This window comes from Nymphaea colorata, chromosome 12, assembly GCF_008831285.2.
Source record: "Nymphaea colorata isolate Beijing-Zhang1983 chromosome 12, ASM883128v2, whole genome shotgun sequence".
Classification (NCBI taxonomy): Eukaryota; Viridiplantae; Streptophyta; class Magnoliopsida; order Nymphaeales; family Nymphaeaceae; genus Nymphaea; species Nymphaea colorata.
In genome coordinates this window covers 8952721-9022665 of record NC_045149.1, presented here as the reverse complement: position 1 = coordinate 9022665, position 69945 = coordinate 8952721, and the positions used below count along the sequence as shown (strand labels likewise).

Genomic DNA, 69945 nt, shown 5'->3' with positions numbered 1-69945 from the left:
TGAGGCCCTGGACGCCAAGCAGTGGGTGAGGGTGGCAGCTGATGCTGGGTTCTCAAAGGTCATCCTTACCGCCAAACACCACGATGGCTTCTGCCTCTGGCCGTCCGCGTTCACCAATTACTCCGTCAAGTCCAGCCCCTGGAGGGACGGCAAAGGGGACGTCGTGGCCGAGCTCGCTGCCGCCGCCCGGGAGGCCGGTATTGGGCTGGGGCTGTATCTTTCCCCCTGGGATCGGCATGAGCCCGTGTACGGTCGGACGACTGAGTACAATCAGTTCTATCTTGGGCAGATGACGGAATTGCTCACCGGGTGAGCAGAAGTCTCTCTCTCTCTCTCTCTCTCTCTCTCTCTCACACACACACACACACACACACACACAAGGTGTTAAAACCAGGTCAAAAGCAGTTGTGGAACAAGCAGTTTCTCTTTAAAATATTGTGAATTAGCAGCACGGTATGGTCTTGTTTAGATTACTGTGTTTCGTATCTATGGTTTATGAATTGAAATCGTCTCTAGACATGTTATGCTATAAAACACTCGATTATGGTTGCCTAAGTCTCAAACATTTTAGAAATTTGAAGTTCAAATTTTTCGGGGTGTGTGGGGATGCATATCTGTTGCATTTTGATTGTTTTAAATGAGTTTTTTGGATCAAAAATTCACATTCCAAACTCAATTGTAGCTCTCTATCATGAACGTTCGAGTTGAGGAATGGATGAGTTTACACAGTGCTTTTATTACGCTTAGAGCCACAACAGAGACCTCAGAATCAACATTCTCGTGTTTTAGATTTCAGGTTCAACGTGCTTACTTCATGCTAATGCAATACTACTTTAAACGAGAACTTACTGTCACATACAGATACTTCATGGTGCACATAAAAAAACGTCTGACATTGTTTAACTCGGGATGCTACAATTTACACTAGATGCTTCCGATAAGCTAAAATAGAATTAAATTGCTAGTTGAGTGAGAAACTGCCTCACATTTTCAGGTGGTCACGTTTCTTATTCTTGTGAGGTACTTATTTGTCTATTAAGATAATTTGCTTTTAACGAAATGTTCCTTTTATTGAATTCTCATTCCTATTTGAAGATGCATATATGTGATGGAAATGAATAGGCCCACAGGATGCATGGATGCCCTGGCATACAGTATTTTGTACATATTGTTGAATCGCATCCTTGCTGACATTGACAATATTGTTTGGATAACTATTTGTTGGCTTTAAAGGTATGATTGTAGAATAATGATCCTTATTTAAGCTTGACAGTTATGGTGAAATCAAAGAGGTCTGGCTAGATGGTGCCAAAGGAAAAGGAGAGAAGAATATGGAGTACTTGTTTGAGGACTGGTTTAGTGTCATTCATCAACTTCAACCAAGTGCTGTCATATTCTCAGATGCTGGACCAGATGTTAGGTGGGTTGGTGATGAAGCTGGGGTGTCTGCAACAACCTGTTGGTCGCCTTTCAATACATCCCTTGCCAGTATTGGTCATACAGATTCAAGGTATGTCCTCCTGTTCACCTAAATTTGAAGCTTAATTGATGTCCTTTCCCGTACAGGCTAGAATTTTCTGTGGAGAGTTGTAAGATAAAACAAGATGCAAGAAATGTTCTCCCACTAATGTTCTGAGTGACCATCAAATGGAGGAAATTATGTTGAACCAGCATAATTATGGGAAAAGTTAGATGATGTTTTATCTTCAAGTTTTTCCAATTTAAGCTTGGGCACTGTTTTTGTGTGCTAAAGTCTCTTGTGTATATTATTTAGCACTTGTATGCACATGAATATAGCGTGGAGGTTGTTGATGCAGTAAAAGTTTCAAGGACAATCTTATAGTTGACATGTTTAAAAATCACTAACCCTTCGTTTACCATGGTCCTTTTTTGAATTGAATTGCTGTTCAAATTTGAAGCTTCTCGTTGCTCCATGCACGTCAGGTATTCAAGTGGTGGAGATCCGCATGGTCATGATTGGGTTCCACCTGAGTGTGATGTCTCCATCAGACCTGGTTGGTTTTGGCATCACTCAGAGCATCCGAAGTCAGCACAAAAGCTGCTTGATATTTTCTACAAATCTGCTGGTAGAAACTGTCTTTTGCTATTGAACGTTCCCCCAAATTCATCTGGCCTTATATCAGAGGAAGACATTAAAGTGTTGAATGAATTTGCTAAGCTTCGCAAAACCATATTCTCCCACAACTTGGCAAAGAATGCCATAATTACTGCTAGCAGCACCCGTGGTGGAAAAGGAAATCGCATTTACAATCCTTACCATGTTCTCGAGGAAACTGTTTATTCTTACTGGGCTCCTGAACCAGGGCAGTCTTATTCTGCTATTTATCTGAATTTTCAAGAAACTGTTTCATTCAATGTACTGCAAGTCCAGGAGCCAATCCAAATGGGCCAGAGACTGATTAACTTTCATCTTGATATTCTGCATGATGAGCAGTGGCGAAGAATAGCATCTGGTACTACAGTTGGCTACAGGAGGCTATTGTTTTTCCCCATTGTGAAGACAGAAAAACTGAGGTTTGTTATTGATAAATCTAAAGGTGATCCTTTGATTTCATATCTTGGACTCCATCTGGACCACGTATCTGTTTTTCCTCACGATGAAAGAAATTCTTCAGCGAAGCTGAATAGTAGTTGTATTCAATTAAACGTGCATAACCAAAGTACTTATTTGAGCAAAGCGATAATGTAAGATTTGTATGTGCAAACAGATACTATAATCCATGTTTGTTCATTTGGGGCTTTCTAGACACCGGAGGTGCATCACCAGCCAATACTTTATCTTATAAGGATGCAGTCGTGCAAGGTCATGAGAAGCTTTAAATTTGCAGTGATTGTGAATGTATACCAACATAAGAAAAATAGAAAGTTCTGTAGGTATCTGGTGATCTATTTCATTGAAATATTTTAACTTTCTTAGTTCACTTCAGTCAGCAGTCAAGTGACTCCAACTGGTTTCCTCAATCATGCACAGATTCACACACACACACTCTCACATGCACACAGCTGCAAAAACAGCATTCTTCGTGTATGATGATGAGCTGTACTTGATAAGTCTGTACAGTGTTGGAGTTAGGTACAGAAATAAAGAACTGGCTGTTTATGCTCTTCTTGCCATTTTAAATAGAATGAGTGCAAACAAATGTAAAAATGGTTGTATGATCCTTTGATTCTGACAGCCTAGGACCTAGAAATGTTTTGTGGACATGCTTTCATAAAATATTTGTAGCTTCTCTGTGAAACATTAGATTCTGAAAGCTATTTGGCACTCTGGCACTCTGGATTCTGGACTATTCCAATTTAAACAGCGCAAATTTAGTCTGGCAGATTTACATCTAGCATTAGTTTCATGCCGCCATCAATTGATCAACCTTGTCATAGGTTCTGCAGTACTCTATTCCTGCATTCACAGATAGCATTTAGAGGAATCTCTTGCAATTGATAAGGGTTGAAGTATTGTCCGTAAGTTCAGGGATTCCTGAAAGTTCCTAATAAACAAGTTCGTTTTTACCTCCCAATTTTGAGATTTCGTAAGACTAGGTCAAGCTTATACTTTTCTCTTTCTTCATTCCGAACGCTGCTAGATACCATTTGACACTCCACTGACTGCATCAACATCACGTACCTCCTATGGAATTTGTCTTTATAGTATCCGGCCACGAGATTGAGTTCAACAATTTTTTTCCACTAATGTGTATTTCGCTGTTCTGTAATTGGCCACTTTATGGAATCCTCTTGATTTCTTTTTTATCTTTTGGACTTGTTAGATCTTCTGGTACATAAGAATAGGGATGTAGAACCCTTTTTCGTTTCATTCACAAAATGACAATATTAACAAAGTCGACTTATAACTCAAGGGATATGTAGTTTGTTGCATTTGGCGTCGAGATTTATATGCGGCCTTCTTTTTTCTAGTTTTTGGCAGAGGTAAAATTTGTTTTCCTGCATTTTGAAATCTGATAGATACAGATCTCTTGTGGTTCTTTAAGGCCGTGGGTCAACCCCCGACTTGATTCTTGCTCATCTAGCCACGAGGTTCCCATAGATTTGTTTCATACAGACAAACCATGCTATAATATGCTAGAGCTTATGAGGAGGCTAATTGATGTATTTTCCTGGCCTCTGTCAAAGGTATTTGAAGATGATGATGTTCTATTTTGTAATTACAGAGTTTGACAATCAGAAGTCCATTGAAAAATAACCGGGACAAAAAAAAATCCGCACACAAACAGGCAGAGAGAGAGAGAGAATCCACCCACAACTGTAGGACATTAATTCCGACGGAATTGTACACAACCACCTCGAGTGGCTATAACAGGTGTAGTCCCCTCATATTTTTATCCGATCAACAAGCAAATACAGATGGCGGTAAAGAATCCGCTGCATCCACGGATTTGACGAACTCTCCATGTCCAGGTGTCCTCTCTTGCAGTTCTGCTGGCTCAGGTGTTCCCTCACTTCCACTCTTAACAATGCTTCAATGCAGCTTTTAAACCGGATAGCCACCTGAGACGGCCCCTGAAGCTGGAACTGTTGGAAGAGCCACTAATTTAGCAGGGAATTTAATAAATATCACCTCATTTAGAAGGCATCTAGATGTGGATTGTGGTGTCGGCAGTTGCGATGCTAACACGACAGTGAATGCCTTGGATTCCATAGGCAGTCTTCTTCAAGAGACAGAAGGCATAAAAATGAAACATCAGTTGCCAATCGCTGTTCATGTTCTTGAAGGTACAGTTCTCTCACATTCCACCGTTCCCAATGAACAACAGTACAATCTACGTACCACACGAATAAAGGTGCCAGCGCCTGCACAGCATTTTTCAGAAAATATACCTACATGTGCAGCAAGAGTATGTGTGCATGTATTACGTTTGCATAGAATAAGCTTATGTGTAGTTTTTTACATATAAGATATATAGATATATGTATAAAATAAAACTAGAGCATGACACTAAAACAGCCAGGTGCACCGTACTGCACCTGCACCAAATTGATTTAGCTGTGGCAGCCTATTAGACGAGTCTGTGCGACAAAAAGTCGGATGCTACAAGCCAGGTAAACAAGTACCAAAAATATGCATATTTATGAGAGTAAGTATTTTGGTTTACATTGTGGCACCAAGTGGAGGAATTTCTGTACAAGCTCTCCTAGAGAGGTTCTATTTTTTGCATCACAAGCTTGCATACGAATGTCGAACAGACTCCGGTCAGAAATTTGCACGAATTGCAGGTATTACTTTTGTAACTACTAAAAAAAAAAGGTGCCAAAACACAGGTAACCCGTGACCAATGAGATCCCAAGCTAGTTGATGAAAAGAACCACTTAGGTGATTTTACAATAATTTTATGGTACAAAGTTTTCCTCTGAACATACCAACATAAAAGTATTTTCAGGGAAAAAGAAAAACTGGAAACATTCATAGGCCTGGTTACAACTATAGGATGAAAAACCTAGTCTAGTCCTGGATTTACCATCCTCCTCCTCTTTGTGCATCTGGGTGGTGAATTATCACAATAATTTCAGGGATCCTGTTAAAATTTTAAAAAATATTAGTAAAAAAGATTACGAAAGGGAGTTCTCTTCACTACAAATTTTCTCACTGGTTTAGTCTTACATTATAATGAACCTATACTAAGCATAAATAAGCAACCCAAGATGTGGCAGGATATGAATAAATCTAAAACTCTAGGAAGCATTAAAAGTTTCAAGAGAACAACCACGAGAAACAGTAAAGTTGCAAAATATCATCAATAATAACAAAATATTGTTTGTATTAGCCACGTGTTTGACTGTATTCAAACACAGATGAGTACAAGACAACATTTACCACGGCTCCAAGAAATACATCCAGTAACGGGCCACACATATTATAAGGAGAACATTTGAAATGAGTGTGGTTATTAAAGATCATTATGGATGAAAATTGAGTAAAAACCCTAAGATAGAAAACAGCCACATGCACAGATGGTGGCTTGCAGATTCTTAACTTTTAGAACAGACATAAAAGCACAACAAACAGTATGTCTAAACGATGCCATAGAACAGAAAATAGCACACAGACGGTAATGAGAAAAGAAATACAAGGTTGATATGAGGAAAAATCCATTTCGATAGGACCTTTTGCTCTGTTTCCATGAGTATAATTAAAACATCTTTAAAATCAAACCAGAATTTCAAAGTGCAGACAGTTGATTAGGAGAAATAAAAGTGTGGATAAGAATTAAACAGAGAAAATAAACAGGATTTTTACATTCCAACATTCCAGTAAAGCGGTTGAATGTATTTATATTGACCCTCCTTGGAAGTGCATAGTCATAAATTTGCAGCCACGTGATAAGTTCCTCAACGCTCATAAGCAAGCAAATTCAGGGCCTTGTTCTGTAGTACAAGAAAAGTATAAATGATGGTCCGTAACATGCATTCTCTGTGGCAGGAAAAATGGTGGAAAATTTCCTTACTGTTATTAACATGGTACCAGAGAGTTCACAATAAAAAGCTTGAAATGTAAGCAGAATGTGATCAATAAAGAACAAGAAAGGCTAGAAGATTGATGAATTGGGAAAAAAATAGAAGAATCAAGATTGTGAATAGAACAGAGTTTGGTGAAAACTACTGAGAATTGAAGCCACAAATGTGACCAAGAAAGGCTAGGAACATTCATCAAAAGGAAAAAGTAGAAGAATCAAGATTGTAGATAGAACGAATTTTAGTTAAGGCCACTGACTGTGCTCGAGAAGTGACTAGAATGGTTTTAGTGACCAATGAGTCTATACCCAAGGTGTCACATAAATGTTTGATTTGGAAACCAATGGTTGGCCTGCTATTGATTGAAAATTGCACCTTCACATCATAATTGACCAAAAGAATATTTATAGTGTGGCGACAATGCGTATCCGGTTATCCTCATTGAACACCTATAGTAGCTAAAAGCACTAGGTTGATCTAAGTGGTGGGCCTCGAAAAGGCCTAGTCAGGGGCATGTAGATGGGCCATGGAAAGAGAAGGAACAAGCAGAAACTGGAACACGGTTTTCTACTTATATTCATTAAAACACTCAAACAATTTAGGATATTTCAAAAACTATTCCAAGGTATGTAAGTAGAATATTCAGAAATAATCAAAACAATGCATCCTAAGTTGCCTAGGTACTCTAGTCTAGACTGTCTCTGACTACAATATTCAGCACATTTGGCTAATCTTAATACACATCTAACTCAGAACAAGCTTCCTGCCTCAACATCAATAAACACTGTTGTGAACCAGTTTAACAGGCATCCATGTGCATTCCTTGATTTCTGTTCACAAGTCATCGTTGCTCCCTTTCTATCAGTTCATTAGCAGATATTTTTCTTTTCTAAACATGTATTTGTTGATACAACGGTGTATTCATATAGAACAATTCTTCCCCTCAAGAAAAATTCTTCAGGGCTAATGTACACTAGCAAGATAAGTTTTGTGTTTCGACGGCTTTAGATACACTTACGTGCATACGGGCAGTGATTTCACAGACAAAGTGAATGGGTCATAAAATCACCATCTTTATCTCTTCATTCGGCAGAGATTTTGACAAGGCAAGAATACATCCACATGGACTATACTAGATTACCATATGTAGGAACCAGCTAAGAGGAGGTAACACCACACGTTACAGAGAGCCTTATATATCAACAACCACTTGCAAATGGATGAAAATTCAAGGAAAATTGTGATAACAGCAAACTACTGATACTTAAGCGTCCATCATCCATCTTCCTTCTTTGACATCAACACTTGTGGGATTCACTGGTTGTTGATCCCGTAACCATATGAAATAGCAAAGGAGAAGATACATAAGAATCAAACTGGTCGTGTAGATTTTTCGGATTTCCTCAGCCACAAGGCCTCGCACTTTTAGACAAAACTAAAAAAATCAGCCAGAAGCTCCAAGTTTGAATCTCTAAAAAGCAATTGCATATGGCTGTTCATCGACAAAGAGGGGGCAAAAAATATAAAATTACCTTACGCCACATGAAATGCTAGTCATCATCACCACTTTCGTCGCTGAAATAGCTGGATTTCTTAGCGGCTTTGGTCACCTTCTTCTCGAAAGAAGTCGTCCTCTCATCAGCTCCCCTCGGATCAACGACGGACGCCCAATTGTCGTCCTCGAATCCAGGGTCCTCCGCGGTTTCTCCGTCGTCGGAGTCCCATCCTAACCTCCCCCCTCCCTTCTCCATCTGGGAACCACGACGACCCTTTTTGGACGGCGGTGGACGTTCCCTCGGGCCCAACTGATTCTTGGGGCACTCGTATGACAGGTGGCCGGCGTCCCCGCACTCGTAACACCGGCTCTTGTCCTTATACACCTTCCGACGGATGAACTCCGTGGCCCGGCCGTTATCGACGGCGATGGAGGCGGTTAGGGTTCTTCCATTCAGGACCTTCCCTTGCATCTGCTGGGCAGCGTTGAGGGCATCGGACCTCGAGACGAAGAGGACGAAGGCAACGCCTTTGCTCTGGCGGGAGACCCTGTCTTTGAGAACGGTGACCTTGGCGACCTTGCCGAAAGTGGAGAAGATGGTGTGGATGTCGGAATTGGTGAGGCTGTAGTCCAGGTTGCTCACGTAGACCGTGGACTTCGAGGGGGCGAGACCGCCGCTTCCTCCTCCTCCTCCTCCTCCTCTTCCACCCTGGTGGTGCTTGGATGAAGACGCTGATGACGATGGGACAATAGGATTCTGCCGACAGAAGTAGAGCAAGTCATCGTCTTCGTCTTCACTGTCATTCCTGTTCTTCGTCATCTCCCTCCGCCACTGTCCTCGTCTCCTCCTCCTCCACCCCCTCCGGTCCTCCACCGTCTCTTCGTGGAGCAATTTGGGGTGAAAATGGATCGGGTTTGGACCGGATCTCTTCACAGTTGAACCACTTTGTTTGGGAAAATTTCATTACCAGCCAACGCTTCTCTTAAGACACGAAAGCCGGTGCATTTGTTAAAAAAATAATTCACCCTTCTTGTTTGAAATTATAGAAAAAGAAATTATCTTTATTTTGTTCACCATAGCTGACATACGGTAAAATTATGTAAATTCTTGCTTAAGTTGTCACTAAAATTTAGATTCGAAAGATAAAACTCACGTTTGAGATTAGGACTACGAATCGGGCTCCTTAAATAAAAATTTCCCAAAGTTTAAAGGTCAATAAAAATTTGAACATAAAAGGCAAAACCTGCGACTTTCTAAAGTTCGTAGAATAAGTAAATTGAGCAAGTACAAGTACAAGAACCATGTAAGTTGATTATATAAACACTTCAATCAAGTATTATGTGTAAAATTATATTTTCAAATTTATGTATAGATCTTCATTCATGCACACTTGGACACATTATAAATAATAAGGGTTGGTATGCAGTTAGTATCTGTTTCGAACTCGCATGGCCTACTCGTACTGCATAAAGAGGCACCACTATACAAGTTGTAGCAGGCAAAAGTAATTATCCTAAAACACCAGAAGAAGCATGTATGGTTTCTGTTTTTTTGTTGAATGGTAGGAAGAATGGCTCCTTTTCAATCAACAAGTTTTGAATTTATCGCTTGCCAACCATTAATAAAAGTTCTATTTCAGTTATGCTGACTCGTTGATATCGAGCCTAACAGGAAAACTCTTTAATCTGCACAAACCAAACCTATTTATCTGGACGACCGTACACGCAGAACAAGGAAAAAGAGTTTAAGAACTATACAGGATTTTCTCTTTGGAACCTTTCACAACTTTGCTATTCCAAGGTTACAATTTATGCGAGCACGGAGTGCAGCTTCAACATGGTTTAGTAGGAAAGTATGAGAGTAAGTCAAAATAAAGTTAACATTTTATTAACAGGATATAAAAGAAAGGGCACATAAAATTGACTCCAGATACTTAAGCCATATGTTTTTTTTGTAATATTGAGGACAGAGCAACAAAGCTACCAATTACTCGTAACCTTTACCATATAAAATTGCACTTTCGACTAATAAGTTGCCTACATTAGTTTCAAAATTGGATGAGATGTAAAGAAATATTTGACTAGAATGAAAGCTAGATCAAAGGGTGCTCTCTCTCTCTCTCTCTCTCTCTCTCTCTCTATATATATATATATATATATATATATATATATATATATATATATATATATATATATATATATATATATATATATATATTCCAGGCTTCCTAGCAATCAGACATCTTTTGACATATATATATTCCAGGCTTCCTAGCAATCAGACATCTTTTGACCAGAGATGTTACTGTTGTCACCTTAATTTTTTTTAAAAAAGAGTGTATTTCATTTTCACTCAAATCTCAATTATTTCATCTGGATTTAATTTCTGGGTCTTAAGCTCAAATCTAGACCTAAAATAAATTCGCGACTAGTCAATCCAAAATAAATCTTTAGACCCTAAAATAAATTCGTGACTAGTCAATCCAAAATGAATCTTTAAACTCTTGTCTGACCTCAAACACAAAATTAAAATTCAAACTCAATTTTGAAGCAACTCTTGGATCTGAATTAGATCCAAAACCTAATTTTAGATCCAAATTGAGAATTTCAAACTCAAAGTCCAAAACTGACATCAAAGCAACAAAATTTGATAACCGATATACGCACAGGCACAGACCTTTGTTCTTGATTGCTCAGTACTTGATAGTCAACACAAATCCACAAGGTGCCATTTTTCTTTTTCTAAAAGAGCATTAGGGCCTTCAAATGAGCCCTTGATGGTTGGACGAAGTCGGTCTGTAGTAGTTCATTCAACTGCTTTCTAAGTTCTTCTAACTTTGGAGAGGTCATCCTGTACTAGGCTTGAGAAGAGGGCCGAAATCCATGCAGCAACTGGATAGCATGGTCGATGTCTCGGTGAGGCGCCAGCGCCTTCAGCAGCTCCATGGGCATCACATCGTTGTGGTCTTGCAGCAACTGGATCACTTCTTTGGGTATCTCCTGCTCCGAACTTGCCTCGTCCACCTTTCTGATGCAAGCAAGGTCTGTCATTTCCCCTAGACGCATTCTTTCATTTAGTTGGAGAGACGACAACGAAGAGGTTGATGACAACATTCTGGAAACAAGGCCACGTAGTGCAAGGTGATGACTCATCTCAAATCATGATTGGCCTGCACAAAGAACTCAGCCCCAAAGATGATATCAAATTCATCCAAAGGCATGGCCGAAAACTCACACATTTCCAGCCAGTCCCCCACCCGGCACTCACATCAGGCTGCTCGTCGCATTTAGAGTAGCGTTGATGGCCTTTACAGAATGCAGCTCCTCGAACACTCTGCATAGAACCATGGAGTCACCCATGCAGCCACAAAAATTGTGGATTGCACTGGTATCCTCTTGCTGTTGATGAAAGCTTGAACATAAAACAACCCTGGCCGCAGACCAACAGGATGGCCTTGTTGAGTGTAAAGCATCTGCAAGGGATTCAAGCGTACCTCAACAATGGACGAAGGATTGGCCTGCCCCTCCACGGAAGCAGTGTTCAAATCCTTCCACTGGGGGTAGTCCTTCACTCAATGAGGACCTTTGCAGATAAAACACCTCATGAACAAGCTAGCCTTCAAAGTAGAAGCAACTTTGTTTTATTGTTTTCCTCTTTCTTGTTCGGGACAGCATTGCCCTTGGCATTTCCCTTGGCCTATTGTCCCTTGTTCTTTGATGCTTCGTCCAATGGGGTAGAATGAAAGTCCACCAACCGCTTGGCTGCAACAAGAGTAGACAACAAATCTCTGACTTCCTGTCTCCACAACACAGCCTACGCCCAGCTTTGTACACCGGACATGAAGTTGAAGAGCTTGTCGTCTTCTAATATGTTCCTGACTTCCAACAAGTGCCTTGAAAAAGCCTTGATGTAGTCACTAATGGAGCCAGCCTGCTTCAATAGGTGGATGGCAGCCTGTGCTTGCCAAGCTACATTAACGGGCAAGAATTGACTTCTTAGTTCCCGCTTCATGCGCTCCCCAAGAGAGATAGGAGGTTGTTTTGCTGGTGATGGTCACTCAGGAGTATGGGTAGCTTTTGCAATATTGCTCTATGTCTCAAACGTAATTTTAGAATTTCGGGTGCCATGAAATCCTTTCGGTTCAGGCACTTTTTGGCGACAAGGTTCTTGTGAAAGGTTAATGCAGGAATTTCATTGTATGCATCGTGGTAGGCCACAAGATGCCTTTTCTGTTATAAGCTCCCATCAGGGCTGTTATGCTCAGCAGAAAATATCTTAGCGTGAAAGAGGAGAAGGACAATTCTGTTACAGAAGAATGTTCTAGACTATTCCAGAATGTGAAATTGTGATTCGATAAAATTGATTAATTCTTTTCTTGTTTTTTTGTGCAATGCTCCCTTATTGTAAATATAAATAAGTGATGAGTATGGAATTGATTGCATGCCCTACTCTCTTTGTCATTCTTCCTACCCTTTCTCTGTAGCATAGCTCTGATTCTGTACATTGTATCAGAACTGTAACACCCCAGATGTTTAGTTCCGTATCGAAGATTGTGAGGGATCTTCAAGGGCTTATAAATGGAGGCCTTAATGAGATGATTGTCCTGGTTCCTAGCCTTTTTAGGATTGGAACCGAAACTGCTAGGGGGCGGGTTGGGATCCGCCAGACCAGGGGCCCGAGCCCGGGAGTGGGTCGGGTTGTTATAATGGTATCAGAGCAGTTTCAACACTCGGACCTAGGGTCCCACACGCGCGGACGCGTGTGCCTTAAGGGGGTGGATTGTAACACCCCAGATGTTTAGTCCCGTATCGAAGATTGTGAGGGATCTTCAAGGGCTTATAAATGGAGGCTTTAATGAGATGATTGTCCTGGTTCCTAGCCTTTTTAGGATTGGAACCGAAACTGCTAGGGGGCGGGTTGGGATCCGCCAGACCAGGGGCCCGAGCCCGGGAGTGGGTCGGGTTGTTATAAGAACCATGTCCACGACTGGTCCTGAGTCATCTTCCCTTGGTGGCACACTGCATACATGATCAGAGATTGTTGGAGATGTTAACTTTGGAGATTCTTGCAATTCTTATTACTTGCATCATTCAGACAATCCTGGAGCTGTTTTGGTTTCACAACTCTTGAATGAAGATAACTACCCTACCTGGAGCCGTCCAATTACTATGGCGCTCTCAGCCCGAAACAAGCTAGGGTTTGTGGATGGAAGTCTTCCCCAACCAGACATCGCTGCACTAGAGTTTACGGCTTGGAGGCCCTGCAATCATATGGTATTGTCCTGGATTCTCAATTCCATTTCTCGTGAGATTATGGGTAGTGTGATTTATGATACATCTTCAATGGAAATGTGGATTGATCTTAGAGAACGGTTCACACAAGGGATTGCACCACGAAATTACCAGTTGAAATCTGCTACTTGTCATTTGTCGCAAGACACTGTCTGTTGTTGCATACTATACTAAAATCAAATCACTGTAGGATGAAGTACACTCTTATGAACCTCTACCAGAGTGCTCTTGTGGTGCTATGAAACTCATGGCATAGAGGTTGCAAGAGGATTGTGTCATTCAATTTCTAATGGGATTGAATGACACATTCACTAGTACTAGAGGACAAATTATATTACGTGATCTGTTGCCTTCAGTTTCCAAGGTATACTCTCTTGTGCTTCAAGAAGAAAAGCAAAGAGAGGCCCGAATGATGAGTAATCCAGTTGAGAATGTTAGTCTGTCTACTATTGGTGGTAATCTCAAGTTTGTTAAAGGCCGAAACAACAAAAAATCTCATTATTACTGCAGCTACTACAAAATTCCATGACATACCAAAGAGAGATGTTTCAAACTAAATGGATATCCTTCAAATTCTAAAGACTGTAAACAGAGGTATGCAAAATCTGCTTCCTACTTGGCTTATGATGACCACGATGGTGAAAAACCTCAATCTACAGCTTTAGCTTTCGCTGCAATAGCCAAAGATCTCAGTAAAGATTCTGATCCTTCTTTTACAATAGAAGAATACAATCAAATCAAACTTCTTCTTAATGATCGCTCATCAGCCCAGTGCAGTTTTGCAGGTATGTCTGTTCATTCTTCTTGTACTTGGATTTTGGACAGCGACGCAAGTGTTCATATGCGTTCATCATTAAATATTATGATCAATGTGTCACTTATTCAGTCCCTATTTCCTATTAGACTACCTAACAATAAACAAGTTTCAGCCACTCATATTGGTCAAGTCCAGTTGTCTCCTAACCTTACACTGCAAAATGTCTACTATCTTTCTAATTTTGAATTCAATCTTATTTTCATAAGTAAACTTCTTCTCAACTCACATTTACGAGTTCTGTTTTCTACTCGTGAGTGTTTTCTGCAAGACCTAACTTCAATGATGACGATTGGACTCAGTGAGTTGGTGAATGTGCTCTACATCTTCAGATCTCATGATGTTTCAAACAGTCCAGTAGCCTTGAACTCGACCATAGATCAAAAAGATATCTAGCATCTTCGACTTGGCCATCCTTCTCAATTTAAGAGTTCAGTTTTTTTATAATGTGATAAGTATATCATGTTTTCTAAGTTTTTTTGTGAATCTTCTAGGCTCGCAAACAGACTAGATTATCGTTTAATAGAAGTGAATTTGTTTCAAATAAGGTGTTTGATTTCCTTCATTGTGACATTTGGGGACCATATTTTCAGGTCTCCAGTTCAGGAGCACACTATTTTCTCACCATCGTGGATGACTACTCTAGGGCAGTACGGACCTATATTGTAACGCTCGTTTTAATTGCAGGTCGGGTTGGAGCGGGTCCAGACCCGGACCCACAACTTACCTGCATGAGAGCCCGATGCGAGGGCTCTTCTCCCTCACTTTCCTTGGCGTCTCCCTCTTCTTCCTCTTCCTCCTCTTCGTCTCTTCCTCTGCTACAACTGCAACACAGAGAAGAAGGAGCGGAAGAGATAGCAGCAGCGGCAAAGGTAAAGGGTGACGGTGGTGGTGGCACGTAGGTAAGCATGCCTGTTTCCCTCTCTTCTTTCTTCTCATCCTCCCTCTCTCGTTGTTTTCCTCTTCTGATGCCTCTCCTTCGGTCCCGATTCTTCTTTGTCAAATGCCCCTCTTTCTCTCGTGCTCCTCACTCGCATCTCTCTCTTTGTGGTCTCTCTCGCCCTCTTTGTCTGTCTCTCGCCCTCTCTGTCTGAACCCTCTCTGCCCATGCTCTCTCTCCCTCACCACTTTCCCTCTCCCTATCGCCAATCTCACTTCCTTGCTGTTTTTCCCTTTCCACCAACTGAACCAATCCCTCTCAACTGACTACCTCCTTCAAATGACAACCCCTCTCTTGAACCCCTTTTTTCATTGATTTTAACTCTTTGGTGACTGTTGGGTTGGATTGCAGTTTGGGGATGCATTTTTTTCCTCATAATAGTGACTAGACGACATTGGGAGTGGCGGCATTGCACGATTTTTGCCGTTTGGGGATCATTGAATGCTTGAGGTGGCTGCTAGAAGCATCGCAGCAATTTGGATTCTTTACATGGGGTGAGCAAGGCCTAATCAATCCTAGATGGTTGAATTTTTGTTGTTGGAGCATGTATAATATTAATTGAGCATGCTAAATTTAAGATTTGATAAATTAGGGTGTTTGTTAACGATATTACTGTTTTGGGAAAGGTCTATGACTAATTTGGAGGGATGATGATCCATGTCTACAATTATCTTATAAGCATGCTGGATTGGTTTTAAAAGCAATTATGAAGCATGGTAGAGATTGTATTGTTGTGGAGAACATTTAGAATCGTTTTAGCGAGCTTGGAAAATATGATTCTATTGAAGTGCATATGCGTTGTATGTTAAGAATCTTATGGTGGAGAAGACGCCTCAACTAAGGGTCAAATACAAGTTTTGAGTTCTAATCATGGTGGCAACCTCGAGGGTTGGGACGAGACCTTCTAGAGGGCTTTGTGGGTCGACAGTCTCTTGAGGCAATGACATGCCCCAATGATTGTATTTTTCGATTTGTATAAATTGAAAAGTGAAGCGAGTAGAGAACTTACCATTTGATTGTGTTTGCAAGTACACAGGACACGTCCAGTAGACCTTGAGCAACAAGACGTGAAGCTCGAGACGTTTTTAAACATTTTGTGGATGCACAACAGATATGGCGACATTCCAGGCAAATCTCTCTCTAGGGCCAACGTGTGAATGTGTGTTTTCGGGATCATGGGATCTTACGGTTGGAATATGATTGAATGATTGTTTTGTGAGTGAATGTATGTATACATGTGAATGATTCATTATATGATAAATTTTGTTTTGGAAAGCTATTAGAAGCTTGTTTTGAAAATGATTACGCATTTTCATGTGCATGATAGAATTGATAACTGCTTAGGACAGATGAGGTGGGGTATCGAGTCGAGTGTCTCCTCGACCCTAATTTTGCATTAGAGAGCATCATAGAATGATAATTGCATAGGACAGCTACGAGCAATCACGGATCAATACTACTCTCCGGGATTTAGCTAAGTTTTTAAAATATGTGATTGAGGTATTTGCTAAATGTGAATGTTGCGATTTGTTGCATATGTATTGTCGTGGGCAATGATGCAATTGAATGAGATTAGAAGGTAGTTATATTCATATTGTTATGACGGCTAGCTAAGACTGTTAATGTTATGTGTAGCCCTCATGTGAAGGTAATTGGAGGTGTGGGTGCACTCATGAAGTGAACCAACCTCACGAACTAACCAGTCATTTTGTGAATGTGTAATTATAATGATAAGAAAGAAAGAATAAAAGATGAGAGGTCAGTGGGTTGAGCCTATGTGTTTGGGAGTTGGCCCGCTTTCGCCAGTGGTCTTGCCTGTTCGGAACGCAGGCGGTGCAAGGCCCCAGGGTATTGTTGTATGATGTGCTTGGAGCGTTGGGCTCTCACCTTCCTAAACTTGGTGTCATAGGAAATGCTGAGTATCTCTCCTTGGAATTCACACATCCATGGACGAGTGTTCTACTGCTGTAGTGGGAATGGATCCTTATTGTTTCGAGCCACCACGGGGGTAGTCTCCCAGCTGTAGGCCACCAGCGGTGTGTACATGTTTGTGTTTGCACTCACAAGAACTGTCAATTCACTAAAGTTAAAGTAAATGAAAAGAATGTGATTGTAAATATGAATGAAGTGTATGTGAATGTAGTGAATATGTATGAAGTTAATGTGGTTATGAATTATGTTGAGTTTGGCCATTGAGTGGCCTTTGCATGTTGTGTTTTATGTGAGGGGCCTTCTTGGCAAGTCATGTGACTGTATGTTCTATCACGATATGATAGTGATTGTTTTCGAAATTGTTATATCCCACATTTGAGCCCTTACTTTAGAGGGTTAGAGATTTTTCTAGTTTGTTGTCATACTGTGAAGGCTAAGCCTTCTGTTGTTTTTATTTTTCAGGTTTTGACAGATCTGGGGCAGCAGCAGGTTGATCAGACGGTTGAACTCACTTCTTACTGGAGATGTTTTGGGTCTTTTGTAGTGTCGGCGTGTCTTGTTTTGGTTATATTGATGTCTTGTTTTTGTTAGACATCAGTTATATGGTTTTGGGCATTTTGTATGAACTGAAATTATTATATAAATAAAAGTTGCCCCATTGTTTCGAATGGCATAGCTCACTCCTTTTTGAATTGTTGCGTCGTCGCACCTCAATGCTTTATGTTTAAGAAAAAATAATTATTTGAGGGTCAAAAGGTTGGGGTGTGACAGCTTTGGTATCAGAGCTATGGCAAACACCATTATGGATGTGAGTTAAAGACTATCTGTGAAGTTGTGTTGCCCAGGTACGCGCTACTTGATTGAATTGTTATTGTAGTTTTGATTTTACAGTAAAGTATAAGTACATAATGTGATCGATGTTTTGAAACATTGTGTTGATGCATGTTTATGATTTGATTTGAAAGATCGGTCATAGAATTGATTTCATTTTGAAGGTTCATGTTTGTACAGATGGAGTACCAACATAGGGGTAAAAAGTGAGCTAGGCCACCTGTAGAGGCTCAAGAAGAGCCAAGTTCGGCTCATTCAGATGCACATACCCCAGTGGATGATAGCACGTCGAGGCAACAGTATGCCCAAATTGGTGTGGGTGCCCAAACCTCACCAAGGCAGACTCCACCTGTGAATCAACAGACTATACTGCTGACGACCTTGCTGACCTTCCTTGTACAATCGATGGTCATCAGAGGAGCCATGCATCTCTTATAGGAGACACCACTGCGCCACTTCAAGAGCAGACAATAGCAGTGTCGTTCCAGCAGTTTATGTCAATGCAGCCACCTATCTTTATTGGATATAACAGTTCAGACAAGGCAGAAGAACGGATTGGGGAGATTGAACGCATCTTTGAGCTTCTGAAGATGCTAGAAGGAGACAAGGTGAATTATGGCTCTTATCTGTTGAAAGGTGATGCGAAGAAATGGTGGCAATCGACCCGTGAGATCTGGTTTGCAGGCCAACAGTCGATCTCATAGAAGCAGTTCAGGGATTCTTTTTTCAGCACTTACTTTCCAGTGCATGTCAGAAACAAGAAGATGCAAGAGTTTCTAGAATTGCAGCAAAACCAATTGAGTTTGGAAGAATATGTTACAAAGTATCGACACTCGGAGTTGTATTGTCCGCACATCTATACCACTAATGAGGCCAAAGCAGACAAGTTTGTACATGGATTGCGTGATGGACTGAGAAGAGGAGTTATATCAAGCCAACCTCGCGATTTGGATGAGGCGGTTACGATGACTAGACACATGAAAGAGAACTGGGCAAGGACTTAAAAAGCCCAGCACTCACACGATGGGCGAATGCAGGTCAAGCACCACCACTTTGCAGGCAGGGCAAAGCCTTATGAGAGGCGTCATGACCAAACATTCAGGCGGAACATGCCAAACCGCAATGATGCCATAAAGGGGTCAGTGGCTACTCCGACTTCACCGAGGTGCCCCACTTGTTCACGTGTGCACCCTGGGAAGCCGTGCTATTGGGAGATCGGAGCTTGTCAACACTGTGGAAGGATGGGACACTTCATCAAAGATTGCCACACAAAGCGAGAAAAAGAGTTGAAGAAGCCTGAAGCTGGTTCTTCTAGCACCCAACAAACGACTGGACGTGTCTATGCAACTATCGATAAGGAGCTTCAGGCACACGATCTTATTAAAGGTACACTACTTGTTGGTTTTCATATTGCTAGAGTGTTGTTTGATGCAGGGGCAAGTCATTTGTTTATATCTATTCGATTTGCCAAGTGTCGGCTATGAAGATGTCTTATGTTTTAAAAGTGGTTAGCCCTATGCATGCACAAGATTCATGTAGCGAGTATCTACCCGATGTGGACGTGGAGATCCATCAACAATACTTACCTGCACAATTGGTGATTATAAGTCTTAGTGGATTCGATGTGATTTTGGGCATGGATTAGCTATATGTGCATTCTATCAATATAGATTGCAGGAAGAAACAGATATAGTTGTTGACTCATGAAATGCAACATGTGGAATTTCATGCTCGTAAAGCTAGTCAAACTGATAAGATAATGGTGTCTGCATTGAAGGCTAAACGTTTGATAGAAAATGGAAGTGTTGCATTCTTGGTCAATGTGTTGACCAATGAGACCACGTTGGTGAGGTTATAGGATGTTGTCATCGTGAATGAATACCCCCATGTGTTTTCTAATGAATTATTGAGTTTGCCTCCAACACAAGAAGTTGAATTCAAGATAGAGTTGTTGCCAGGGACAGCGTCTATTTCTAAGGCACCATACCGTGTGGCACCAGCAGAGTTAGAAGAATTGAAGAAGCAATTACATGAGCTCTTAGATAAGGGCTTCATTCAACCTAGTGTGTTACCTTGTGGAATACCTGTATTGTTTTTTAAGAAGAAAGATGGAACCATGTGTTTGTATATAAATTACTACATGTTGAATCAAGTCATCATCAAGAATAAGTATCCGCTTTCAATAATTGAAGACTTGTTTGATCAGCTTAAGAATGCAAAAGTATTCTCCAAGATCGATCTGAGGACAGGTTATCATCAACTCTTGATACGGGAGGAAGATGTTTCTAAGACAGTTTTTCGAAGTAGATATGAGCACTATGAATTTAGGGTCATGCCTTTTGGGTTGACCAATACTCCAGCAGCGTTTATGGACCTCATGAATCGAGTTTTTCAAAATTACTTGGATCGATTTGTTATTGTTTTTGTGGATGATATTCTAATGTACTCAAATAGTGAGGCAGAGCATAGAAATCACTTAAAGAGTGTGTTGGGTATTTTGTGCAAGCATAAGTTATATGCCAAATACACAAAATGTGAATTTTGGCTAGAGAATGTAAACTTTCTTGGTCATGTGATCTCAAAGGATGGAGTTTTTGTAGATCCAGCTAAGGTTTCAGTTCTACAGGACTGGAAGACGCCGTGTAATGTGACTGATGTTAGAAGCTTTTTGGTTTTGGTATGATATTACCACCGGTTTATATAGGAATTTTTGAAAATAGTTATGCTCATTACTAAGCTATTGAAAAAAGGAGTGAAGTTTGTTTGGAATGAAGACTACTAAAAGAGTTTCCAAACCTTGAAATATAAGCTTACCACTGCCCCTATTTTGACGCTTCCATCGGGTTATTCTGGATTTGTTGTGTACACTGATGCATCAAGAATCGGTTATGGTTGTGTATTGATGCAACATAGTCGTGTAGTGACTTATGCATCAAGACAGTTGAAGGCACATGAGCAACATTATCTCACTCATGATTTGGAGTTGGAAGTAGTCGTGTTCGCATTGAAGATGTGGAGACACTATCTTTATGGGGCAATATTTTAGGTGTTTACGGACTACAAGTCATTAAAGTATATATTCTCCCAAAAGGATCTCAATCTGAGACAAAGAAGATGGGTTGAATACTTAAAAGATTATGATTTCAAGATATCATATCATCCAGAAAAGGCAAATGTAGTGGTTGATGCTTTGAGCAGACATGCTAAGGCAATAATGTGCACTATGTTGGCTCATTCTTGGACATTGTTGCAAGATGTGATAGCTTGGCAGCCTCACCTTTGTGACAAGAACAAAGCAATGATCACTGTCTTGATACGACATCCTTTGATGGAAGAGCTTAAATTGAAGCAAAAGGAAGATCCTGATTAAAAACATGGAAGAAAGTAAGAAGGTAGATTCTCTTTGGTATCAAGATGAAGATGGTTCATTATGGTTTCGACGAAGATTGTGGGTCTCTAGTAATGAAAGGGTGAAGTGTCAATTGCTTGATGAAGCTCACAAATCTAAGTTTTCCATTCACCCTGGCAGTACAAAGATGTTTTAAGAAATGAAACGAAATTCCTGATGGCTTGGAATGAAACGCGAAATTGCAGAAAATGTAGCGAAGACCTTAGTTTGCCAGGCGGTCAAGACAGAACGTCAACGATAGGAGGTTTGTTGCAGAGAATTGATATCCCAGTGTGGAAATGGGAAGACCTTACGATAGATTTTATAGTTAGTTTGCCTCATACCATGAGACAACATGATGCCATATGGGTAGTTGTTGATCGACTTACGAAGTCCACTCATTTTCTGCAAATCAGAATCAGTCAATCATTAGAAAGTCTTGCAGAGACGTATATTTGCAATATAGTGAGATTGCATGGAGTGCCAAAGTCTATTATTGTGGATCGAGATCCACGTTTTACCTCTAGGTTTTGGGGGCAATTACAAAAGCCATTGAGTATTAAACTCAAGCTAAGTACAACATTCCACCCTCAAACTGATGGGCAATCTTAGAGGACCATTCAGACCTTAGAAGACATGTTATGTGCTTGCGTTTTGGACTGGAAATGAGAATGGGATAAACATGTGAAATTGACAGAGTTTGCATATAATAATAGTTACCATTTTAGTATCGGAATGGCACCTTTTGAGGCCTTGTATGAAAGGCTATGCCGATCGCCAACTTGTGGGTTGAAATGGGTGATGGCAAGATCGAAAACCCTTTGTATTACAACATTACACCAACCAAGTACAATTGATAAGGAAAAATTTGTTGACTGATGCGGACTATCGACGCAGAGAGTTGGCTTTTGAGGTTGGTGATCATGTGTTCTTGAAGATTTCACCTACTAAAGGTGTTTTTTGGTTTGGCATTAAGGGAAAGTTGAGCCCAAGGTTCATCGGACCATTTGAGATATTAGAGAAGATTGGAGAGGTAGCGTACAGATTGGCTCTACCACCTAATTTGAGTCATGTTCATGATGTTTTTCATGTTTCCATGCTTCGAAAGTATGTGTTAGATCCTGCACATGTGACCGATTTTCAAGATAATTAGGTACAAAAGGCTTTGACAATGGAAGAAAAACCTATTAGAATTGTGGAACAAAGAGAGCAAGTGTTTCGCACGAAGAGAATTCCTTTAGTGAAAGTAGAATGACAACACCATGAGTTGAAGGAGAGCACATGGGAACTCAAAAAGGATATACGAAAGAAGTATCCATACTTGTTCCGACACTAAGGTATGATCTAAATTTCGAGGACAAATTTTTATTTAAGGAGGGTAGGATGTAATGCTCATTTTAATTGCAGGTCGGGTTGCAGCAGGTCCAGACCCGGACCCGCAACTTACCTGCATGAGAGCCCGACGTGAGGGCTCTTCTCCCGCACTTTCCTTGGCGTCTCCTTCACCTTCCTCTTTGTCTCTTCCTATGCTACGACCGCAGCACAAAGAAGAAGGAGGCGGAAGAGATAGCAACAACGGCAAAGGTGAAGGGTGATGGTGGTGGTGGTGGCGCATAGGTAAGCCCACTCGTTTCCCTCTCTTCTTTCTTACGATCCTCCCCCTCTCACTGTTTTCCTCTTCCGACGCCTCTCCCTCAATCCCAATTCTTCTCTATCGAATGCCCCTCTTTCTCTCATGCTCCTCACTCGCATCTCTCTCTCTCTGCGGTCTCTCTTACCCTCTCTGTCTATCTCACGCCCTCTCTATCTGCCCCTCCCCTTTGTCTGAACCCTCTCTGCCCACGCTCTCTCTCCCTCACCACTCTTCCTCTCCCTATCACCAATCTCACTCCCTCACGCCCTCTCTATCTACCCCTCCCCTTTGTCTGAACCCTCTCTGCCCACGCTCTCTCTCCCTCACCACTCTTCCTCTCCCAATTTGGAGGGATGATGATCCATGTCTACAATTATCTTATAAGCATGATGGGTTGATTTTAGAAGCAATTAGGAAGCATGGTAGATATTGTTTTCTTGTAGAGAACGTTTAGAATCGTTTTAGCGAGCTTGGGAAATATGCTTCTATTGATGTGCATATACGTTGTATGCTAAGAATCTTATGGTGGGGAAGACACCTCAACTAAGAAAAACAAGTGAGAATCCAACATGTGATAAGTCAAATACAAGTTTTGAGTTCTAATCGTGGTGGCAACCTCAAGGATTGGGACGAGACCTTCTAGAGGGATTTGTTGGTCGACAGCCTCTTGAGGCGATGACATACCTCAATGATTGTATTTTTTAATTTGTATAAATTGGAAAGAGAAGCGAGTAGAGAACTTACCATTTGATTGTGTTTGCACGTACACTGGGCACGTCCAATAGACTTTGAGCAACAAGACGTGAAGCTCGAGACGTTTTGAAGTGTTTTGTGAATGCACGACAGGTATGGCGGCATTCCAGGCAAATCTCTATCTGGGGCCAACATGTGAATATGTGTTTTTGAGATCATGTGATCCTACGATTGTGATGAGATTGAATGATTGTTTTGTGAGTGAATCTATGTATGCATGCGAATGATTCGTTATGTGATAAATTTTGTTTTGGAAAGCTATTAGAAGCTTGTTTTGAAAACGATTATGCATTTTCATGTGCATGCTAAAATTGATAAACTGCTTAGGACAGATGAGGTGGGGTATCGAGTCGAGTGTCTTCTCGACCCCGATTGTGTATTAGAGAGGATCATAGAATGATAATTGCATAGGACAAGTACGAGTAATCATGGATTGAGACTACTCTCCAGGATTTGGCTAAGTTTTTGAAATATGTGATAGAGGTATTTGCTAAATGTGAATGTTGCGATTTGTTGCATATGTATTGCCGTGGGCAATGATGCAATTGAATGAGATTGGATGGTAGTTGTACTCATATTGTTATGACAGCTAGCTAAGACTGTCAATGTTATGTGTAGCCCTCGTATGGAGGCAATTGGAGGTGTGGGTGCACTCGTGAAGTGAACCAACCTCATGAACTAACTAGTCCTTTTGTGAATGTGTAATTATAATGATAAGAAAGAAAAAATAAGAGATGAGAGGTCAGTGGGTTGTGCCTATGTGTTTGGAAGTTGTCCCGCCTTTGCCAGTAGTCTCGCCTGTTCGGAGCACAGGCGGTGCAAGGCCCCAAGGTATTGTTGTGTGTTGTGCTTGGAGTGTTGGGCTTTCGCCTTCCCAAACTGGGTGTCCTAAAAAAGGTTGAGTATCTCTCCTTAGAATTCACACATCCATAAACGAGTGCTCTACCGCTGCAGCGGGAATGGATCCATATTGTTTCGGGCCACCACAGGGGTAGTCTCCCGGCTCCAAGCTGCCAGCGGTGTGCACGTGCATGTGTTTGCACCCACACGAACTGTCAATTCACTAAAGTTAAAGTAAATGAAAAGAACGTGATTTGTGAATGTGAATGTAGTGAATATGCATGAAGTTAATGTGGTTATGAATTATGTTGAGTTTGGTCATTGAGTGGTCTTTGCGTGTCGTGTTTTATGTGAGGGGCCTTCTTGGCAAGTCATGTGACTGTATGCCCTATGACGACATGATAGTGATTGTTCGAAATTGTTATATCCCACATTTGAGCCCGTACTGTAGAGGGTTAGGGATTTTTCTGGTTTGTTTTCATACTGCAAAGGCTAAACCTTCTGTTGTTTTTATTTTTCAAGTTTTGGCAGAATCCGGGGCAGCAGGTTGAACTCACATCTTACTGGGGAGGTTTTGGGTCTTTTGTCATATGGTTGAACTCACATCTTACTAGGGAGGTTTTGGGTCTTTTGTAGTGTAGGCGCCTTGTTTTGGTTATATTGATGTCTTGTTTTTGTTAGACATCAATTATATGGTTTGGGGCATTTTGTCATGCACATAGATGTGATTTTGTATAAACTGATATTGTTATATAAATGAAAGTTGCCTCATTGTTTCGAATGGCATAGCTCACTCCTTTTTTAATTGTTGCATCGTCGCACCTCAATGCTTTATGTTTAAGAAAAAAAAAATATTTGAGGGTCAAAAGGTTGGGGTGTGACATATATGATAAGATTCCAAACTTTCTGTTTACTCAAAAACTTTATAAACATGGTTGAGAAGCAATATTGTTTCTGTTTACTCAAAAACTTTATAAACATGGTTGAGAAGCAATATTGTTGTGAAGTGCTAAACATAAGATCTGGCAATGGGTCAGAATTTTTCTCAAATGAAATGAAAGATTTCTTAAGTGTGAAAGGCATCTCCCATCAACATTCTTGTTATTACACACCACAACAAAATGGTGTTGTAGAACATAAACATCGCCATATTCTTGATGTGGCCCAAGCATTAAGATTTGAAGTTGAGTTACTAATATGTTACTGGAATGAATGCATCAAAACAGCACATACTTGATAAACAGGATTCCTTTATCTACCTTAAAAAATAAAACTTCCTTTGAAATTTTATTCAATGAAAGACCTTCATATTCCCATTTAAAGGTTTTCAGATGTTTATGTTTTGCGTCAAATCTAATGCCCAAATCTAAATTTGATTGTAGAGCTAGTCGTTGTGTGTTTTTAGGCTATGCTATTGGTCAAAAAGCTTATAGAGTCTTAGATCCAGAAACCAAAAAGATTTTCTCTAGTAGGGATGTTTTTTGTGAGACTGAATTTCCTTTCAAAAATGTTCAAACAGGTTTGCAGTCTCCTGTAATACCTCTACATGTAGAAGAAATTTCTCTTGAAAAAACTGCTTCTAGTGAGAAGGAGCCAAGTCGAGATGAAGAAACTGATAAGTATCAAAACCTGCAAGTTTCTGAACAACTTCAAATTGAAAATACCCAATCTGAAAGTCCAGAAAAATCTCATGATCAACAAGAACCAGTTTCTCAATCAGAAAGTAATATTTGTGAACAGCATTTTGTCTATGAGCCTTCATCTATTCTAAGACGTTCAACCAGAAAACCTAAACTATCTGTACTCTTGAGAGATTTTTATTGTGGAGCCGCTCTCACCAAGGCATCTGGTTCAGCGTCAACTGAAGAAAGTTCATCATCGAGGTACCCTCTATCCAAAACTCTTTCATTTGATTGTTTCTCATTTGCTCACAAATCCTTTCTCTTGAATATATCACAATATGTCGAGCTAACATTCTATATTGAAGCCAAACAGGATCCTCACTGGATTGAGGCTATGCAAGTAGAGATTAAGGCTTTAGAAGAAAATCACACATGGTCAGTGGTCAATTCTCCAAGTGAAATTGAACCAATTGGCTGCAAATGAGTTTATAAAATTAAATACAGTGCCAATGGACATGTGGAGAGGTTCAAGGCGCGACTGGTACCTCAAGGTTTTTTTCAAGTTGAAGGGATTGATTTTCATGAAACGTATGCTCCTGTGGCCAAACTCGTGACAGTGCGTTGTCTTCTTGCTGTTGCGCTAAACGTAGGTGGCATTTACATCAGATGGATGTATATAACGCCTTTCTAAATGGCGATCTAGATTAGGATATATATATGAGACTGACACCAGGTTATGGAGATCAAGGTGAAACACGTGTTTGCAAGCTACATAAATCAATTTATGAGCTGAAGCAAGCCCCACGAAATTGGTTTGTAAAGCTATCAATAGCTATCACATTATTTGGTCTTTTGCAGTCAAAATGTGACTATTCCTTATTTACAGTCTCAAGCAAGGGGAATTTTATAGCAGTGCTAGTTTATGTCGATGATTTAATCATCGCAAGAGATAATTTGCAAAAGATTGAAAGTTTTAAGAGATACTTGTGTCAGCAATTTCGGATGATGGACCTTGGGAAATTGAAATATTTCATCGGTTTAGAATTAGCTCAGTCAGAAAAAGGAATTTTTTTGCCACAAAGAATATACACATGTGATATTTTGGATGAAGTGGGTTTAATAAATTCAAGACCCATTGAAGTGCCTATGGAGCCTAGATTAAATCTCTCCACATCAGATGTCAAGGCGTTAAAAGATCCCTCTGTTTATCGCAGGTTTGTTGGTCTGTTAATCTATTTGACAATTTCAAGGCCAGATATAATGTGTGCAGTTCATTCTTCAAGTAGGCACATGCAAAGTCTATTTACTGCACATTATATTGTTGCTTTGAAGGTTCTGTACTACTTGAAAAGTAATCCAGGACAGGGTCTATTCTTCTATGCAAATTCAGATTTTAGGCTTATAGCTTACTTAGATGCAAATTGGGGAGCTTGCAAAGACACTAGAAAATCAATAACCAGATATTGTGTGTTCTTAGGAGAAAGCTTGGTTTCTAAATTGGAAAACCAAAAAGCAACCAATTGTGTCTCGATCTTTTGCTGAAGCAGAGTATCGAGCATTAGCAAATACTTGTTGTGACTCTGGCTCAAAAATCTATTGGCTGACTTTCAGGTAAAACATACCGCTACAGTTCCTCTTTTATGTGATAGTAAATCGGAATTACAAATGACTGTTAACATGTAGAATTGGACTGGCATATGATTTGTGATCTTGTCAAAAATGGAACAATTATTACCAGGTATGTGCCTTCAAGGCTTCAGATTACAAATTTGTTTACTAAGGCAGTGTTCAAAGAAGTATTTCAAAGATTAAAAGCCCAAACTGAGCATATGTAATTTACATGCTCCAGTTGAGAAGGGGGTGTGAAAGGTTAATGCAGAAATTTCATTGTATGCATCGTGGTAGGCCACAATGATGCATTTTCTGTTATAAGCTCCCATCAGGGCTTCTATGCTCAGCAGAAAATATCTCAGCGTGAAAGAGGAGGACCATTCTGTTACAGAAGAATGTTCTAGACTATTCCAGAATGTGAAATTGTGATTGGATAAAATTGATTAATTCTTTTCTTGTTTCCTTGGGCAGTGCTCCCTTATTGTAACTATAAATAAGTGATGAGCATTGAATTGAAGTTGCGCGCCCTCCTCTGTTTGTCATTCTTCCTACCCTTTCTCTGTAGCATAGCTCTATTTCTGTACAGTTCTCCCAGACTCCACACCATAGCTCGCTTGAGAACAACAATATCCTCTTGCAAAGACTGAAGGGAATTCTGCAAGGTTTGTATAGTAGCCAACACACCTATGTTGATGGCAGTAAAGCGTGCCTCCATGTCAATACAAATGACACTTATTTGGGAGTCGATCGTTCCAACACGAACCGACGCCTTAGCGGCATTCCACGACGACTCAGCGATCTGGGTAGAGAAACACTCAAGTTGTTGCTCCATCTGATCAACACGATCACTGACCTCCCCGTTCCTAGCCATCTATGGTTTCTCATGCCAACTATCACACGGCTATTCCTTTTTCTTTCGGAGAGCCGGATGCGGCCTAGAGTTGTCAACCTTAGCAGCCTTCAAACCACCTAAGCTGCAAAAGTGCTTGCGGCACTACTTCCACTCTAAAGCAAAAGGCCACTGCAGAGATTTCTTCAAGGTTGAGGCCCTCCTTTCATTCACTTAAAAGAACCAACTGTACAATCGATTTCCTAATGCCTTTGCAAGGCCGTGCAGACGGTCTTTTATAGGTGTGTCCTGACATTATTTACGACTTTGTCTTTTTTACAACTTGTACAGCACCAAAAGGACGAGTGGCACTCGGCCAATGACCACATGTCACTGCGTTGGCCCGCTTGTTATCTATTGAAGGGTTGATCGCACCTCTTTCCTGCCTGCATTTGCTGAAGCAGTCTAACCTTTCCGAGACGATCTTCTACGGTGGTCCAATTTCTTGTCGCACACGCACTTTTGGATTATCTGGGCCAGCCAGCAGTACAAAGTTTTTATCCTCTGTGAACACTTGTCTTGCCAGAAAGAGCCTACTTCGGATGTAGCTAAAAGTTTCCACTATGTCAGAAATCACCTAGAACTTAGGCAGGTAAATAACTCGGAACAACAGCTCACGTAGCAAGGCTGCCAACTAGGCCTCGGCACACAAAGAGCCTGCTTGGCCGAGTTTCTGGCCATATTACATGTATCCTCATTATCTTTTCGTAGCAGCCATTGACATGACGCGTCGGGTAATATTTATAAGCACCTAACGGAAGGCCCCCAAGAAAAGAAAGTTACAAAGAGACATAATGCACATTTGTATATATACACTTCGTAGCCAAGTGCACAATAACCAACCTTCACATTACAAAAGAAGTGCTTCTTTAGCACTCAAAAGCGCGAGTTCAGTGTGAACCGTAATCAGAACAAAAATAAGGTACATTGAAGACGCTTATTGTTGAGAACCGCCTGAGTGCCTGCATGAGATATCTCCAAGAGCACGCTTCGCCTCGGCTAGTTTTGTTTAATAATCTACGACTGCCGCAAGTGTCTAACTGCCACATATTTGCTCACACAAAACGTGTGAGCGCATGTCACAAAACAGACCATAGTTAAAGCATACACAAGTCCGTACTTCATGCATGCGCATAAGTTTCCCCTCTTCGCACAAGCTTATCCCGACATGTCTGTCACTGGTTTCTGAGTCATGGCAGCACCGCCCCCAACAGACCACTCAGTGCAAGAAATCCTTCATTGGATCGTCACGATGGATCTTCTTCATCCTGTAAGCTTCCATATCTTCTGCAGTAACCTGCACCAGATTGCATTTTTAAGCACCAAGTAGCAAAACAAGGAATGCAAAGTCTAATCACTTTCAATCCTATAAAACTTCTCAGCTCGAAGTTATAGCATTTGTAATGCAGTAGCACCAACAACGAAAGACATGAGAAAGGGTATAACATGTTCAATTTGGCAACTGAATTGGCATGACATTGGAAAGCTATAAAGTATAAAGCATATCAAAGTGGTGGGGAGGATGAGACATTCCTTATCTTAACTTGTACATGCAGAGCAACATTTTAAATTAGGATTGGCAGGTGAGGACCAAAATAATAGGAATAAGTAAGCACAGTGCTTTAAGACCTGGTTACTCACTAGCTAAGAAGCAAGCAGTCAAAGCGACAACGGGATAAAATTATAACTTTTTGATACATCACAAGTTCTGTTAATCCATAGCTAGATACCAATAATCAAAGATAGTTTGACCTGTTGTTTCCCATTCGAAAAGAACCTACAGAAATATTTTTTACGTTCTCCAGTAAAACCACACAGTTGAAACACTGTTTGGATTGTAAGTCCAAGTACGAACTCCAACTCTGTGAGTCCATATTTCAACCTGATCGTGGGGTATCTACACAGCATGCAAGTAATCAGACACAGGGATGGTACTATTCATGTTGGTGATAAAAAGTTCAGAACAGTCAGGCATCTATACAGTAACTAAGACTTGTAATTATAGGGCATTATATTTTTTTCTCAAAGGAAACTATTACACATCAAAAAGGCACTACCTCATCATTCCATTTAACATTGTACTTCCGCTTTCTTTCATCTCTCTCTTCTCTTTTTCTTTCATCCTCCTGCGTGAGTGAAAAAAACAGCAGTGAGCAACAACATATAAAAACAGAAAGACAAAGAGGTTTCCAACATGTAGGAAATAGTGGAAAACAAACTAATAAATTTTTATTGCATTTCATGCAAACTCATGATGCAGAGTACATCAATTTTACCTTTTTAAGTGCTTCGGCAAGACGTTTCTGATCCAGAACCAAGTCCTCAGGAACATCAGTGCCCCAGACAGCCAGTCTCTTCTCTTCTACCTCAGCAGGTTTTTCTGTCAATGCATCATATCAGTAAGCAACTCAAGAAATAAAAGCATAAAGACAACCATAACAAGAAACCATGTGCAACCATAACAGCAGAAATATGCCCATAGCAAGGACAAAAACCACAGTCCATTCATTCCTTAACAACCAAACTCAAGCTTCACAAGAAAATAGTTACATAAATACACATCCCAGATAATCTTCAAAAAAATAGTGACAACTGACCTTCTGTTGCTTCTTTACGGGCTATATTTGCTTTCATTAGATCAGCTGCTGCTTCTGCAGCCTCAATTCCTGCTGAACCAGTACAGTAGCTGTTCCGGATGGTCTGCCTGCAACACTTGTATCCCCACTGATGGTCCTTCCACCATGAACCCCAAACACTTGTGTGATTATTAATATAAACATCTTCCTCATACTTGCTTTTTGGAAGAGCTTTCTCCTGCAGAAGGGGAAAAAAGAAATAGAAAAGTGTGATAGAAATTAACTAAGTTCCAATGCAGACACTCAACCGTAATAGCATGAAAAGCACCTACGCTTGTGGACTAACCAAAATGAAATGAATAAACAGATATTTCAAGTTTGCATTACATGATCAAGACCTCACAGATAATGTGAGCATGCTACAAGTTTGACCACTAAAGGGCATTAAGCAGAGGGAACTCATCATGTGAAAGCAGCACAATAGCAGTCAGAATGTGTGCGAAACAGATGTTATATAGAATACTTCAGGAATGGTGTAACTTTTCATCAGTACATTAAACTTGCAAACCATAAGTTCCAGAACTAAACTTCTAACATCAAATATTGAGGTATCTCAAGAATATAACTCTAGCACAAAGTAACTACCACCACACTATCTTACTTAATTCAAAATTCAAAGACAAGCCATAATCCTGCAGTTTATGCAGATTCTATTTGTCCAACAAAGTACAATATTTTTTTTAATTCTTGTTCAAAATAGAAAACGGAGTAACATGCGCAGATAATCAGCCACGTTTTTCTTCATATTTTCCCACAACCTCATGGTCAAAGATTCCAAAATGAGGAAACTATCCAAACTAACTAAACAAAGAACTAAAGTTGAACAGTATACTCAGCAGAAAATATGATGTCCCTAATATTGCTTGAAAGAACCACTAGATATTCTAAGTGGGAAATGAAAATTCTCCTCAAAAAATTAAATTAATAAAATGTCAAATACAAACTTCTGGAACTTTTTTCTAACGATGAAAAATGATCAAGTACTTTGTCTGTTTGTCATCTAAACTGACCAGTAACTCAACGTGCATCCACAAAAATTGTTACTACAGATGATTGACATAACACACAGCATATTAGCCTTTTTGAGACTGCAGAAAATACAGACAGAAAGGTGTGCAATTTCAACTTCCACCATCATTAACTAATAATGCATGTCCTCATGCTCTAAGGCATATTTGTTGCACCGATCAACAATCATATTCAACCATGCCTAATTCAATTAGAAAAAGCATTTATGGAACTGTTAAGACTCACCTGGCCCTTAATGATTCGGCCAGCACGATCATACTCAACCTCCCTCTCACTCTGTCCTAGTAGAAGTTCCCTTGGAAGTTCTTCTTCGGAGGCTGCATTTCCATACTTTTCCATGATGGCATCCTTCATGTGAGACTTCAGCTTCTCCTTTTTCACCTTAAATTCTTTATAGAGTAGTTCAGCTTGAGATGGGGCTGCCTGCATATGAATATCTTGCCCTTTCTCAAAAGCTTCCCATGCATGGATATTGAGTTGCTTAAACTCCAATGCCTGCCCACTTGCACGATATTGGTTATCCCCCTGAATTATTGCCACAACATCAGCATGTTAGGCATGTGAGGAAAGATGTTGAACTACTTTGAGGTGACAAAGGTTGCCACGTATATACACAGTGTAAGAAAGCTTACTCCATAGAACTTCTCATTTGGATCAGCATCTGGAAGAGGATCCTCTCTCATGGATCGAGTTTTTGGATCATAGTAGGAAGAATTGACATCAAGGTTCAAAAGATATTTGGCAGTATCTTCACGGATACGCAAATTCCTGAAAACAATTAACCATTTGAGAACTACTTAGAGTATCAGACCACTTAGAAACACATGACAGAGAACAACTTCTTCGCTTTTAGGATAACATGATAGAAGCCAAAGAAATATAAGGGGGGGAACTTGTAATAAAAAAACTGGCATGCAGAAAAACATATTACACAAAAAATGCACCATATACCTAACAGTTCCTGTGCTGCCACCACCGGTTGTGCGCACACGTTTCTCAACCTTTGCAAAGTCCATCTGCTTACTCTCATCAACCTTGGCTTCATCAACCTTCAACTCGTCTTCATCATCATCTTCATCATCATCATCATCATCATCACTACTGTCACTGTTATCTTCCTTCTCTTTATTGTTCTTTTCTTCCAACTTTTTAATCTGTTGCTCTTTAAGATATTTCCGACGAGCTTCATCTCTAGCTTCATACCGCTCAATAACACGAGCATATGTAGAAGCATCATAACCATTCCAACGATCACGTTTCCCATCATAATCAAGTTCAAAAGCCTCTATTTTCTCATCTGGCGCTATGTGCTTATTTGTCCATTTTGCACCTACCTTCCGAGGCCTTTCCATGCACGATTTAGTGGTATGAGTCATTGCACCACAGCTGAATGCACAAGGTAGACACAAAGAAATAAATTTGTTATTGAAAAAGGTTATCGGGAGACGGAAAGAGCAGCAATTTAAAGCTCAGACGAACATATAGTCAATGAAACAAGAACTTACTTTTCACATGCACCTTTCCTGTACTTATCAGCCTGGAATATTTTTGCACCTCTGTCATACCAATCCTTAGTGTAGTTCGGATCAGATTTCCACTTCCTTTGATGTTTCAAACTCTGGTTACAAGGATACAACATTATCAGAAATAGCACAAGAAGGTATTTGTCAAACATATCACATATCAGTGCGTGAATATACATAAACAACGATAGACAACTTACTGGTCTCTCAGCATTAAGATACCAAGGTGCAGAGGACATATACTGAGGAATATGAGGGTTGATCTCTTTCCCATCTTCATCAAGTTCTGCTGGAGCCAAACCGGCCTTTCGAGCTTCTTCCAGTTCAAGCTGTTTCCGATGGTCCTCACGGGACTTAAAGGCCACTGCAGATATAGTAGAAATTTTAATTGTTTAAACATATAGTCTTGTGTTAATTAAAACCCAAGAAGGTCAGCATTATAGGCCATATGTACAATAAAAACAGAACCGAATAGGTTCAATTATCTTCCTATTTATATGTTTCATGGGAGTGAAGATTAAATTAAAATCCAGATGAGATCAGAAGAGGCCCCACAAAATATCATGCAAGTTAACCTTTTCAAAACAGAGATACAATATTACTTGTAATCCAAAGTGCTCAAAACAGAGACATTATCAAAGAGATAAAAATTTACAACCGAGACTAGTTCAAATACATCAAAGAATATCGGATACAGATATAAAAGGAAAATATCAACCAAAATTTCCAAATCCTATGCCTTCCAAAGGGGGTATTCAGACGAACCCAGGCATCTAGAAGTTAATACAAGCATTGAATCGCTGCAGGCAAAAGACAAGCACCGATAGAACCGTGGCACAATCATTCAACCTTGCTAATGCTAGGTAGCTGGTTTCATCCGTGAAGCCACTTACAAAACTGCGTAAGTGCTTCCGAATCCTCCCGTGGGCCTCCACCATCGAGACATCAGAAAGAGAGAGAGAGAGAGAGGGCTTGCAGACCAAAACCAATAAGCCCTAATTGATCATAATTTTTCCCCACCTCTTCACGATAACAAATAATTGCCAGCAACTACACGCTTAAAGCAAAACCTTACCTGATGAAGTCGCCATTCTCGTGGCGAATCGAAGCCCAACGCTTAGGATGAAAGTGGGGATCGATTTACAAACCCTAAGAGACGATCAATAAAACCCCGAATATGTTCTTTTGAAACCGCTCTTCTATCAGGCAAGCATACGACAGATCTCCGAGCCCTAATTGCTCGATCCCCTCTCTGAAGTTCGGGGGCGAAGGAGGGAACAAAGGCAAGACCCCTCTCGCGAATTTTGGATAGCTAAACTTCGAGTTTGGATCATGGATCTAAAAAGGAAGATCCAACTGTCCGACCCGTTTATCAGGACTAAATGGATCGGATCTCGGTATCCAACAAAATCATGGTCCGGAAAAATGGCAATAATAACTCCACCGGGCTCGGGTCCTGGTTTGGAGTCACAGGATATCAACTGGAAATGTGACTGCGACCCGGTTACTATGCCCATTTCATTGGATAACGATTCGGGTTGACAATTGAAGTTTGATATGATCCAACCCCGAGTATATTTTGAGTTCAATGTAAATCAAGTATATAAATTTAAAGCAAACCAACTTGCATCCTTATCACTAAAAGACATGGGCCTCGTTGTGAAAATCGGTTCCAAGTCAACTTTTAAGATGTATTTGAGTGATGGTCAAAATTGAACTTGAGAAAAATATTTTTTTTGACAATATTATTTTAAAAAACAAGGAGAATAATCCTTCCCCAAGTTATTTATGTCACCCAAATATACAAGTTATACAGTTAAAATTTGCCTAAAGGGTGGTGCTTCATCTTAAAGATCAACATTTCAAACGTTGTAAAGATCAACATTTCAAACGTTGTAGTAGTTATCTGCAAAAGGTAATAAATATGACATTCAAATTGAATGATATATTGGAAGTTTATTAAATTCTAAAAGCAAACTAGATCCATGAAAACATAAAATATATTAAAAGGTTCTACGCCGAAGACAGTTTCTCAAAATAAACATTAAAATACAACTACATAGTTAAGAAAGCTAGTGTTCACCGAAGTTAAATGGCAATCCAAAACCAACTTAAGAAACCGACGCTCAACATTTTTCATGAAACGTGGCCGTCAAATAGCTAACCAAAACATTGGCTAAGCAAATCAGCGCTGGGGCCTGGACCGGTTTTTCGTTGCCCTCTGCAAGGAGACAATCCGGGTTCGGCTACCGACCCAGCAAACAGGGAGCCCCGTGCTTCGAGCGTGCCCTGGTGCTGGAGGAGAGACTGTGAGGCGGCAACCGCTGGACCTCCCGCGCTCTTCCTCTGTCACAACAGCAGCAGCCGGAGGGAGATGCTGCGGCGTGTGGCTTGATCTTGAGTTCTTGACCCCCACTAGCAAAAGAATCATAACGAATTACCCTAAGCGAGAAAAGAGAGGCCAGGTCATGGAGGATATTGAGGATGTCGTCGCCGGCGGCCCTCCTCCGGGTCTGATGCGCTTGCCCATCACCACAGTCGGCCTGAAGCCCAGGAAGGCCAGGCCTCTCAAAATTAGCAAACCTCCCTCCATTCCATCTACCAGGGCTACTCATATCCCTGGAACACAGGTTCAATTTCAGCATTTCATCTTTTGTACCACCACCTTCCTCCATCGTTATAATTATGACAGAGAAAAGTGACGACCCACTTATTTGTCGTCAATTATTTCAATCCCATTAGTTGGCAGCTCGTTAACGTTAAACACTCTCTCTCGTGTTTTCAGAGCATATACATGAAGACCTTTGGGTGCTCGCATAATCAGGTGAGAAGCATCCTTTTTCTTAATATTTTAATTTTTCATAATTCTAGTTTATACTTAGGATGCCCATGTTTTTTTTTTCTCGTCCCCAATATTGATGTTATTGGAAATTGAACAGCATCCACCAGTGTCGTTCGATCTTTGCTTTCTGCTGTTCTTTTGCTTTCTAACCTTTTCTGTGCCCTTTTCTCGAGTGTCCGTAGTTTTTGTTTACTATTTTAGCGACACAATAGGAGATTGGAGTAATGAGAAACTTTAGAGCGTTGTCCATCTTATCGTATGTTTAATGTGGATTCCTTTGTATGCATCTTCCATTCCGGACCATAACACACTGAACCTGACTGCACCATTACATGCCAAGCGACTTCCTTGTTTCTAAATTTTGTGAATTGATGGATAGCTGCTTTGTTATTGGCGGTAGCTGATAGACCAGCAAGAGAAACTACTTTGCTTGATGTGGCTCCTGAGGTTTCTTCTGACTCTTAGTATCTGAACCATCTTTTTGTTTCCTTCCCTTTTGGCTATGGTACAGACAAAGCGAATTAGGTTTGGAACCCTATCGGGTTTGATTCTGCCTACAGCACCTGACCCCCTGGGCAGGGACGAAGAGTTTTCCCATGTGTCTTTTTGTGTCAGTTTCCACTTTCCAGACTTTGTTTCACAGTGCCCTGGCGGACTTGCCATTATGTGGTCTTCCAAACCTTTTTCTGATTTTACCGTCGTACACTTTCATCGTGTTACCTTTCCAACTTTTGTGCTAAGCAGTTTCCACTCACTAATCACCAGTTTAGGAGGTAATTCTAATGATTTAGTTAGCTATATGCTTTGTGTGGTTAATTTGGTTCATTTCCCATTTCTACGCTTTAAAAATTGAAGAATGTTGTACATTAACAGTGACAGGTCAGCAAAGTACTAACTATGATATCCCCATGATGTACTAGTTTGCAAGCCTGTCGTTATTCTGTTGGGTCAATTTCCTGTTGCTTTTTGCAAATATCAGTTGCAAGTTGAGTTCGAAACTTCAATGGTCTCTATGCACAGTTATTCTGTTATCTCACTGGGTGGACAAAGAAACTCATGGCTATTTTCTTTCCTGGGCACTTAAAAAAGTTCCTGGTCCATATCCCTTTTGGCATTGTTGGCCATTCCCTGGAACCAAGAGTTTGTTTTGGATCCCTTTAGCTTTTTGCAACACCATTGTTTTGCATACTTGATTTTTCACTTGAAATTGCATCTTCATAAATTGATGCTTTGTGATATTTTGCTAGAGTGACAGTGAATACATGGCTGGGCTGCTTTCTGCTTTTGGATATTCATTGACTGAGAACCCAGAGGAGGCAGATCTGTGGCTTATCAATACGTGAGTCATAAACTAATAGTTGTCAATTTTTATATTGTTGTGAATCTTGTGATTGTTTTTATTCTGGTTTCTTGTTCATTATTTTTGGATGCACACTTTGAAAATCCTATGGAGGTTCATTTGGTTACGTGCTTATGAAAGCGAACTATGGAAATCATGTTCTGTTACATGTTGTAACATGTCCTAGCAGTACAAAAGGACTAGGACTGGTAGACTGGCTGCATATCTCATGGGATAGAGTGTCATATTATGAAACTGAAATCATGACAAGATATTCTGCCACAGTGATTTGTTGATCTAGGTTATTGTTTTGTATGGACTGGGCCTTAAGATTTTAGCTAGTAGCTAGATCCTTTGGAAGTTGTGTTCTTGAAGATGATGTGCAAGAGCTGCTTGATGTGTGGAGGCCTCTAGGTAGCAAGTTGATTTGTCTTATTATTGAAGATGGACTTATCCTTGCTTTTATTGAAAAACCAGTCAGTTTAAATAATAACAGAATGCAAATTGACTCATCCATTCTTATCTTATGCCTTCTCCTCCCAGTGCACTCTCTCTCTCATATGAAACATACCATCACACAATCAGAACCATGCTCTATCCTAGCCAATTTAATATGCTTTACACTTCAAATCTCATTGTTTATCTTCTTTGTTGCAGATGCACTGTAAAATCACCCAGCCAATCTGCCATGGATACTCTTATATTAAAGTGCAAGGCTTTGGGGAAACCCTTGGTAGTGGCTGGATGTGTGCCACAAGGAAGTCAAAATCTAAAAGAGCTGGAAGGTGTCAGTGTTATTGGTGTGCAGCAAATAGACCGTGTAGTGGAGGTAGTTGAAGAGACCTTGAAAGGCCATGAGGTGCGGCTTTTGAGGAGGAGCAGTCTGCCAGCTCTGGATCTTCCAAAAGTATAAAACTATAAATGTTGATTCATTTGCAATCTTATATAACTCATGCATTCTAATGAAATTGTCTTAAATTGAAACCACAACAGATGCGGAAGAATAAGTTCATTGAGATCCTTCCTATTAATGTCGGGTGTTTAGGCGCATGCACTTACTGCAAAACAAAACATGCACGTGGGCATCTGGGAAGCTACAGTGTTGAAAATCTTGTATGACCTTCTCTCGTTCATAAGGAAATCTGCTGCTTTTATATGATTGTTATCAAGCATTTAGAAATGATGCAGGTCAACCGTGTAAAAAGTGTTATATTAGAAGGTGTGAGAGAGATATGGTTAAGCAGTGAGGACACTGGAGCTTATGGTGAGTTTGTAGAAATTGCTAATGACAACCATCCTAATATTGCATGAATAGTGAAAAGGAATATGATAAATCTAAAAGTTGATAGCATCTTCCTGGAATAACAACTCATTTTCATATTTGACATTCTTTCAGGCCGAGATATTGGAGTTAATTTACCCACTTTACTAAATGCACTTGTTGCGGAGCTGCCTCCAGATAGAAGCACAATGCTTCGCATTGGTATGACAAATCCTCCATTTATTCTTGAGGATTTGGAAGAGATAGCAAAAGTTTTGTGTCATCCATGTGTCTACTCATTTCTTCATGTGCCAGTTCAGTCTGGAAGTGATCCTGTTTTGGATGTAAGTTTTTTATATGGTAATGAGTTCCTTTTTCTCTTCGAATGTTAAATACATAAAATACTCATGCGTCAACTTGCAGATAGGTTGTTTCTACTGTTTGCTGGGTGCTTTGTCCATTTTTTTCATTCCAAGAGATTTTATAGGTTGTGTAATATGGCTAGTGATAAAAAAAATTCTAAATGATTTTAGGCAATGAATCGAGAATATACTGTGAATGACTTCAAGAAGGTGGTAGATACTCTAATGCAGCTTGTACCAGACATGCAGATCGCAACTGATATAATATGTGGCTTTCCAGGTCAGCTACACATACAAGATTGTAATTTAAAATTTTCATGTACCTCATGAATGAATACTGGAGGGATTTTTTTTTCTTATTTTCCATACTGTGAATTACTCGACTTGTTAAATGATCCAGTTAGTGAGCCAAATTCTCGAAGGAGACCTTAACTAGGCCTCATTATGAAAGATATTGGTGTCCATGGACGACTTTCATATGCATTTTCTAATGAAACTTATGTCATTTAACATGACTATGGTCTTTTTGCTTTTTCACTTGTCAGGTGAAACAGATGAAGATTTTTTGCAAACAATGAATCTGATTCAGGAATACAAGTTTCCACATGTTCACATCTCACAGTTTTACCCGAGGCCTGGTAAGTTTTGTTTTGATGGTCACAAATGGGACACGCTTTTCATGGTTCTGTTGCATTTTGTTGTTAACCAAGTTCATGCTTTTTGGATTTATTTTCCCTGCTTATTGGTTCCGTTATTTTTAAGGCCGTGGGTGCAAAGGTCAAAAATATTTTCTGTGATGTATGATATAAAAGGACACACTTGTGATAAAAGCCAAGAGACTTGAAATCCATGGATCTTATGTGGCATGACTTTTTGACAGGCTAAAATCTAAGATTTATGAGCTCTGAGCTAATCGAGTAGCCTCATAGTTCTCGTAACTTGGTTTCATATGGAGGAGAAAGGACTAGGGATGCTAGAATAGGGCCCCATTGGTGCGTTTGGAGAACAACACCAAAACCAGTATCGTTACTTTCTTAATTAAGAACGAAATAATGATTATGGTATCCAAAAAACCAGAAGAAAAATCCACTTTATTTCTCAAAAAAAAAAAGGATGGTTGTACGGGTTTTTTATGCCTTTAACAATTAGACATAAAATAAGCATAGACATGCAGTTTTGTGACATCTCCTTTGTGTATTTATTTTTATCTCTTTTCCTACATTATTCTTTTTTGTGGAAGAAAATAGGCCTTTTTGATGGATTGTGTTTTTGTCTCATCTGACATTCTTGTATGCACAATTGAAGTACCACCTGAATCATTTGTCATTAGAAATATGTTTGGTGCATTTTCATATCTTCATTTTTCTATGGGGTGTGCTCCAATTTGATCAACTGTATGAAGAACTACGAAGCTGTCTTTTTAGATGGAATGCAGGTATGAAGCTGCGGTTAGGTTGATATTGGGTCTAACATGTTATAGCCATGACATTTGTGTATGTCAGTATGTAACACCCAGTAACACAAGAATACTTGTAGGAACTCTGAATGGCCTTTACAAGAAACTATATTGTGTTCTTTTCTTTTAGTTGCTACTTTAGCAATTAATGGATACTCAGGACTCTGTTTTATGTGCTAGTATCATTGATTAAAGTCCAAATTAGGCATAGTGGTTTATCAAATATTAAATACTTCTTTTGGTATCAGGAGGAAAGTTTGTTAACTAATTTATTGTGGCTGGACTTCTTATGGAATAAAATGATGATGCAACTGGAAGTGTGCTTGGGTTTGCCAATTCGGTGAGGGCATCATGGTTCAAGATGTGCTAACCTTCTTCCTTAGCATTTCAGTTATAGAAACATGCTCAGATGCTCTGTCACAGATGTATCACTGGAAACGGTTCATCTTAATGATGCACCATGGCATTTCCTTGTGGACCTGTGGCACTTCCAGAAATGTAGAAGTTAAATGTATTTTTGTATTGTGTTACACTTTCACAGTCTTTTTGATATTTGATTTGAAGTCTCTTGTTTCAATATGCATAGGAACACCTGCTGCAAGGATGAAAAAGGTTCCTAGCCATGTAGTGAAACAGCGGAGTCGTGAACTCACGACTCTTTTTGAATCATTTGAGCCATATAGAGGTATGGAAGGCCGAATAGAGCGGATATGGGTTACAGAAACTGCAACAGATGGATTACACTTGGTAATTTTGTCTGATCATGTATGTGTTGATTATTCACACAATGTTCTTAAACAATTTCAAATAATACTTTCTTATGCACCCTAGGTAGGGCATACCAAGGGCTATGTGCAGGTACTTGTAGTTGCTCCAGACTCAATGTTAGGAACTTCTGTAGATGTAAAAATTACATCAGTTGGAAGATGGTCTGTTTTTGGAGACATCATAGGGACACCCTATGGAAGAGAAGAAATGTCATTATGCAGTCTGCCTTTTGTTGATTCAACTTGCAAGAATTCCACAGAGAAAGATGTTCGCTTAGCAACACCAGAAAAATTTGCATGCGAGTCCTGCAACTGTGGCCTCGTTGAGAATGGTAACATTCAAGGCATTTCACCCATGTCTGTGGCAACTGAGAGCAACACCAGCAATGAAAATGTTCACTCCTGCAACTGCAAAACCTTCATGGGATCGATCAATAATCTTCTGTTCAGAAAGCAGAAAGATCAAACAAGCTTGATTCAAAATTTGGGTTACACGTTAGCATGTAACAAGCAGAAAGACGTGGTTAGTTTACCAGGAAAGCTTAGTAGTCTTGATTGGGTTCTTGTGAGTGGTGCTCTTCTCAGCTTGTTTGCTATTGTCGCAGTACTTGTTCAGCTTACTTTTGAGAAGGGCTCCAAGTAAGTTCACTTGTTTTACAGGGAGTTCATCCATGAGATGAAGCAACTAGCAGAAGCAGATTGCTGCTTTTGCTTGTCCCACCAGTTTTGGATTTTGTGGAAAGAGGTAGGCAGATAGTTGTTCAGTCTATAGGAATTAGTGTGCAGCACTGAGGCCTACTGTGTGAAGATATATCATGCCTAGTTTGAAGGTGATCCATAGTTGACGAGAAATTTTTGATACCTTGCTGATCTAATGGTCCTTTTTTCCTGCTTAAGCCCTGATTAGCAGATCATTGCTTATTTGGAGTAAACCAATTGTTTTCAAGAGACTTGAATGTGGTTGGTCATAAGTTTGAAATGACAAATTGGTAACCTCCCTTTTCCAGTATTTTTTAAATTTCATTTTCTCACTTTTTATCTGAAAATCTCTAGGCATCAAAGAATACAAGGTATGAACAGAATAACTATGCATAATGGAAGACTAGTTTTTGTAGTTCGTAAAGGAAGCGATTTATCCAAATGAGTGTCTTGAAAACCAACATTCTGTATCTCTGTTAGGAGTGTTTAAGCACTTCTTGGATGTACCTTCAATGATAAGAATATGCTTTCCATGCAATATGGAAATCGTAACTTTTTTAGATTTATGACATTGCAGAACCGAGTTGCTTGGAAGCTCCTTCTGGCTTTAGTCATACAGGAAAAAGAAGCTTGATGCGGCATGTACCCTTCTTGCAAATTAGCACATCAAAATATTGGGTTGCCAATGGTTTACCTATCCAGAATGTTCTGAAATATGGTTTCAAGGATGAAGTTGCATTCCCATTTCCATTTGCAATACATGTTGACAATATTGGTACTCCCAAACATTGAAGGGCATTGAGGAAATTACTAGACGCTTCTAGTTGCGTATAGTATGTTGTCCCTTAACCATGCCTTGAATGCCAAAAAAGATTATTGAATTCTTATTTGATCTCGTCACGATACCATAATTAAAATGGCACACATTCGTGATTATATTAAAAAAATTTCAAAATATTGAATAGTGGATAAAAGGGGGTAGGTTTCTTTAATACACAGTAATGAAGGAACAAGAGAAAGAATGGTGTGGAGTATGAATATAAGTCATGTAGAGTTACATTCTGCAAAAATAGGTTGATGGTTTGTTGTGTTGGTACATTCATTGGACGTTCTCTGGGACTCTGGGACCGTTTGGAACAGTAACATAATGTTATTGTCTCAAGCACGTAACTCAGAAATTGGTTAAATTCATTAGACACATTAAAACGTTTTCTGTTTAGGGTAGATTTTTGAAACATGGTAGATTCATCAGACAGAAACAATGTGTTACCGATGCTAGACAATCCATTGGACAACTCAACATTCTTTATGCAATAGTGACATAGTTAATGTGCTTGTAAATTACGTGTACGTGTAAGAGATTCCATTCTTGAGTGATTGTTTCCAATATTTGCTATTGATATGTTGAGGATTTTACGACTGAAATTGACATTTAATTCTCCATAGCTAACATAGGCAGGCCCCCATTTGCACAAAGGTAATTTCAGCATTGCTAAATTAAAATCAAGTAACTTTTTGTGCGATACATTCAATAATATGGACCACATTGGACACATGTAATCCAACAAATGAGTGGTTGTAGTTCACCTTTTTAAGTGACTAATTTGTTCTTAGACAGGCCAAACACATGTTGCCCTTCAATGGTTCTTATTATTTCCATTTTTCGGTACCATTACCATGTTAAAGAAATAGCACTCACAAGAATTAAACTAAGAATTATGACTGGACTTTCACTAATTCATAGGTTAAACCAGCTATGCTACACCCCATGAAACCAGCTATTACGGGGGCAAGTTAGATGCATGTTGCTTAACATATCTCGTTTATAAGGTTTGAAAGGTTTTCAATAAGAGATTAAAATTTATAAAATATTAGTATATAGTGCATACTCTGTCACACCCTTCTACTTCGTGGACATGCAAAAAGAGATTACCATGTAAATAAAAATCACACTAGGCCATGAAAAAGAGGAGCATGCCATAGTGGCAGGACCCGACATAATTTTCCGGTGTGCTGTTTGTCGCACAGAAGCAGTGAAGAGCTTCATTTTCCTGGCATAACCAGCTATTTTGACGAGAAACCATGCAAAATAAGCGAGTATCATGTTTTATGTTGCTTAACATAAGTTTGAGCTTTTCCTTGGGATTTTTAGAAGCAAAACTTCTCTCGTTTCTAAATGAAGAAAGCTATTTCACGCTGTTTGACGAATTTAACAGTTAACGATATCTGTTGGGAAAATCAGGGAATCGGATTCCAGTCCATTTTTCAAGGGTTGAACCCAACGTGGGTTAGGATTTGGTGGGTAATCACAAGACGGTTTCACAGTAATTGCCTCATCCAGACAGCGCCAAGGCCAGACCCAGCGGCAGCTAGGCCTCGTCTCCCGCATACTTGAACGTGTAGTTTTTGCAATTTGCAGGGGATGCATGAGGGGGCCGGCATGGGAGATGGCCTGATATTATCGTGCAACCACGCGGGCAGAGCTCCTTCCTTCCCTAATCCATTGCCCGTTTCTCCTCCACCTGCGAACCAACGAGTCTACGTCGCTGCCCCACTGAGGCCATCGAAGAAGAAGCAATTGGGGAGGCCTCTTCTAAGTAGCAGTCCCGATGGCAGCCGCAAAAAGCCGCCACTGCTGCTTGGAGAAGAAGGCCGACGTCGTGGGCATAGTTCAGAAGTTGCCCTGAGCAGAGCGGCAAGGGTCTTCCTCCTCGACGTGAACCCTCTCTGCTATGACGGAAGCCAGCCTAGCCACTACTCTTTCGCTTACTGGACCACTCTCTTACTCTCGCGCGTTGTAGGCCAAGACCCAGTTATGGCTGTAAGCATCTCCCCTTCTTGCTTCAATTATTGTCTGTTTTTGTGGCTGAGTTTGTGTTGGTCGCGCTAGATTGTCCTAATTTTCTGTAGTTTTCAGCTGCATTTTGGATCTCATGTGCGTACACATATCCTGCAAATGGCGTTTCATGGGAGAACTGGTTTTCTACTCTGCCGCTGTGATTAGATTTCTGTTGTTTGTTTTATATGTGTCCGAATTAGAACTCATTGACCTAGTTTTGTGTGGTTGAAGTTCCTTAGGAACGTCTGCCTGTATCAAGGTCCTGCAGATGGTATTCGTAGCAATTATTTTTGCATTTTGTTGATGTGATCGATTCGTTCTATGTATCTCTAGATTTATGTGAATCGGCAACCCGTTAATCTAATGCTATGAGACTTGGGGATTCTCAGTGACCTATTCTATGGATGAGCATCCTGCAAGCAATTTCTGGTATTGTGTTCACAACAGCGTTAGGTGTAGAAGTGAGCAAAACGCTATCACTGGGTCTGGTATTTGCCACATTGCCCCCCAAATTGGGTCGTGGTGGACTACTGTCTGTGGACGATGCAAAAAAAATGGTGACCTTGTTGTTGTGAAATTCTTGGAAAGTGGCCAATTGCAAGTTGATGCAAGTAGCTGACCCGTTGCCGTCATGCTTCAGAAGGTGATGGTGTGATATAGCTAATTTTTAACATGTCTAGGGACGCATAACTCAAAACTCTTCCGCTGTTCATCATGGAGAGAGACAAGGGCAACATCACATGAAGAGAAAAGACAATGGTTCAGGCGGTTGGGATACTTCTAAGATCTTCCCTCATTTTCTCAAGGTCTACCCTCTGTCTTGCAGATGCATCTTTATGAATGTCAGCTTAGGAAATTGTTTTCCTTGAATAGATCTGATTTATAGAATCAATCTACGTCTCTTTGTTCTTGGAGTCCATATAGAATAATTGGTTACGTAAATTTTCCAAGGAAAATGTTACAATAGCATGTTGGTGTGATTGGACAGTCTGACTCACAACAATCCCGTGCTGCAGTTCCCTACTTTTCCCATTCACAGTCTTCTTTGCAACTCATCAACGTGATAACAATTAACACATTAAACAGGATGTGTATTCCAGGATGCTCAATCTTGTCTTTTTTCTTGTGAATGCCTTCTGGCTAGTTTAGCTCTGTTTTATTCTTTTAGCTGATTTCTAGCTTTCTAAGAGAAGGCTGTGGCTTGTTTAAAACATTTTTTGCTCATCTAAATGGTATACTTTCGCGAAGCATAAGCTCTATAACAAGTTATGAAACCTATAGATTTGGCTCCGTAATTCTCATCTTGAGGATCAGGAGACGTGTTTAAAATATAAATGTAATATTGTAGTCAAGCATCTCTGTTAGGTAATTTAGGTCAGTTGCATATTCTTTTGCGCTTTACCATGAGTGCCTCCAAGAAAACTGAAGTAGCAGCATATTTAATATCAGTGTATAACTAAGCTCCTCAGTTCATAATCAACTTAGTGTGTAAAAATGTTACTGTTCTGGAATCTTGTGCGAGCGGAGATGTTCATAATATGCATGCTTCAACTGAATTTGGTAGTTCACATGCATGTAGATTGACTATGTTCATTCTTTTTTGTGTAAGGGAAGCATTTAATGTAAAACACAAAATATATCTAGTAACTATAAAGGTTACTGTTCTGGACCATTCTTGCGAGCATATTTCATGCCATCGGTTCCTCCAATACTAGGTTTCTAGTGCTCCATCTGGATATCGAGGTTTCCACGCATATAGCAGGACCATGATCCCGAGTCCTCACATTATACTTGAAATTTGGATATGACCTTAATAACTGATAACTGTTTCCCACTGGGCATTGCTATCTAAGAAGAATTGAAATTTTGCCAAATATTCTACTATTTAGCTATAGGTGTACGGGAAACTTTCCCACTCAATCTTTCTTTCCTGTTCTAGATGAATGATTTTGTTTTCAGTGCACAAATTATGCTTAACTAAGAGCTTTTGATGCAATTTTCAATTTTGGTTATCTTACTCTATTTGGACTTATGTCGTACTGGGAAATGCATCTCAAATGGGGGTATTTTCTTTTTGTGTTGTTCGTGGAACCATATGTATGTATATAATGAGATCCAAAATTCTATAAAAGATGACATTATAACTATTTATCTCTCTGCATTTGAATGCCTCCTCTATTTCTCTTTCTGCATCAAATGCTAAAGAGAGGGCATTTAATGGAGAGAAAAAGAAAAGTAAATATGGCATCTTGTTTTGTTGAACTTTAGGATATATATATATATATATATATATATATATATATATATATTATATGTATATAGCTTGGGCGCCCCGATCCCGGCGAGGTTCCCCGAGACCGTTAGGTCGAGGCTCTTCTCGTTTGTGTTGCCTCCAGAATCGCCCTGTGAACCGGGGATCTTTGTGTGTGTGTGTGTGCACATTGAATGCTTCTATTTCTCTTTCTGCATTAAAGGCTAAAGAGTGGGCATTTAATGGAGAGAAAAAAACAAGTAAATGTGGTTTTGTTGAACTTTAGGACATATATATACACACACACACACACACACACATGAAAATTGTAGGTTCTTTTGGAAATATCCCCAGTGTGATAGAGGCGGGCTCTTTTCTTGGGTATGAAAGAAAGCGAGTTTGAGATGTTGTTGTCATAGCTAATCAAATATATCTAAAGCTTTTTATGGAAGTCTCTATGAGTGTTTCTTTGCCTAAAAATGAGTGTTTCTTTGCCTAAAAATGAAGGAAAATTTTGAAATTTGACCTTACGAGGGAAAAACTTGGGTAAATCTTTTGAACCTTTTTTTCATTTTTTGACACAACTTTTTTTAAGTAATGGGTTCAGCATTGTTTTCATAATTTTTTTTTTATTGTAAAACATCATATGAATTTTATTTCACATAAAAGATAGCTAGGATAAATCTTGTATAATCTTTTCTCTATTTAAACTTTAACCTACAATCTGACAGCCCCTTAAGATAAGTAAGGTGTAATGAAAATAGACAAGTGAACTTTGCATTTTGTCTTTTCATTTCTTGACTCTATGTCAAAGCCAATTTTCTTTCCAAGTGTTCACTGAGTTTGTTTCATTAGGTATTTGATGGAGAACATGGAAATGAATATCGTAGGCAGTTATTGCCTTCATATAAAGCACATCGCAGGAGATCTTCAGCAGGCTTATCTACGTTCCATAGGATTTCAGGAATTCAGAACATAACATCCAACAAATGTGCAACAGAAAACATCATGGATCTTTTTGATAAATGCAACATCCCGGTAGGCTTACGCTTCCTTTTTGCTTTTCCCATTCTTATCACCTGATTTTAGTTAGAACTTGTTTCCTTTAAATCTAGAACATTGAACATAAAAAATCATGAGCAAGAAATTGTTGTCAAACTTACTTGTCCTCAGTATCTTTTCATCATGGTGCCTTACTAGTAGATAAACTTGCATCATCTTAGAACCTTATGTTTAAAATGTAGACTAAATTATACATTATGTCTGCCGTCTAAACATATGATAGGCATTTTGCCTGATATAATGTGAAGGACTGTAATCCTTCTCAACTATTCTAACTTGGGCTTGTTATTCCTAAAAAGAATTTCCAGCAGAGGGAGATGAAGGACAGAAATAATATAATATATTAAAAGAATGATCTGAGGCCCTGAATTTATGTTATAGAGACCAGCTTTATAAGTTTTGCTATGTTCTTCTTGATTGTATTCCAAAGAGAGAGACACATACAAAGGCACAATTTTTTCTTCATTATTGTGTTAGTCATCAATTGCCCAAATATTTGGGATATACAATGACCTGCACCTCAATCCTATTGCTCGTTTTGTGTCATACCTTTTTCTTAAGCTTTATTTGTTAGAGGGTGTTTGATTTCCTTAGATCTCACATCTGACCTTAGATTTTTTTTGGAGATGTGAGGTTCTGTCAGATGCCTATATCGGAGATATGCAGAGCCCTCAAATATGGGCCTGAACAACTAGCTGAGCAACTTGATCTCGGCTTAATCTCGAGCCGACTCTTTTAGCAAAAGAGTCGAGCTCGAGTTGATGTTTCAACTCATTCATTTAGTCCAGTCGAGTTTGAGTTTGCTAAGAATGCTAACTCAGCTCGCGTAAGCTCAACTTGGCTTGAGTCTTACCCTGATTCCCCCATTCCCCTAAAAGTAAAAGACGCTGTCTCAGACTCTTAATGAGTATCCCAAAACTAAAACCTTAGTCTTGACTCCTGCCCTGTGGTGTCAATTTCTTCCCTGATCTCCACTTTTCAATCGCTGGAGATCCACTGCCACCATCTGCAGGGTCCAACTATCATCGTTCTACATCCATCCATTTGCTAGTCCACCAGCACTGGTAAGTTATAACCTCCTCTTTGTCTCTCTTTACATCCTATGAAATTGAAAAACGGGTATGCTATGCACTAGTGTGTGAAAGTTTGGAAAACTTGTGAAATTGAAAAATCTGTGTGGAAAACATTATAGACCGAAAAATGCTACCGTTCTAATGACAACAAGGCCAGCCAGCCGGTGACCACCATCTTCTCTCTCTCGCACACACGATCTCTTAATACTTTTTTTTCCCCCTCAGGGTACGCCATACACAATCCAAACAAGAGCTGGACACTAGTGGCTCGGGTGGAGCACCACCACGACAACTCTCTCTCTCTCTCTCTCTCTCTCTCTCTCTCAACCTCTTCCTTAATCCACTTATTCTTTTTCCAAAATATGCCATACACCCCTGAACAAGAGCCAGCCATCAGTGGCTAGGGCAGAACTCCACCATTACCCACCATAGGCAACAATCTCTCTCTCACTCTCTTACGTTCTCTCTCTCTCTCTCTCTCTCTCTCTCTCAACCTCTTCCTTAATCCACTTTTTCTTTTTCCAAAATATGCCATACACCCCTGAACAAGAGCCAGCCATCAGTGGCTAGGGCAGAACTCCACCATTACCCACCATAGGCAACAATCTCTCTCTCACTCTCTTACGTTCTCTCTCTCTCTCTCTCACACACACATACGCACACACACACACACAACCTTTTCCTCTTGCTGAATTGATTTAACATCCATACTGCCAAGGGAAGTAGATGTGTCATAGGAAAAAAGAAAGACTCAGGGTCATTGCATAATTTCTTTAATTTATGAATAGAATCAAAACCTTATTCCTTGGCGTTTTAATAAGTTTCTTATTATGTGATTTCTTTCTTGATCATTAATCAAGTCTTTTGATCTATACTTCATCTTTCTTTTCTTAGTTTTGGGTAATGATCAAACTTTTTACTTGTTTTCCTCTTGGTTATGTTCTGGTGGGAATGTATTAAAACTTAGATCTATGTGTATAATGTATATATAGATATGGATATTCTTTGTTGAGATCGTATAGATATCCTATTTGAAAAATAAAAGGTTCAAGACAATTGGGGTTTTGTTTTCAGAGATTGAATGCAACTACTAATTCATGATTGGCATGTCCAGAATGAAAGGTTATTGATTTTGATTTGTATTTGTTACTATCATGGGTTTCCAATAATGTTCTCGGTTCTTCCTATTTCTCCAAAGTTGGACATTGTTTTTGAATGTAAAAAAGTTTATCTAACAAGTCCTGCTCATGCAAGATATTTTCATCTCAGAAAACAATATGGTGCTGACGAGGGTAGGGCTAAGGGTAGGTAGTTTATTGCCTTATCATGATCATACTGAGAGAAATCTCTCAGTAAACAATAACTATGTTAACATGTTATGGCCATTTAACATCTTTTACTCATGAATCACAAATATGAGAACTCTTGTTAGCTTATAAGAGCATATATGTCTGTAGCAGGCTATGCTACAAGACAAAAATCCATCTATGAAGGCCTTGAATCTATTGACGAGGCAGGGAGCCTCCATCTGGTGGTTGTAGACGATGCTCATACATGGCCTATTCTAAGATAATGTAACTGTATAATTTTAATTCTTTGGACTAAAACATCAAAAGCAGCCATCCTACTTTATTCAAATGTATGACAGAAAATAACAGAAATTCATCTGGATTTGGATTTACACTAGTTGGATAATTTGCTAATCAAAGTTATTGAAATTAGAACAAACAAGAGGATACGACTGCCTATACCAATGGACCTGAACAACTACATCGCTGGTTATGGCAGAAGATCAAACTTTATTATAGAGGACACACTTCTCTAGAAATGTGACATACACTTCCTACATCGTTTATAAAATGATGACTATATACACTTCGTACAAATGAATAGTAATAGTAGGAATCTATTATGATATTTTTTCCTAAGCTGTAATGTATGTGTCTAAGATATAAACGACACTTCTTTTTTAAAAATAATAAATGACAAACTTAGGAAGAAAGTATTGTTGATAAGGGCAAATAAGCATGTGATTCAGGATAAAGTTCAGATAATTTACCTATTGGGTTGCATTGTGCTAATGAAAGTCCTATAAATTCCTAAGACACTGAAAATGAAGGAGTTTCTAGAGATCAATGTAAAGTACCTGTAGATGGTGCAAAGAGATCCAAAGCAAAGACTTCTAAAATATATAATGATTTTGTAATGGTATGAAAAAGGAAAATGCAAGTATTCTAATGCATTATTTGTGATTATTGCAAGTTGAATTACATCATCATTGAGAAGACACAAATGGACGTTTTGCTAACAAAAAACAATGATTTCTAAGTTATACTTTAAGTGAAGCTTCTGATGTCATAAATAATATGATAGATATGGATTCCAATGTTGACGTACAGTCAATAAGGGAGATCATTGCAAAGGTAGTGGTAACTGAAGAACATCGTTTTTCTATAGTAGGTAATCGTTGGTCTAGATTCCTTCTTATACTTGATTTTTGTAAGTGGGTGTCAGTTTAAGGAATAGATGCTAAAAGATATGTAAGGAGTTTGATAAAGACAAAAAGAAAAAATTAAAAGAAGTTTTGAAGGTGTGTTGATAAAATTGCTTTGGCTACGGATATGTGGACATCAAATTAACAAGTTGGGAATGTGTCAGTAACAACTGATTTCATTGATAGAGAGTGTAAAATGCAAGAACATATCATCAATTTTATTGAATTTGGGCGATCTCATATTAGGAACCTTATAATAACTGTAATTGTCAAGTATCTTACAGAATGAGAGATTAAAAGAAAATTTGTACCTACTGCAATTGATAATTCTTCTTCAAATGATGTCCTTGTAAGAAAATTAAGGGAGAATATAGAAAAGAGTGATATAAAGAGAGCAAGAGCACCGTTAGCCTCACCACTGCCATTCTTCATTTTTTTTTTTTTCAATATCACACCTCCACTTCCCTTGGCAGCCTGAAACTACTGAGATATTAAATCAATTCAGCAAGAGGAAGATGTTTTGAGAGAGAGAGAGAGAGAGAGAGAGTTGCTTGTGGTCAGTAATGGTGGTGTTTTGTGCTAGTCACCGGTTGCCATCTGTTGTTTAGGGGTGCCTGATGTATTTTTTAGAAGAAAAAAAAGAGGGTGAAGAGGTTGTGAGAGAGTGAGAGTGAGAGTTGCTTGTGGTCAGTAGTGTTGGTGTTCCGGACTAACCATTGGTGGTGGCTCTTGTTTACGGGTGCCAGTTGTACTATGAAAAAAGAGGAGGATTAACCAAGAAATTGTGGGCGTGAAAGAGAGAAATGAAGATGGTGGCCGCTGGCTGGCCTGGTTGTGGCCGTTCACAACTGCATTTTTCAGTTTAGTTGGCATTTGTAACACCAATATATATATATATATATATATATATATATATATATATATATATATATATATATATATATATATATATAACAACTTACTAGAGCCGGTGGACTGGTTGGTGGTCAGATGCCAGAGGATGATGGTCAAGCCCCGCAAATGGTGGTAGTAGACCTCCAACGACCGAAAAGAGGAGGTGAGGGAAGAAATCAAAGCACAGTGGCAAGAGTTGGGACCAGGGTTTAAGTTTTAGGATACTCATTGAAAGGCCGAGACATTGTGTTTTACTTTTAGGGGAAATGGGAGGGTCAGAATTTACTCGAGCTTATTCGAGCTTGAGCAAATCAAGCTCAGCAAGCTTGACTCGAGCTTAGTCAAGCTTAAGCTAGAGCCTCTTTTTCCAGCATAATAGGGGATTCTAGCAAACAAGAGGCCTTCCAAGAGGGCTAAAGAACGCTTGAAAGGCCTTTTGTTTGCTAGGAAAGGAGGGCTTGTCTCTTCTTTGCAGAAAAAAGGGCTCTTGTGATCAAGTGGGCTTCCAAGCCCTTTGGCCAGCCAAAAAGGAGGGTTGTAAAGCCCTCCCACTGACTGGCCAGATGGTTGTGCAAAAGAGAGAGAGAGAGAGAGAGAGAGAGGGAGAGAGAGAGAGAGACCTCACCTGGAAGAGGGCAGCCATGGCTGTCATTTAGAACTTTGAAGTTTTAGAGAGAGAGAGATAGAGAGAGCAGAGAGAAACCCTCATAGAGGGAGAGAGGGACAGATCTGAGGGTCGATTAAACCCATCAAACGCATTTTCAATTGACCCTCGGATCTCAAAACCTTGCATCTAAGATCTGAGGATCTGAAATCACCTCAGGTCTTAGGTTTGCAGCTACAACACACATCATTAGGTTATATTTGGCTAATTATTGGTTAATTACAATTATCTGTTTTAAACTGTTCAATTTCATGACAATGTTAAACTGAATGAAGAATGTGCAATTTAAGTTGCAGTTTGCAAGATACATCAGGTTATGTTTAATTTAAATGTTTAAAAACATGTGTTTTCATTTCAAAATGTCATATCTTTGAACTAGCAGGCAATAAAAGTTGAAGATGCTGAGGCAGATGATGTGATTGCAACACTTGTTGAACAAATTCAACAAAGAGGACTTCATGCTGTCATAGCATCACCTGATAAAGATTTCAAGCAGTTGATATCTGAACGCGTGCAGATGGTAATGCCTATGCCAGAGCTTGGACGGTGGTCATTTTACACATTAAAGCATTATCTCTTGCAGTACAATTGTGACCCAGCATCTGATCTGAGTCTCCGTAAGTATGTTTACATACGACCTTTAACTGTAAAGGATCAAGTGAGTTCTTATTGTCCATAATTGTGCAAATGATGCTGAGCTACTGGAATGAGTAGCAAATATTGGGAAAATCTTGGTGTAGGTTTATTGTGCAGCCTGTATGTTTCTTATGGTCATAAAAAAAGACTTGAAAAGCTGTTGAAAATTTGAAATAAATGTCATAAGCCAACTAATACTCGATATTTTCTTGCTTTTCATGAAGTAGGAAATCTTGATTGTCACTACTGTTCCATTCTCTTTCAAAAGTAAGATGAAGGTCTTTCCTTTGATCTAATGGTGGCATTGTGTAGGTTGCATACTGGGTGATGATGTTGATGGTGTCCCAGGGCTTCAACATGTATCTCCTGGTTTTGGCCGGAAGACGGCTGTCAAACTTATAAAGAAGCATGGTACATTGGAAAACTTGCTGAGAGCTGCTGCAATTAGAACTGTTGGAAAACCTTATGCACAAACTGCTCTGACTGAGCATGCAGATTATCTGCGTAGAAACTTTCGTGTGCTTAGCTTGAGGAGGTTGGTTACTAATTCTCACTTAGGATTCAAAGGAGATCTTGTTGGGACATTGTGGTTTGCTTAGCATCAATTTTTTTTCTTTCCATAACCCATACTTGTCTTCATGTATTTTTCAGGGACATTGACATTCATTTTGACGAGAAATGGTTATCCAAAAGGGACACCTGTAATGACTTGCCTGCTCTTTCCTGCTTCTTCAAGAAGTTAAATTGATTGACATTGGCAAGCATTTTTGTTGATTTTGATTTCTGAGGGGTTGGTGATTCCAAGGGTGTGAAAAGAAAGAGCTTTTGCTCTCTAAATATTTAATCTATGAAATTATCCAGCTCTAGACCAGAAGCCAGAAGGTTAATATGGACTGGTGCACATCTAGCAGTTCTAACTAGTTTCATTAACTACAATTTATGTAATTTGTCTATATAAATGCATCTAACCCACTTTGGTCTCTATTTTCTAGGGAAGCTTGGAAATTCTGCAGTAAGATTGAACCTCGAATCTCATGGCTGAGGTGGTTAAATTATAATGAATCAAGGTCTTTATCCTCTTGTTTCCCCTTTCATTTTCTATTTGGAGGTTGATTCTGGGAACCAAGAAGATTTCGTACTTTTGGAGCACCATGTATGTAAGTTGTACAGGCCTGTCTCGCAACATGGACATTCAGTTGGATGGACGGAGGAAGACTATCATCCTGGAAGAAGTTATTGGGAAAGGACTTGTGATATTTACTGCAGAATTTTGATCTACTGGATGTTCAGTTAATACATGAATGCCCCTTCTATGTCATAAGGAGCCCTGTTTTGTCTGGATACTTATTTGGTGATCAAGGCTATCTCAGTACATCGGTCTCGTGGAAGTTCTACATCCTCTTGATTAAGGGGACAAATAACCATGGATCAGATTTTTTGTCTGACAACGTGTTTCCAGTTGAGATTCTAAGATGTTGCTCTGCAAATACTGATCCACGTTCCTATTTGTATGTTTACAACTTGTCATGTAAATTATTCCATATATTAGGTTCATCATTTCCATTTGGTACTTCTAATGATTTCATTTGGGAATGAAAACTAGATATAGATGTCTTTTTTGTGCTCCCATGAAGGTAATTTTCCTCTCTCTGACTGCATTTCCATATGTTACCTACAGGAAGTTCCTTGCCGATGTCTCCTGTTAATTAGGCCTAGAAAAGATGCCAAACTACTTGCGTTTCAGTTTCGCTTAGCATGTAAGGAGTGCATTTAAACTCAGAAAAGGGGATCAGCAAGCTGCGTATGAAACATAGGTGTTTGTCTCCAACTTTGACAAACTTGTTTGTGATAACTAATATAATTTTGAGCATGCCCGTCTTGAAGTTTATATAAAATAACTTGTTTGAAGTGCTTATTTCGCAAGTACATTTAGAATTCAAATCCTAGTCCAAACAACTTCTTGAGCGTTTCTTAATAAGCTTGGAGTTCAAATTTGTTACTTCTGAAACAATGTGCGTTTGATTAGATCTATTTTCTGGGACGTCATTTAATTATAATCACTGGCAACAAAGTGAAGCCATGAACTGTGAGAATGGGATCAAAGCATGAACCAGGAGCCGAGATTCAACTAATATTGTTTGGGTTGCAAGTGTCACGCATTACTCTTCTGCGCCTATGGATGAGATAATTGTTCCATGTGCAAACACCTAACGTAAAATCCATCCTGATGACAGCGTGCTGCTTCTTGGTACTGAAAGAAGCCTCTTGCCAGCCTTTTTAAGGATATAATAAGATTGTTATTCATAATTTAGTTATGGCAACCTGTGTGTGTGTATGTGTGTGTGTGTGTGTAAACTGTAATGTGTACGCTATATGTATGAAATGTTTGTGCCCTTCCCACTGCAACCGTTTCCTTTCCATCAACTTTTGCCAATGTTCCCTCATCAAGATCAATTTGTCACCATCTTGCCCATCAATACTCTTGTGGCAAGATATTGGTTATGTATGAACCACTTCTCGGATCTGGCTACCCTTGGATTGAATTAGTGAAGAGATTGGAATCTCTTTTACCATGCACATGTTCTGCAGATTAGTGTAAATCGAATTTTCCAAAGGAAGGGGCTTTTCACTTTCACCGAGTACCCAGCACTTAGCCAATGTTTTGTGGGCCTTTTCTCAAAGTCTGATCTTAAAGAAATCAATTTAAAGGTATACTGATCTATGAGAAGAAACACATTTTCCTAGCAAAAGTTCATCCAAACTTTGACTTTGGCGGCAAATAACTATGGACAAGCGCTTCATGGGTCCACAATAAGCGCTTCATGAGTCCACAATAAAAGATTAGGCAGGCCTAATTTGAGTAATCGAATTTGTTGTTAATGGACAAAACACTTCATGAGTCCAGAAACATCAGGCAGGCCTACTTTGAGAAATTGAATTTATTCAACCCTATATGTTGTGTTATTTTCGTCCTGGTATTGCAATTTGCAGTAATCCTTCTCTGAAAGCAAAGCTCATTCTATCTAAATCATCTCGCCCTGAGTTAATGGTGGCCAGGGCCTTGCTGGTGGAAGCCTTTGCCTATCTGCCGAACATTCTGTTCATAGAAGCTCCCACTGCAACTAATCGGCTGCCCAATCTCACTTGTTTCATTGTGCTCATCTATACTGATGCAGCTTCCTTCTAAAGACAATACTGGTGGTAATGAGTAAAGGCGATAATGGTGGTATAGGTGGTATTGATAAGGAAACAACATCTGGCCAAGATAATGGTGGAAGTAATAAACAACAGCAGCTGGCCAAGCAGTTACTAAGACTATCGACAAGACAACAAGAGATAAAGATGCAGCTGTCAAACAGGGAGGCACAACAACAGGGAAATAACAATTTAAATTAAATATTGTTTCCTCTTGTAAAGATCGAAACAATCCCTGTAATTCAGGAAATGAGTTTGATGGTGTTTGTAATTCTATTTTGGAGATCTAGGTCTATATCATTATAAAAAATGATAGTTGTCATTTCCATAGACGTAGGTGCGAGTTTACACCGAACCATTTATACCAGGCGTTCATTTCTTGACTCTTTTTTTCCTTCATGGTATCAGAGCAGGATGACCACATGGAGCATGACAATCCTTCTCAAAGATCAGCATTTGCTCCAACCAAATATCTATACGCATATAATCTGAGTGTAGCCAACTTTGTGTCAATCAAGCTTAATCAAAATAATTTTCTGCTATGGCAAATGCAAATGATGGGGCTCATTGAGAGCCTGGATATGACTAGTTTTCTAGACGAAGAATATCAGTCTCCCGCACAGTTTCTCACCACCTCTAATGGAAATGCAATCATAGAACTTAATCCTGACTATCTCGCATGACAAAAGTCAGATCGACTACTTACAAGATGGATCATTGGAATTCTTGATGAGGAGATCTTGAGCATTATCATTGGACAAAAGATTTTCATGGAGGTATGGACCACCTTAACTCAGCATTTTGCTAATAAGTTTAAGGAATGGGAAATGTTTCTTATGCAAAAACCTCAAATGCATAAGAAAAGGAATTCGTCTATCGATGAATACATTCGAAGTGTTAAAAAAATTTCTGAGGAGCTCTCTGCCGTTGAAAAACCTATTGCATATGAGACTAAAGTTTTTTGGCTTCTCACTGGTCTCAGAAGGGATTATGAATCCTTACAAACAACCATAACTAACAACCATTTTGAAACCACCAGCACCCTTATATCTTGAGGTAGTCACACTTCCTCAAAATCATGAAATATGAGGACGTTAGAAGGAGATTCCCCTCGCACCCAAGTTGCTTTTACTAGTCACTACCAAACAAATCAAAGGAACAAAGGAGGAAAAAATCAAAGCTTTAATTCCAAAGGACGTGGCTTTATGCAAGCTAATCAAGGTGGTTCATGGATCTCAAACAACAGAAATAAAGATGGCAATCAGAACCGATTGGCTCAGGAAAAGGGCGTTATATGCAAAATATGTAGGAAAAAATAAATCAAAGGAACAAAGGAGGAAAAAATCAAAGCTTTAATTCCAAAGGACGTGGCTTTATGCAAGCTAGTCAAGGTGGTTCATGGATCTCAAACAACAAAAATAAAGATGACAATCAGAACCGATCGGCTCAGGACAAGGGCGTTATATGCCAAATATGCAGCAAGAAGAACCATAGCACTTTCAATTGCTGGCATAGATTTAATCTGGCGTTTCGGCTACAACAGGTCCCACAAGTATTAGCCGCCATGAAAACAACTGATAGTCAGGATCAACAATGGTTTTTCGACATCGGTGTCTCGACTCATGTAGATATCTAACATAGGCAATCTCAATTCTCTATGAAAATATTTTGGGACAGATAAAGTAATAGTTGGAAATAGAGAAAAATTAGATAGTACTCATGTTAGACAGGCTACTATAGCAAATGGGTGACAAAAACTTATTCTTGATAATGTTTTAGTCGTTCTCAAGATCACGAAAAATCTTATCTTTGTCAGTCAATTAACATCTGATCTCCCTTATATTTTTGTGTTTTCAACTAATGAGTTTGTTGTGAAGGAAAAGACGACCAACAAGGTGGTAATTATGGGGAAGAGGCATGAAGATCTCTATGCACTTGAAAATAAAGGAGAAGACAGCGACCAGATCCATGAAGTATATTTCTCTACAAGATTTCAAGCAATGAATACAGAAATATGGCACCAACGTCTAGGCAATATTCATAAAGAGGTAGTAGATTTTCTTGCAAATAAAAGGCTATTTGTGTGACAGGTTTTAGTCAACAGATAGCAAAAATATGTTGTCTTCCTTTCTTACTAGTGGATGAACATTGTGAAAATGGTCTTGACAAGGTTCACTGTAATTTATGGGGACCAACTCCAATTATTTCAGTTGATAAATTCTGATTTTATGCTGTTTTTATTGACGAGGCCACATGGTTCACTTGGTTCTATCCCTTGCACCACAAATTAGAATTACACCAAGTATTTACAATTTTTCATGAATATGTTGAAAATCAGTTTGATAAGAAAATTAAGAAGTTTCAAACGGATGAAGGAGGTGATTTCAATAGTCTTAAACTATCACCGTATCTGCAAGAAAATGGAATACATCACCACAAGGCCTGTCCTATGACACACCACAAAATGGAATGGCAAAACAATGCCATAGAGCCATCGTGGAACTTGGGTTGGCAATGATGTTCAACGCAAATATACTAGCTCGCTACTGGGTTGAAACTTTTTTCACTGCAGACTGTCTTATTAATAAACTACCCACTCGAATGTTGAAGATGAAGTCTTGTTTTAAACTTGCTTTTGGAAAAAGTCCTCCTTACTCATGTTTAAGAACACTTGGGACTAAATGTTTTCCATATCTAAGAGACTACGCTCTCAACAAACTTGAGCCCAAGGTCTCTACCATGCATGTTTTTGGGATATAGTAATACACAATGTATTACACATAAGGGATACAAGTGCTTGTATCCACCTAGAGGAAGAATGTGCTTATCCCGACATGTTGTCTTTGATGAAAGCATTTTTCCATATAAACAATTTAGAGCATTATTTTCTTCTATGTCAAATTATAAAGAAGGTGTTACCTATAGCGATTGGACTGAACTAGATTGTTGCCCAAATATTTCAATGAAAACAAAAAAGATTCATGTCGAGTGATCAACCACCATCATCTCTTGCACGATGGTTCATTAGACAATATTTCATCACAAGAGACATGTTATATAAGAAATTGATCATTTTTTTCAACAGAAAATGAGGCACATCAGCATGAAGAAAGACGGCCAAGTCAGGAAAGCCATCATGAAGGAAGTCAGTCTAGTCAACTCTCCACGAGCTCAAATTCTCACTGCATGGTAACTCGGGCTAAGGCTGGTATCTAGAAAAACCAAATCTCAAGTATTTTTGGGCATTAACAGTACCAATTGAACATAAAATTATTAAGCATGCTCTTAAGGATCTAGGTTGTGTCGCTGCCACAAAGGAAAAGATGCATGCCTTGGAACAGTGCCACACATGGACGTTGGTACCACACAAACAAGGTATGCATGTCATTTCAACTCGGTGGGTGTTTAAAAAAAAACTCAAGAGTGATGGAACTGTAGAGCGACTAAAGGCTAGGCTTGTTGCTTGTGGGTTCAATCAAGTGCATGACATTGATTTTCTAGAAACTTTTCTTCATGTTATAAAGCCAACGACTATTAGAATTGTGCTAACTATTGCTCTATCTCACAATTGGGACATCAGGCAAATGGATGTGAAAAAGCCTTTTTACATGGCGATTTGGATCAAACTATGTTTATTGAACAATCAACAGAATGGCCAAAAACCAAGTTATATATGCAAGCTGCATAGAGCCCTATTTGGCTTGCGGCAAAGCATGATATAACCTATTTGACACTTATCTTCTATCAAAAGGCTTTTTTTCCAGCATTCTGACCTTTCATTATTTATTTACAAAGAAGGACGTGGCATTATACCCCTACTCATGTACGCTGATGATATAATCTTAACTGGCAGCAATTCTATGCTTCTCCAAGAATTCATTTGGGATATTAGGAGTTTTCTATGAAGGATTTGGGTTATCTCTATCACTTAGTTAGAATAGAAGTAATTAAACTTTCAGGTGGGCTCTTTCTCAATAAAAAACAGTATGCCTATAGCTCGATAGAAAGTGTTACAATGACATCATTTCACTCCCTTGATTCAAAATTATAAAACTCCAGTTGATGATACTCCTTTTTTGGATCATATACTTTTTCAAAGCTTGGTTGGAGGATTACAATATCTCACTTTTACACAGCCAACATTTCTTTTGCTATCAACTTCATTAGTTAATACATGCAAACACCTATGATAAGTCATTTCCAACTGGTTAAAAAGCTTATTCGATATGTTAGTGGCTCCATTAGTTTTAGATGTCATTTATATTCTCAAGGGCAAATTCAACTTCATGCCTTCTCTCATTTTGACTAGGCTGGCTGTCAAGAAACTCGTCGCTCCACTACTGATTTTGTTACATTTCTTGGGACTAATCCTATCTCATGGACAGCAAAGGAGGAATCCACAGTGGCTAAATCTACCACCAAGGGTGAGTGTCGCTCAATGGCGTCTGCCGCTGCTGAGTGTCTCTCAATGGCATCTCGGAACCACCTGTTCTCTATTGTGAAACCTATAGGCACTTTAAGTATCCATAAAACCCGTTTTTCATTATTGTATGAAGCATGTGGAATTGGATTATCATTTCTTAAGGGAAATGGTTGCACTCGGTCTTCTTACCACTCAGTTTGTTTCATTCATCCTGACATATTTACGGAAACTCTTTCAATAACCACCTTCGAATTTTAAGAGGCAAACTTGCACTTTCCATATTGCGGCCTATTTGAGGGACGCTAAAGTCAATACTGGCAGTAATGATGGTAAAGGCGATAATGGTAGTATTGATAAGGAAACGACATCTAGCCAAGATAACGGTGGTAGTAATAAACAAACAACAGCTGGCCAAACAATTACTAAGATTATCGACAAGACAACAAGAGATAAAGATGCAACAGTCAAGTTAGGAGGCATAACAACCAAACAGGAAAATAACAACTGTAAATTAAATATTGCTTTTTCTTGTAAAGATTGAAACAATCCTTGTAATTCAGGAAATGATTTTGATAGTGCTTGTAATTCTATTATAAGTAAAGACCATGGGTTCATTTCTTGAGTCTCTTTTCTGCTCACCTTCTAGTACACTATCAATCTTGGCCCGAACCATTTGTTTCTTCTAGATCTTGGGGGGCGCTTTGATATGGTCTGCCTCTTCATCCAACCACCAAACCCTTCCCTGCAACTCCTACCGATGCTACCACGCGGAGACTAAAAGAACAAAAAGGAGGAGGAATGCACGATCTCTGTCTTCTCTCATGCTTCGTGCATCAAGACGTCACCTCCACGAACCTCACTCTGACAACCTCAGATGCAAGAGGTGTTCTTAGGGCTGAACACGAGCCGAGTCGAGCCCGAGCTCGGCCAGCTCGAACTCGGCTCGACTAAGTAAGACCTCGAGCTCGGCTCGACTCGAACTCGAAAATAGCTCGACTACACTAGCTCGAACTTGACTCGATAGTCACGTGTCGAGCTTGAGCTCGACTCGATTAAGCTCGATAAACTCGTTTGGTATTCATCCTCACTTGTCAAGCTCGAGCTCGATTAAGGTTCAATAAACTCGTTTGGTACTCATCTTATGAAGCTCGATTAACGCTCGATAAACTCGTTACTACTCATCCTTATCGAGCTCGATTAAGGCTTGATAAACTCGTTTGGTACTCATCCTTATCGAGCACAATTAAGGCTCGATTAACTCGTTACCAAGGAACACAAAAAAGAAAACTTATCTATTGCAACAGAAACAAGATTTTGGTAACCAAGAGGCAAGAACCTACTAGCTGATAAATACCCTTTAAAAATCTGCAATGCCTCCTTCAAATAATTACTCAAAAGAACATGTGGAGAAGCATTTTCTTCGATGTCCAGTGCAACTCCATCCCTTTGCATACACACCTTAACAGCCTTCATATATTTCCACAAGGAATGAGCATATGGAATCATACAAGGAATTATGTAATGAAAAGAAATTGACATATTCGCTTCCACCAAATCACAAACATGTACACTATTAAAGACGTGGACATAACTGAGAAGCATAGACATAAAATAACTTAGAAAGTGCACAAAAGTTATCAGGGAAAAGGCTAAGGTGTAGCATCTTATGAAATTTTTTACAGAAATACCACAAAAGAATGAGCATAAAGCCAGATTTTTAACATACAGCATCCCACTGCCATGCAAGGCCAACATGATGCATCTTTCAAACTATGGGTATGCATCACATGGGACAAAGTCATATGGAATACATCAGATAATACAAGTGCTCCCATAGCACAATTTTTCTCATTGGTATGCCTTGTGGATATGAAGATACCAGCAAACAATGAATAGATCTTCTCACTAATTTGCATCACAGGACAGCCATGCTTAATCTTGCAATGCAAGCGACCACTTACCAGTCAGTCAGTCACTAATCGGATGAGCCACTCCACTAATTGGTGTTACCTCTATTTCAGAATATCATATCTAATGATTTTAGGTCTCATAGAAGATTGAAAATGACCTGAAAATTTTACCACCATATCCTGACAGAAACCTGTAAACGAAGATGGCAGTTCCACGAGGCCATTTAATTGCCTAAAAGCCACTGATCAAGTGCGTCCAACATTCACTTTGGGGATCACCACTTGTACTTGTGCCCTTCCTGGGCAATCTCAGATCAACCATGCAATGGACGTGCTTCTGCATGGGCCAGAGCACCTCATTTCTTTAGGGGTATGGCAACTCTGGTTCAACAAACTGTTTAAGAAAAAAGATCAGTAAAGAAGGAAGCAAATCAAGAATATGGAGCCTGAAGAAACAAGATTCACCTTTGTCCACAAAGAGTCCATCTCTCCTTTGAGGTCCACATTGACAAACCATGAACTGTAATACCTTTTAATTTCTATAGCCATAGGGACATGCACTTCTAGATCATTTCTGTCTTCCAAATTAAAAACCTAGACAATGAAATGATACAAGTGAAGGGAAGTTCTAGAGAACTTATAAAAACAAAACATTAAAACAAAGCAAATAAAAAAGCTTCAAGTAACCTTAGAATCCAGAATTTCTTCCAACTCAGAAATTTGATATTCACAATCCTCCGCTGATGATACACCTAAAACAACAGGGTATGGAGTATAACTTCAGACAAAATCATCATAACATAAAAGAAAATGACAGAACGAAGCAGAACATGTTGCTAGTTGCTACTAAGAAACCTACGAAAATTAACACTATCGTTTACCTCAGTGAGCTTCTACTTAAAGAAACTAAGCTTGAAATGTGAAAAGAACCAATCTTGAGACTGCATTCTATGACATACTTCTGATTTTGGAAAAACAGTGTTCAAGGAGATGACATAATGGCGAGCTGGCTAAGACTTCAAAAGAATGTTGATACCAACAGTTATTACTCATTGCACTTGGGAAACATAAAAAAAATCAATTAAATGAATCACAATGGCACAAAGATCAGAAATTATAAACGGCACTTAATAAAAAAATGCAGGTCCCGCAGATTGTTAGAATACCATGTAATAGGGAACCGGGTCTGGATATGGACCCGGTACCCATGGGCATGGGAATCGAGGATGGGCTCGGTTCCTTAGGTGGGTCTCTCTTCCTCCCTCTTTTATTCTAATCACTTATTGTAATTGTTGATTAAGTGAATTAAGTTTTCTCTCTCCTAGGGTTACGGTTTTGCCCCTAGATTAGAGCCGTGGTCTTTCACCTCGTTCTGAGGTTTTTCACGTAAATCCTGTGTTTGCTTTTCTTTCTCTTCTTCCGCTATGTATTTTTACATGGTATCAGAGCCAAAATCGTGTTGTTTGGCTTCTTCGTTCGTGTGTGATTTGGGGTTTCTTTTGGAACCCTAAGTCTGACCTTGCTGGAGTTCTAAGTCCCGCCGCCGACGCAGCTCATCATCCCACCGCCGCCCGCCGTCGCCTGGCGTGCGCCACCGCCCGACGTCGCCTGGGTGCACCAACGCAGCTCGCAGTTCGACGCCGCCCGCCGTCGCCTTGCTTGTTCGCCGCCCTGTGCCTGCTTGCCGAAAATCCTGTTGCTCTGCCGCTGCCCGTCCTCCATTGTAGGCAAAGTGCCACAGTGCCCGGGTCCTCCTCCTGCGTTTTTTTGGTACTCTCTGACTATTGGATTTTTTTGTGGTCGTTATGGCTGAAGAGATGACCTCCAAGACCGATATTACCTTTGACATGGGCAGCAATACCAAGAGCGAAAATTTGCATGTTCCTGTCACCTCTATTCAGCTGAACAAAGACAATTATCTCTCTTGGTCTGCTGCGCTTGAAATTGGGATCACTAGTCGCGGTCGTCTGCCCTATATCACTGGGGAGAAACCTGCGCCTAGTAAAACTGATCCTGGATGGGCGACTTGGGCGTTGGAAGATAATCAAGTTAAGGTTTGGATTATTAGTTCTGTTTCTACAGATATTCAGCCCCTTATTTTGCAAAAGTTAACCTCATATGACATGTGGACTGTACTTGCGAGGATGTATGGCCGTAAAAAGAGAGTCCTGCGTACATACCAGATTAAATGCAGCATCTATTCTCTTAAACAGGGTGACTTGTCTGTGGCTTCCTTCTATGCAGCCCTGAAGATTAAATGGGAGGAACTGGATGATCATGTGAATGATGACTGGAATTGTGGTTTTGACCATGAACTGTACTGGCAGAAAGAATGGATAGACCGCACTTTTATTTTTCTGGGAAGTCTGCGTGATGAGTTTGAATCCATTATGAGTCAAATTCTCAACTGTGACGAGACCCCTGGAATTGAGGAGGTGTATGCCCGGGTGGAATATGAGGAACAACACCGTCATCAAGAAAGAAGAAGCCCTTGCAGGGTTTTGTAAACTAAAACAACCAGTTATACGAAGGACTAGAAATTAATTGAAGATATAGATAAAATGGAGAATTAGGACTCATAAACTAGCCGCATCAACATAGGCATAATGCCCCATTATGACTCCTACAAATTGTTGCACGCCATAGTCTGCAGACTCAATAATAAGCAATATCCATTCATAATTTCTCCAAACTATCGACCCACTGATATACATGAAAAACTAATGAAAAGATAGATGAGATGAACAAGGCAGTACAAACCTGACAAAGTAAGTCTCCATTGCTGACAGCAACAAGCTTATGGTCCACGGTAAACTCCAGATCATAGCTGAATAAAACAAAGGAACCATTCACATATATGGAAGACCAACAAAGGAAAATGAAATAAACCCCAGACAGGCAGATTGAGATATTCATTTATCTAGCTATTCTAATCTCTGGATCATAGCTTACTTGAAGGCACAGACCAGTTACATAGAAATGTGGACTACAACTAAACAAAAACATTAGAAAAACCAATAAACCGATAAAAATAGGAATCACAATGAAAACAAGAGAAATAATGCAGAAAAAAAAGCGTGTGAGAGAGAGAGAGAACTTACACAAGCAGGAATCTTCAACAGGAACTTACACATGCAGGAACCTTGGGCTGAAAGCAGAGCAGAGTAGCCGGTTGACCTTGAAGGCTTGAAGGATAAAGGAAGTGGCCTGCAGGCGAGTAAAGGTTAGGCGGTAGGCCGTTAGGGTTGCAAACTCACAATGAAGGAAAAGTTTCAGTCACTCACAGACTGAGAACGGGAGAAGAGAAGGAGAAGTCGGAGAGAGGCAGAGAGGAAGAGGGATAACGGGAGAAGGAGAAGTCGGAGAGAGGCAGAGAGGAAGAGGGATAACGGGAGAAGAGAAGGAGAAGCCGAAGAGAGGTAGAGGGATAATGGGAGAAGAGAAGGAGAAGTCGGAGAGAGGCAGGGAGAAGAGAAGGAGAAGTCGGAGAGAGGCAGAGAGCCAGGAGGATAGTCGGAGTTGGAGAAAATGAAACCCTAAAACAAAAAAGTGTTTCTCACCTGAGACGATTCTGAACGGGTTTTAAAAAACCGGTATTTTAATACATTCGAGCCGAGTCGAGCTTTAACAAGTCCAGTTGAGTAAACTCGAGCTCGACTCGTTTAGTTAAACGAGTCGACCCGCAAACTCGAGCTCGACTCGTTTAGATAAAGATGCAGCTCGAACTCGCTTATGAGTCAAGCTTAAACGAGTTGAGCTCGAGTAGCTTGACTTGTTGTGCAGCCCTAGGTGTTCTGCCTGTTCGATCAGGCGAGGTCGAGTGTTGGCACTGCCTGCGAGAACATCTAAGTCATGTCCGAATGAGGGTCCTACTGCTAAAACCAGTAGCAAAATACGAATGAGGTCGAGTGCTTCTCTCTCTCTCAGCGAGGAGGTGGTCGGGCAGAGGAGCTATTCTGTAGGCATTACTCTAGAGTTTAACGTTAAAAGGTTTATTTTTTAATACTGAGGTTGTTTGTGTGTCTCTACCTCTGACTCTCCATATATTTTTATTATCAACTCTCTCTTTTCCTCTTTCTTTAGGTTTAATAGTATATCGCTTTTCAAATGATAAATAATACAACTGGTCAGCATATAGCAACCATCAACCATGTATTTAAAGGATGGAAGCACAAGCATGTGCACATTTGCATTGTGTATAGGTTATTATGCATGCCAGCCAAGTACTCACAAAAGTGGGCAGAGATACCAACAGAAGTAGGCCAGAGGTACAATTGTTGTGCCCTGAAAGCTATGCACCATGCATAGCCATGCCCGTACTCTCTCGTCCTAGCAAATGCTATCTTGTTTGTATTGAGAAGTGTTGACATGGAATTAGAGTGTCCTCGTGGACACCAAATAGATAGGTTCTTGTCCCCTCCCTTCTCTTTCTTTCTCAAATACACACAGGTGTGTATATATATATATATATATATATATATATATATATATATATATATATATATATATATATATACACACACACACGTACACACAACAAATTGCATGCGCTTTGTACACACCTACATACATGCAGACGGGTTTAATATTGTATATAATTTGTCAAACGTGTGAAAGTCATCTTACGATAGTCTTTCACAAGTTGTGGTAAGCTCATAAGTTAGATAGAGGTCTATTCGTTTCGTGCCGGTTTATCAGCCCTATCTGCATCCTTGCAGCCGCATGCTCCTTGAAGGATTACTTCACAAGTTAATTCAATTTTAGGTGAAAAAAAACAAATTAAAAGCTACAAGAAGTCCCCAAATCTTTAATGATGTTTGAAGTTGGGTATTCTTCCTCTCGGCTGGGCAAGGACTAGACCCTCCTCTTGTATTCGTGCCTATTCTCATGCGAGCGGCTGGTCCTCCCTTGTAAGATCAAAATACCTGACCAACTCTAGTTTATGGTTAGCTAAGTTCCCTAGTAGAGCTTCGGCGACCAATGGGGGTGGCTTGAGGTCGCCCATCCTTTTCAATGGCAGCTCGGGAGCGGTGAAAAAATTAATTTCTGGCTGGATGCGTGGGTTTGCGACATCCTCACTACCCTCATATCGGCTGATGATTTCATCACCTTGGACCATCGTCTCCATGAATCTCTCTTGTAGGTGTATGGTGACAGGCGGAACCTCATGGCAGCCATCTCTTCTCCATGGATTAGGATGGTGCTGTCAACTAGCAGCTGCTTGGTTGAGATCCTTGATGCCCTTGTTTGGAGATCAAACTTTGCTGCTCAGTTGACTAGAAGCGTGATTGTATTAGGCCCAGGAAAGACCAAGAATCTTGGCAGAAATATCTATGGAACTCGGGGGCGCCTCTTGCCATGGTCTGGTTTACCTACCTTGCTTGTGAGGGCCGAATGCACACCTTCAACAGATTGAAACGAGCAGGCTTTCCCTTGGGCAATCAGTGTGTTTTTTGTGAGCATGATGGGGAATCATTTAGCCATATTTTTGTTGAGTGCCACTTCGCCAAGAAAGTATGGGTGCATCGAGCGAGCAAGTTTGTCCGCAGGCTGTCCCTGACCTGATGTCACTGGCTCCATAATCAGGTGGATGGAAACCAGCTTCAAACGTGGCTGGTTGGTTTTTTCCCTTTCACCATGGCCAATGCTTGGAAACTACGGAACAGGGTGATTCATGGCGCATCAAGGCTGCACTATGGCAGTTTCTGTGAGATGGTTTGGAAGGACCTGTTGGATTTTGGGGATGGGACTCATAGGAGCCTCTCACACAGGAAGGGTCATGCTGAAGCTCTCTTATGCTTCATGACAGGTAGCGGTTTTGGAGAGGAGGCGAGTCATAAAGGTCGCCTCATCATTCAAACGTCTCGGGGAGACAGGTTTTCTTTGCCTCTTGTCGCCTACCTTTGTTCCGAAGTTAGTTATATGTGTAGGACATTTTAATATTGTCAAAAACACCAAGTAAAAAAAAGAAAAAAAACCAAAATGAAACCACGAAAACAAGTTTTAGGGATTGGATGAAAGTAAACTTTGTTAGTTAGTTTGTATGTGCAACTCGTTATAACCA

The 69945-nt window shown here is 39.8% G+C and overlaps 6 protein-coding genes across 23 annotated transcripts in view; 3 read left to right on the top strand and 3 right to left on the bottom strand.

The window, feature by feature from the left end:
• LOC116266269 (alpha-L-fucosidase 1-like) overlaps positions 1–2768 on the top strand; it is a 3165-nt gene extending 397 nt beyond the window's left edge. Inside the window, exons 1-3 of the mRNA XM_031647414.2 lie at positions 1–309; positions 1274–1510; positions 1945–2768. The exon at positions 1–309 is cut by the window's left edge and continues 397 nt beyond it. Of these exons, the coding sequence (XP_031503274.1) occupies positions 1–309; positions 1274–1510; positions 1945–2710 (1312 nt within the window). The 3' untranslated portion in view covers positions 2711–2768. The remainder of the gene's footprint in view (positions 310–1273; positions 1511–1944) is intronic.
• Positions 2769–4105: 1337 nt separating this feature from the next.
• LOC116266029 (U11/U12 small nuclear ribonucleoprotein 31 kDa protein) lies at positions 4106–8858 on the bottom strand. Of its 8 annotated transcripts, XR_004175237.2 has the most exons (3): positions 8019–8858; positions 6272–6399; positions 4106–4827 (listed from the first exon to the last, which is right to left on the bottom strand). XR_004175237.2 is itself a non-coding variant. In XM_031647087.2 (2 exons), the coding sequence occupies exon 1, from the start codon at positions 8799–8801 to the stop codon at positions 8037–8039; it is 765 nt and encodes a 254-aa protein (XP_031502947.1). In that variant the 5' UTR covers positions 8802–8858; the 3' UTR covers positions 4106–4854; positions 8019–8036. The 8 variants fall into 8 exon arrangements, 7 of the variants coding, with proteins under 7 accessions (XP_031502947.1, XP_031502946.1, XP_031502951.1 ...); XM_031647087.2 differs by lacking the exon at positions 6272–6399 and having other exon boundaries at positions 4106–4854; XM_031647086.2 differs by lacking the exon at positions 6272–6399.
• A 20447-nt stretch (positions 8859–29305) lies between these two features.
• On the bottom strand, positions 29306–35004 carry LOC116266242 (pre-mRNA-splicing factor SLU7). Its single transcript, XM_031647378.2, has 10 exons — positions 34790–35004; positions 33915–34078; positions 33697–33809; positions 33143–33577; positions 32824–32959; positions 32417–32716; positions 31124–31340; positions 30803–30906; positions 30584–30652; positions 29306–29823 (listed from the first exon to the last, which is right to left on the bottom strand). The coding sequence occupies exons 1-10, from the start codon at positions 34803–34805 to the stop codon at positions 29746–29748; spliced, it is 1632 nt and encodes a 543-aa protein (XP_031503238.1). The 5' UTR covers positions 34806–35004; the 3' UTR covers positions 29306–29745.
• Positions 35005–35892: 888 nt separating this feature from the next.
• On the top strand, positions 35893–42750 carry LOC116266276 (uncharacterized). The gene is made up of 11 exons (XM_031647423.2): positions 35893–36344; positions 36500–36538; positions 37804–37895; positions 38553–38802; positions 38889–39008; positions 39084–39159; positions 39292–39500; positions 39690–39798; positions 40064–40156; positions 41561–41721; positions 41806–42750. Exons 1-11 carry the CDS (start codon positions 36183–36185, stop codon positions 42382–42384), a joined length of 1890 nt encoding a protein of 629 aa, XP_031503283.1. The 5' UTR covers positions 35893–36182; the 3' UTR covers positions 42385–42750.
• A 2016-nt stretch (positions 42751–44766) lies between these two features.
• On the top strand, positions 44767–55980 carry LOC116265208 (uncharacterized). 6 transcript variants are annotated; one of them, XM_031645762.2, is made up of 7 exons: positions 44767–45261; positions 45960–46085; positions 48386–48568; positions 54100–54334; positions 54666–54888; positions 55005–55054; positions 55346–55980. In XM_031645762.2, exons 1-7 carry the CDS (start codon positions 44863–44865, stop codon positions 55393–55395), a joined length of 1266 nt encoding a protein of 421 aa, XP_031501622.1. In that variant the 5' UTR covers positions 44767–44862; the 3' UTR covers positions 55396–55980. The 6 variants fall into 6 exon arrangements, 3 of the variants coding, with proteins under 3 accessions (XP_031501622.1, XP_031501624.1, XP_031501623.1); XR_004175011.2 differs by having other exon boundaries at positions 44768–45261; positions 55005–55235; XR_004175010.2 differs by having other exon boundaries at positions 44768–45261; positions 55005–55249.
• Positions 55981–63605: 7625 nt separating this feature from the next.
• On the bottom strand, positions 63606–67418 carry LOC116266462 (uncharacterized). Of its 6 annotated transcripts, none has more exons than XR_007575085.1 (7): positions 66983–67418; positions 66642–66708; positions 65722–66127; positions 65400–65638; positions 64569–64633; positions 64347–64475; positions 63606–64275 (listed from the first exon to the last, which is right to left on the bottom strand). XR_007575085.1 is itself a non-coding variant. In XM_031647700.2 (7 exons), exons 3-7 carry the CDS (start codon positions 66704–66706, stop codon positions 64246–64248), a joined length of 528 nt encoding a protein of 175 aa, XP_031503560.1. In that variant the 5' UTR covers positions 66707–66708; positions 66983–67088; positions 67166–67418; the 3' UTR covers positions 63606–64245. The 6 variants fall into 6 exon arrangements, 4 of the variants coding, with proteins under 4 accessions (XP_031503560.1, XP_031503559.1, XP_031503561.1 ...); XM_031647700.2 differs by lacking the exon at positions 65722–66127 and having other exon boundaries at positions 66983–67088; positions 67166–67418; XM_031647699.2 differs by lacking the exon at positions 65722–66127.
• Between the last annotated feature and the right edge of the window lie 2527 nt (positions 67419–69945).

Excerpts from the sequence above, each read along its gene's own strand:
- LOC116266029 (XM_031647087.2), bottom strand. The coding sequence starts at position 8,801 with ATGACGAAGAACAGGAATGACAGTGAAGACGAAGACGATGACTTGCTC.
- LOC116266242 (XM_031647378.2), bottom strand. Across the intron at positions 33,578-33,696 it reads AGGAAAGGTGCATGTGAAAA|CTGTGGTGCAATGACTCATA; the intron begins GTAAGTTCTTGT and ends TTGTGCATTCAG. Across the intron at positions 32,717-32,823 it reads CAAATGAGAAGTTCTATGGA|GGGGATAACCAATATCGTGC; the intron begins GTAAGCTTTCTT and ends GCAATAATTCAG.
- LOC116266276 (XM_031647423.2), top strand. The coding sequence starts at position 36,183 with ATGGAGGATATTGAGGATGTCGTCGCCGGCGGCCCTCCTCCGGGTCTG. Across the intron at positions 36,539-37,803 it reads TTGGGTGCTCGCATAATCAG|AGTGACAGTGAATACATGGC; the intron begins GTGAGAAGCATC and ends ATATTTTGCTAG. Across the intron at positions 39,009-39,083 it reads GCTACAGTGTTGAAAATCTT|GTCAACCGTGTAAAAAGTGT; the intron begins GTATGACCTTCT and ends GAAATGATGCAG.
- LOC116265208 (XM_031645762.2), top strand. The coding sequence starts at position 44,863 with ATGCATGAGGGGGCCGGCATGGGAGATGGCCTGATATTATCGTGCAAC. Across the intron at positions 45,262-45,959 it reads GCCAAGACCCAGTTATGGCT|GGACGCATAACTCAAAACTC; the intron begins GTAAGCATCTCC and ends TAACATGTCTAG. Across the intron at positions 55,055-55,345 it reads GTTATCCAAAAGGGACACCT|GGAAGCTTGGAAATTCTGCA; the intron begins GTAATGACTTGC and ends TCTATTTTCTAG.
- LOC116266462 (XM_031647698.2), bottom strand. The coding sequence starts at position 65,730 with ATGTCAAAGGTAATATCGGTCTTGGAGGTCATCTCTTCAGCCATAACG. Across the intron at positions 64,476-64,568 it reads AAGAAATTCTGGATTCTAAG|GTTTTTAATTTGGAAGACAG; the intron begins GTTACTTGAAGC and ends TTCATTGTCTAG. Across the intron at positions 64,276-64,346 it reads TGGACTCTTTGTGGACAAAG|TTTGTTGAACCAGAGTTGCC; the intron begins GTGAATCTTGTT and ends TTTCTTAAACAG.